At 44.8% G+C, this 71514-nt stretch overlaps 3 protein-coding genes and 1 long non-coding RNA gene across 9 annotated transcripts; 1 reads left to right on the top strand and 3 right to left on the bottom strand.

Moving 5' to 3' along the window:
- Positions 1-13800: 13800 nt before the first annotated feature.
- On the bottom strand, positions 13801-14862 carry LOC103291785 (olfactory receptor 1G1). Its single transcript, XM_008147904.2, has one exon. It carries the CDS (start codon positions 14860-14862, stop codon positions 13801-13803), a length of 1062 nt encoding a protein of 353 aa, XP_008146126.2.
- Positions 14863-28611: 13749 nt separating this feature from the next.
- On the bottom strand, positions 28612-32322 carry LOC129147305 (phosphofurin acidic cluster sorting protein 2-like). 5 transcript variants are annotated; one of them, XM_054708817.1, is made up of 3 exons: positions 32156-32322; positions 31695-31766; positions 28612-29831 (listed from the first exon to the last, which is right to left on the bottom strand). In XM_054708817.1, exons 1-3 carry the CDS (start codon positions 32291-32293, stop codon positions 28908-28910), a joined length of 1134 nt encoding a protein of 377 aa, XP_054564792.1. In that variant the 5' UTR covers positions 32294-32322; the 3' UTR covers positions 28612-28907. The 5 variants fall into 5 exon arrangements, with proteins under 5 accessions (XP_054564792.1, XP_054564789.1, XP_054564794.1 ...); XM_054708814.1 differs by having other exon boundaries at positions 31656-31766; XM_054708819.1 differs by having other exon boundaries at positions 28612-29544; positions 31594-31766.
- Positions 32323-32873: 551 nt separating this feature from the next.
- On the top strand, positions 32874-41715 carry LOC129147307 (uncharacterized). Its single transcript, XR_008554669.1, has 3 exons — positions 32874-34188; positions 34298-34390; positions 41623-41715. It is a non-coding gene; the product is annotated as an uncharacterized LOC129147307 (long non-coding RNA).
- A 4392-nt stretch (positions 41716-46107) lies between these two features.
- Positions 46108-53166, bottom strand: LOC114229995 (phosphofurin acidic cluster sorting protein 2-like). Of its 2 annotated transcripts, none has more exons than XM_054709713.1 (2): positions 48950-53166; positions 46108-48382 (listed from the first exon to the last, which is right to left on the bottom strand). In XM_054709713.1, exon 1 carries the CDS (start codon positions 53076-53078, stop codon positions 49599-49601), a length of 3480 nt encoding a protein of 1159 aa, XP_054565688.1. In that variant the 5' UTR covers positions 53079-53166; the 3' UTR covers positions 46108-48382; positions 48950-49598. The 2 variants fall into 2 exon arrangements, with proteins under 2 accessions (XP_054565688.1, XP_054565689.1); XM_054709714.1 differs by having other exon boundaries at positions 46108-47444; positions 48262-53166.
- Between the last annotated feature and the right edge of the window lie 18348 nt (positions 53167-71514).

Raw genomic sequence — 71514 nt, forward strand, 5'->3', positions numbered from 1 at the left:
ATGCATTACAATGTTAACAAGAATCAGGCAGGATCTTCAAAGTCTCCAGAGAAGCATAAAGTGAAATTTTAATAAATGGATAGACATTCCAAGATTCCAAATAGAAGGATGAAACATTGCAAAGGTGCATGTTCAACTATTAACATATGCAAAGTTGATGTTCTCAGAGGCTTATTAAGAAACAAAAGATAATCTAAATTTCATCGAAAAGTAAGCATGAAAGTAAACTAGGAAAATGAGGAAGACTAATAAGGAGACACTTTCTCTGCCAAATGTTAAGGGCTCTACAACAGTGTGGCCCTGGTGCTGGAGCGAACAGTTTCATAGAACTGGACAGACACATCAGCAAAAGAGCCAACTACATGTGGAAGTTAGTGGATAATTATGGTAACAGGTAAAGGTTGCATTATGTGCTGAATGGCTTTGGGACAAACTAATTATTTTGGGAAACAGTTTAATTTTTGTATCTTAACAAAAGCATTTCAAATGTACTAGACATTAAAATAATGTATTGTGATGACAGTTTAAATATATTATAATTTTATATGTCAATTATACCTCAATAAAGCTGAAATAAAAATGAAAAATAACTTGTTCTTCTATTCTTTTGAAAACAAGGCACATGTAATAAAAACTTTTAATTTAAAAAAGAAAATATAGCTGATCTTAAATTCATAGATAGATAACCACTGGAAATATTTTGGTGTCTTTTCAGTTGAGACTTGAAGGACAAAACAGCCAGTCTTGTCAAGCCCTGGGTAAAGAGCATCGCAGAGAGAAAGCAAACACAGTTTCGGGATTTATCTTAAACTATAATAAGACAGAAACATAGATGTGTGTATGTATAAGATGTTCATCAGGGTCTTGTTAAAACATACACACACACACACACACACACACACACAAGCAACTCAAACTTCCTCCATTAGAGATACAAGGAAAGCTCACACTCCATACGATTAAGGGCACACAGTGAAGCCATTTTAAGTCAGTATGTATTCCACTTATATGTGTGTTCATGATCATTGTTATGTTAAAAACAATTTCTGTCCTAGCTGGTTTGGCTCAGTGGATAACGCGTCAGGTTGTGGACTGAAGGGTCCTGGGTTTGATTCCGGTCAAGGGCATATGCCCAGGTTGTGGGGCTTGATCCCCAGAGGCATTGGGGGAGGGGGGGCATGCAGCAGGCAGTCAATCAATGATTCTCTCTCATCATTGATGTTTCTATCTCTCTCTCCCTCTCCCTTCCTCTCTCAAATCAATAAAACTATATTTAAAAATAAAACAACAACAACAAACAATTTCTTCTTACCTAGTAAAATAGAAAAAATACTAATTATGCTTCTGTGATCCTAGTAGGATCTACTCCTCGCTGTCACTGTGAGAAGGAAAGGAGCAAATTCATGCAAAGTGTGGGGTACTGGCTGAGCACACTCCTTGCTGCACAAGGTGTGCTTTCTACATTACAGATCTGATCACCTGTCTTCCCTACAGCAGCTGAGCTCCCCATCTCCTCCAGAGCAGCCCAGGTTTTATGGCCAGGTGGTCAAGGCCTCAGGATGCCCCATCCCCCGTGGATCTCCTGCTCCTCTGGTCTTACACCCTTTATTCCAGCACTTTCCACAAGGTCACAAAATGCTTCCCCTCCGTTCTGCTGACCAGCTGTTCTTTCACCAAATGTACTCCACTCTGCTTTCCCATTATCAGTCTGGTAAGAGCCCTTATCTGACTCAAGCATTTCCTCCTGGTGACATCAACTTTGCCCCGAGGTACTACTTCAGCCTTTGTCTTATTTTGGTCTTTTTGTATTTTAATGATTGATCCCCTCCACAATCTGGTTAAAAGTCAGGTAACCTCCCCCACCCCTACCCACCCACCCACCCCCCCACTCCCACACACACACACACACACACACACACACACACACACATACTTCAAGAGTGTGAGAGCCTTGAGAGCAGGCACAATATCATTTTCATTCCTGTATCCCAGGACCTGGCACAGCATAGGGATCAAGAAATGAGGGAGAACTTGAACTGTATAGAATGCCATGCATTCCATGCATACAAGATGAAGGGATGGGGAAGAGTCACAAAAGCCCAAGAACCTACACGAATAAGCAATAGTACAATAAAAATGCAGTTTAGAGAATCCGCCAGTGTGCCATGGAGGTGTGGAGCCTGTACTGAAATTCAATTGGGAACACGATTAATTTGAAGTAGCAGCAAGATTTCCTAGTGTAGGAAATCTACCTCAAACCTTTCTACCTCAAACCCCTCAAAAGTAGAAAACCCTGCTTTGAGGACAAGGAGGGATCAGGGGGCCCAGTCTTGTCTCCATCCTGGGCCTGGCTCTGCCTCCCACTCAGACAGAAGCAGCCTCGGCCCTCCTGTGTCTGCAGGGAATGAACCAGAACGGCCTGGGGGAGACTGCTTGTGGTTGGCCACCTGTTGCTGTGGACAGGAAAGAGAGAAGAGTGAGGAAACTTATCATTATAGACTTCCCACACAAAGACATGTGCAGTGACCAGGTCAGGAGCTGGAAAATAAAAGAGAGAGAGAGAGAAGGAAGAGCCACACTATTTTCCTAAAGACGTAAGTGCTGTGCCAGAGAAGGGGGTGGTGGAGTAGAGAAAATAAAGTCCCCATCACAGAAGACATTATGATATGGTGGGCGGACCTGGAGATTCCAAATTAGACAGTAACCACATGATGGTCTTTTGATATTTGAGTGAAAAATGGGAGTATCTCTCAGCACAGAATCAAGAGACTTTTTTTGTGGATACAGCTTCTCTATCTATTATTTGTTACCCATATTATTCTCCTATGGTTCTACACCATGAATGAGGTTATCTATTTCTCTCAGTACTTAACTGAGGATCTCAACTGAAGGGATCTGCCCAATGTCACCAAGCTATTTGGTGGCAGCAAGAAGGCTTAGACCAGGAGGTGTGAGTGAGGTGTTTGCTTAGTGTTAGCCCAGCACTGACAGAACAGCTGCAAACCTGAATCTAGCAAAAGGAGGGCTGTTTGCCTCTTAGAAAAAGAGAAGACATACCTCGATGTGGGGTTGGAAGGATGAGAAGCGATAAACCAAAGAAGTTATATGCTTGTGGGTGAAAAATAAGATTGTGAACTAAAGGAATATAGTGGAATCACGACTGACATTTGGCACGACAGTGTGAGAAACTCCATTGACCTTGTAAGTGGGAGGAGCTGTGATGGGGATTTAAAGAGTCCTATTATTTATCATTTCTCAAAGTTTCTATCTCCCAAACCCCTAAAGTAGGAAACCCTGCTTTGAGGACAAGGAGGGATCAGGGAGCCCAGTCTTGTCTCCATCCTGGGCCTGGCTCTGCCTCCCACTCAGACAGAAGCAGCCTCAGCCCTCCTGTGTCTGCAGGGAATGAGCCAGAATGGCGAGGTGGAGACTGCTTGTGGTTGCCTGCCCCCCTTGGTGCTATCTACAGGAGAGAGAGAAGAGTGAGGAAACTTACCACTATGGACTTCCCGCAAGAAGAGATGTGGATCGGCCAGGTCTGGAGCTGGAAAATAAAAGAGAGAGAGAAAGAGGAGCCACACTGTTTCCCAGGAATGGGGAAGTGAGTTCCCCATCACAGAAGGCATTAGAACAGGCTGTAGGAAATAGCTGTGTGAGTGTTCACTGCAGACTCGATTCAAGCATTTAGTGGGGGTAGGTGTTGCTTCATTTCACTTTTAACATTGAGATTCCAAATGACAAAGTGACCATGCGGTGGTCCTTTGCATTTGAGTTAAAACAGGAGTAACCCTTTGGACAGGCTCTAGAGACTTTTGATATATACAGTTTCCCAAATCTGGTTTCGTTACATAATCCTCCTATGTTCTACACCACGAATGAGCTCATTTATTACTCACGGTACCTAAGTGAGATGTTAAGATAAAGAGATTTGTTAGAAAAGCAAATAGTTTTAATGAGAAAGGGGAACTGATGGGTTCATTCCAGAGACCACTCCAAGACCCACATTGGCCTGAGGATGGAAAAGAGCACCCAGTGACTCCCTGAATGACCCCATCCCTGAGCACACCCAGCAACCGCCTTGTTTCTGCCATGGAAACAAAGGTCATCCACCCCCTTAGACCTCATCAGCAATGACTTCCTTCCACAGCCTGTTGCCTGAATGCAGGGCCTTGTGGGACATCTGCCTGACAGGAGAGAAGGTGGGAGACAGGTAAGAGGGCTGGGGATAGTCAGAAGATGTCCAAAGGAATGGATACCTCTACTTTCTAGTCCTCAACCAGGCATCTCCACACTTTAGTGCACATCAGAATCATATGCAAAAAGCCCATTTTCTGGTCCCCTTAAGTTTTGAGAAGGAATATTTTTTAAACCAGCTGTTGATTCTGAAGGTACACTTTGGGAACCGCTGCTCCTAGTCTGTAAGAGTCAGTGGGTTCTATGCATTTGTGTGGTCAGTTGTCTTTGGAGACACAAAACTCTCTGCAGTGTGGCTGGATGGAGAGGGGAAAGTCTAGGACGGTATGGGAAAGGGCTCCAAACCCAGCATTAGACAACTTTCCTTCCTTACTTCCTGGGTTGCTCCCCATGCATGACCTTGGGGAGGGCCCACAACCTCCTGGAGCCTCCTCATCTCACCCTTAAAGCCTTTTGTGTTTGATAGCAAATTAAAAACTATAGAATGTTAAAAAGATTGGAGGGATTGTTATATTACCTTTAAACACTACTCAGAAGGTAGATTATATGAAGATTTTTAAAGTATGTATCTTTGTGAGATAGAGAAAATGAAGAAGAGAGAAGATAAGAAAGTGAAGATGGAGAAGGAGAGATGGAGGGGAAGCGAGGGGCGGGGACAGGAGAATGTCTGAGATGTCCAGACCTTACCCACTCTGTGCTGGCCTCAAAGTTGCCTAGTTCTGCTGATCCCCTTTCCTTCTTCACAGGATGAAAATTGTCAGTACACCAAGGATTGCATTGTTTCTTAATAGGATTTGGTGATTCATCCTGTTGGCTGATATTGGGAAGGAGGGATTAGTGCCTGGATCTTCAGTGCCTGCATAGAAGGAGGAGAATGCAAGGCTGTGGACGCTCTGAGGATCCCAGGGACTCTGAGAACTGAGCCCTTGAAACCAGGTTCATGAGAAAGGGGCTGAGCTGGAGCCACATCAGGCCCATTAGTCAGTTTTGGAGAGGCCTCGGGGAGGCAGTCCCAAGGCAGCTTGTTGAGATGAACCTGGAGAATTGCTCCAATGTTGGTATCTATTAACAAAAGTCTTTGGAAATGAGTTGTTGATAAGGAGTGAACCAATTCCATGTTGGGCAGCCATCCTGGAGGTGCTGTAGGAATAAGAGCAAGCTGTAATTAAAGAAGACTTCACAGAAATGCTGCCTCCTGGCTTTGCATCTATGGGGGACTGGAAAAATCTCAAGCACTAAATCTGGGTTAGGATGATTCCCGATTGCTAGCAACCCTGAGTACTAAGTCAAAGCCATTGGAAACAAATCATATTTGGAGGGAAATAATGCCATCTTAGACCTCCAATTATTTTCTTAATAGCTTTTAAGCATAATATTTAGCCCAAACCCAGCAAAGCAGACATGGAAAATAGGATTCTAAAAGCAAAAACAGCAGAGGAAAGCATGCCAGAACTCTGGATCATATAATAATCAGATTGAAAAACAATGATGCTCACATATAACTTTTTGGATATAGAGCCAAGTCCGAAAATTTTGGCAGGACTTTTTAGAAATGAGACAAACACGAGTCGCCAGCAGTCAGATGAGAAACACATCCCAGCCCTGCACAGATCCTCTCAGGTTCTCCTCTGGACATGGCTCCTGCAGGGCAGTCACTCCCCTGACTCCCAATAGCATCAATTAGTTTTACCCACTTCCTAACTTTATTTAAATGGGAGTTTACCTTTGAACTTTTTTATCGTTTGCTTCTTTCACTCCCTATATATATGTGATTTTTCATCTATATTGTTGTATGGGGTTTCAGATTGTTCATTTTCATTGCTATATAGTGTTCTGTTGTGTGACTATAACATTGAAAGTCCATACTACCATTGATGGGCATGTCTGGTTTCCGTTATTGGCTGTTATGCATAGTGCACTACACATTGCTGTTGGGCATCTATCTGTAAGAGGGGAATTTCTGGATAATAGGGCAAGTCTATATCTAGTTTTAGTACATACTGCTAAACAATTTTTTCATAATACTTTTTCATATATATATATATATATATATATATATATATATAATTATATCTAACTAGAGGCCTGGTGCATGAATTTGTGCACCAGTGGGGTCCCTTGGCCTGGCCTGCGGGATTGGGCTGAAACTGGCTCTCTGACATCTCTGGAGGGGTCCCAGATTGCAAGAGGGTGCAGGCCAGGCTGAGGGAGCCCACTGGTGCATGATCGGGATCAGGGAGAGACTGTGGGAGGGCTCCAGGGAGTGTCTGGCCCATTTCACTCAGTCCCGATCGCCCAGACCCCAGCAACAAGCTAACCTATTGGTCGGAGCATCTGCCCCCTGGTTGTCAGTGCATATCATAGTGACTGGTTGACCAGTCAACTGTCTTCCCCCTGGTGGTCAGTGCACGTAATAGTGAGCAGTTGAGTGGCCTCAGCATAACGTTAGTATATTACGCTTTGATTGGTTGAATGGCCGACAAGTTGACTGGACACTTAGCATATTAGGCTTTTATTATATAGGATTATTTCCAGAGGTACTTACTGGCCCAACCTCTAGCATTTTATAAGAATTCCAGTTGCTCCACATTCTTATTATATTTGCTATTTTTCCATTCTTTTCATTTGAACTTTTTATTGGATGTATAGTAATACCTTATTGTGGTTTTACTTTTCATTTCCATGATGACCAATGAACCAATCATCTTTTCATATAGTTATTCTCCATAAGTATATCCTCTTATGTAACATTCCATTAACTCTTTTCCCTGTTTTTCTACCAGACGACTTTAACAAAATGGCTAAAAAAATATATCCTTTGCTCATACCTCTTTCTACAGCACAATTTGTCATCCATTCACAAACAAAGGCCTTTGTGCGAGCTGTGGGATCCAGCATCATAGGCCAATACCTGTCCTTGCTCCAGGTAATAGGCATAAAGACCATGTTCCTGGTTGTGGGCCATGCCATGGTCTGTAAACCCCTCTCACCAGTGGCCCCTCTGAGCCATAGTCTGGGAGCCTTGGAGGTCAGTGTCTTGGACAGTCATCCATAGATGAGAAATCATTTTTGGAAGTCCGTATTTCAGTGGAAAAGTTCTAGCACATTATTGAAACCAAACACAATGAGTTTAGATGCATTGGAGAGGGTAAGAGGAATAGTCTGACTTCATCCACATCAATCCTTCTTCAAAGCAGCACAGCTCTGTGCCGAGAGAGACCTTCTAAGCTCATGATTTCTCCTGCGGTGTCAGGGAGTGGGACTGGAAATGAGAGTGTTTGAATGAGTGACTGGCTTCCCCAGCTCTGTGGGAAGCTGCCACACAAGTCCATTTCTCTCTCACCCCATCCAGAGTACTGAATCATGCATGAGCTGCATGACAGGGGATGAGAAGAGGTTAGGAGAGCAGCAGCTAGGACTGTTGGAGGGCATTGAAGGGATTTGGATCTTACTGCATCACAAACTCCATCAAGAAGTCTGTCCATGGGCCACAAGGGAGCCTCATCCAATAGCAAAAAATAAACTACCCAGTTAAAAAAACAGGTAAAAGGCCTGGCTGGAGTGGTTCAGTTGGGTGAGTATCATCCTGTGCACAGAAGGGTTGCCAGTTTGATTGCCGGCTTGATTCCCAGTCTGGGCACATACCTGGGTTGTGGATTTGTTTCCTAGTCAGGGAGTATACAGAAGGCAACCAATCGATGTTTCTCTCTCACATTGATGTTTTCTCTCTCTCTCTCTCTCTCTCTCTCTCTCTCTCTCTCTCTCTCCCTCCCCCCCGCCATCCCTATCCTTATCCCTATTTCTACCTCTATTTCTATCTCTATTTCCCTTCATCCCTCAAAGCATATCCTCAGGTGAGGATTAAAAAAAAATACCATAAACCGGATAATGGGTCTGAATAGCCATTTTTCCAATGAAAAATATACAAACAGCCATTAGGCATATAAAAGATTCTCAAAATCACTAATCATCATGGAAACACAAATAAAAACCTCTATGAAATATCACTTTACATGTTAGGATGGCTATTATAAAAAAGACAAAAATAATAAATGTTGGCAAGAATCTGGAAGAAAAGAAACCCTCATTCTCTGTTGGTGGTCTAGTCATTATGGAAAATAGTATGGGTGTTTCTCAATAATTTAAAAATTGGACTACCATATGATCCAGCAATCCCTTTTATTTCAAAGGAAATAAAATCAATGCCTCAAGAAACTCCCATGTTCATTGCAACATTGTTCACAACAGCCAAGATATTGAAAGAACCCAAGTGTCTATGAGAGGATGAATGGATAAAGAAAGTGTAGTATATATGTACCTTAGAATATATTTCAGCCTTTAAAAAGAAGGAAATTCTGCCATTTGTGACAATATGGATAAATCTTGAGGATAGTATGCTAAGTAAAAAAGCCAGACTGCATGATCTTATTTATATGAGATTTAAAAATGTTCAATGTATAGAAGCAGGGGATAGAATGGTGGTCACCAGGGCAGGGAGGGGAGGATAATAGAGAGATATTAGTCAAAGGTTTCAAAATCCCAGTTATGTAGGATAAATAAGTTCTAGGTATCTAATGTACAGCAGGATGCCTGCAGTAAATAATAGTGTTGAATACTGACAATTTGCTAAAGGAGTAGATTTCATGTACTCTCACTAGAAAAACAGGTAATTATGTGAGGAGATTGATATGTTAATTAATTTGGCTGGCTATTATTTTACTTTGCATATGTATATATCTCAATTACATGTTATACCTTAAATATAAGGTGTCCTCAAAAATGTACACATACACTTTAACTATAAAAGCAGTGCTTATTAACATACATTTCATTTTCAAAATTGATCTATCAGCTGTTAAAGTGTGTATACTTTTTTGGAACACCCTGTATATATAATTTTTATAAAAATAAAAAATGCTTTTTCAAACTTGTGATGAGGTCACCATATACTTAATTTACAAATATTTCTATTTTTAAATGCTCTGGTGGGTATTAACAATATATAAAATTTGCTGTAACCCTAGATGATAGAAATAGTTTTCAGTTTTCAATGCTTCTGGAATATAATTACTCTTACCAATAATTATATTATGTTATAATATGTTTATTAAATAAATATAATAAAATGCTAGTAAATTTGCTGCATGTAAAATGAATAATAATATGAAACAATATTGATGCAACATTGGGGAAATAGTTATGACATGATAACAATTTGGCAATATAGAACATGAGCTTTAAAACTATCCATAACTGGAGAAACCAAGATGGCGGCATAGGTAAACACCTAACCTACTGCCTCGCACAACAATTTCAAAACTACAACTAAAAGACAAAACGGACATCATCCAGAATCACAGGAAAGCTGGCAGAGTGGAAATTCTACAACTAGAAGGAAAGAGAAAAGCACATTGAGACTCAGAGGAGCTGCAAAAGGCTGAGGTACAGAGGCGCGCGGAAAGGACTGGCAGCTGAGTGCACAGCTGGCTTTCTCAAGCGGGAGGGAGACAGGGGCTCCCGACTGTGCTGAACTCCAGTTCCGGGCAAGACTCTGGGGACCCAGACTCATTTGGGGAGAAACTGGACTGTCTGGCAGTGGGCAAAACCTGAGGGCGGCTTTCTCTCAGAGGTGCTTGCAGAGATTACCAAGGGACACTGAGACCCAGGGGCCTCATAGGACAGGGCTGACAGGAAACCAAGGCTGTCTGGGACTCTGCCACATCCAAGCTGAGCACAGAGGCTTTTGCAAGCCTTGTCTCATAAGGGTGTCTCCAGCACAGAAGTTCTCCCAGCGTAGATACAGCTGATCCTCACAGCCAATTGGCCTGGAGGTCAATCCCTCTCAGTGATACCAACAACAATCAAGACTTAACTACAATAAGACTGTGCACAGAGCCCACAAAGGGGTGCACCAAGAGTGTCCACCTCAGGTAACTGGGAGGCTGAGCCACTGGGCCCTATAGGACACCTAGCACACAAAGCTACTCTACCAACTCAGGGAAGCAGTGAAAATGAGAAGACAAAGAGAAGATCACAAATGGAAGAAATGGAGGAAAACAAAAGACTGGATATAGAGTTCAAACCATGGTTATAAGGTTTTTCAATAATTTCCTAGAAAAGGCCAATAAATTTAGCGAGACCCTCGAGGATATGAAAAAGGACCAACTAGAAATTAAGCATACACTGACTGAAATAAAAAATATTATACAGAGATCTAACAGCAGACTAGAGTATCACAAGAATCAAGTCAAAGATTTGAAAAACAAAGAAGCAAAAAACACTCAACCAGAAAAGCAAAAAGAAAAAAGAATCCAAAAATATGAAGGTAGTGTAAGGAGCCTCTGGGAAAACTTCAAGCATACCAACATCCTAATTATGGGGTGCCAGAAGAAGAGAGAGAGCAAGATACTGAAAACCTATTTGAAGAAATAATGACTGAAAACTTCCCCCACCTGCTGAAAGAAATAGACTTACAAGTCCAGGAAGTGCACAGAATCCCAAACAAAAGGAATCCAAAGAGGACCACACCAAGACACATCATAATTAAAATGCCAAGAGCAGCTGAAACCGGTTTGGCTCAGTGGATAGAGCATCAGCCTGCGGACTGAAAGGTCCCAGGTTTGATTCTGGTCAAGGGCATGTACCTTGGTTGCAGGCACATCCCCGGTAGGGGGTGTGCAGGAGGCAGCTGATCGATGTTTCTCTCTCATTGATGTTTCTAACTATCTATCCCTTTCCCTTCCTCTCTGTAAAAAATCAATAAAATATATTTAAAAAATAAAAATAAAAAAATAAAATGCCAAGAGCAAAAGACAAAGAGAGAATATTAAAAGCAGCAAGAGAAAAACAGTTAATTACCTACAAGGGAGCACCCATACTGATTTCTCAACAGAAACTATGCAGGCCAGATGGGCATGGCAATAAATATTCCAAGTGATGAATAGCAAGAACCTACAACCAAGATTACTCTACCCAGCAAAGCTATCATTAAGAATTGAAGGTCAGATAAAGAGCTTCACAGATAAGAAAAAGCTAAAGGAGTTCGTCACCACCAAACCAGTATAATATAAAATGCTGAAAGGTATTCTTTAAGAAGAAGAAGAAGAAAAAGGTAAAGATAAAAATTATGAACAACAAATACATATCTATTAACAAGTGAATCTAAAAATCAAGTGAATAAAAATGTGAAGAAAAGAATAAACTGATGAATATAATAGAATCAGGGGCATAGAAAGGGAGTGGACTGACAATTCTCAGGGGGAAAGGGGTGTGGGGGGTGCTGGAAGAGACTGGACAAAAATCATACACCTATGAATGAGGACAGTTGGGGGGGGATTTAAGGGGAGTAGGTGGGGTGGGAACCGGGTGGAGGGGAGCTATTGGGGTGGGGGGGTAGAGGAACAATTGTAATAATCTGAACAATAAAGATTTATTAAACTAAAAGTAACTATCCATAACTATATGTGACATACTTGTTTTTAAGAAAGTGGGCTAAAAGAATATATCTATGCAAAACTAATGCTTGTCAAAATGTTACTTTTTAATATTAAAAAATTTGAGTTAATCCTCAAGCAGTACAGTAGGGCACTCTTTGACAAAACTATGGTATAAGGGTTATTGGCACACCTCAAAAAGTATAACTATGACAAATATGTAAACTGTGTTGTTACAGGGACATTTATTTAACAAAACATAAATATGAAAGAATAACATGTAACTTAACTTAAAAGGTATAACTAAAAATATTGGTGAATATTAATTTAAACAGCAAAATATGCACAACTGTCAATCAATGAGGAGGGAATATGGAGTAGTGCCAAGCGGTGTATTTCAAGTGAAGTAGGTACATTTTTACTTTAAACTTACACACCCAGTAGGCATGGTTCCAAAGATAGACTAAAATCTTCCCAGCATCTGAATCCTGGTAAGTGGATGGTCCAGCATTAACTCCCACAATGTTCTCCAAAAGAATGAATAAAGCCCAGGATCCCTTCTAGTTTCACAGTGCAGGTTAGAAGCAATTTCTTATCAGCAGCTTTTCAAGTGAATTCGCATTATCTGCTGCTGCTCAGCTTTAATTTTAACAAGGACTTCCACCACAATAGCTAACTCATTGAAAAGATACTACATACTAGGAAGTAACCCTTACATGCTTCCATGCATATCTACTTCATCACAGAGAATGCTTTACATTTATTACTCAAATGTCTTGACAACACAGTAAGGTAGGTTGTACTTGCTTTGAAAGGTTAAGTAATATCCCAGGGTCACACAGCTTACAAGTGGCAAAGCCAAGAATTGAACATGCTTCAGTCTAACTCTTGAGCCACGCTGTCTACCACTCTGCTACCTTTTATTGTAAGAAGGTAGCAGGTGAGCTTACTTTAAGGTAAACAGGGAGCAGGTGAGCTGGCTATCAACAACTGACTTCCACTGGAGAGAGATTATCTGCAGTAATTGTAGCCTATGTCACTGCAGCATGGAACCATATACTTAAAGGGAAATAGACACGAGTGAAAATAGCACCTTGTAGTAGCTTTTTATTTTCTTACAGAATCTAATTGGTTATGGTATACCTTATGGTACATATATTTTCCCCAACTTTTACTGACATAGCTTTTTGGTAACCATCAACTTCAATCAGCGTATGATGAAGATGTTGGCCTGAGATGATCTTGGGAGAAACATATGACAGAGCCAGGTAACTGTGGACCACATGTGAAGGTGGACCTGACTGCCAGGAAGAGTAGTGTGCACTTTATTCTGCCGGCAGTATGAGGCTACTGGAGACCTCCAACAGGGTGGGTGTCATGGTGCTGTAGCCATGTGCAGAATAGACGGAATGGCGAGGACTGGAGACTGAGAACTTCTAGGAGGGGTGTCAATCATTCAGGTAAGAAATGATGAAGTGTCCATAAAACCACTCTTTCCTGGCCCCTAGCTTTATGTTTACAATCATGCCAGTGGTGTACAGTACATATTAACGATGTCAGGCATCATGCCAAGTGGTAAGCATTGGGACTGCAAAGATGAAATTAACTTGGGAAAGTTTTCCCAAAAATAAAAATTAAGTTTTCACGTGAAATTGAAGATGTTAATTCAATCAAGAGTGAGGTCTTGGATGCTTAGCAAAATATTGCAGTAGGTCTATCTAAATACTCATCAAGTCCTTCCAAGTTCCAGTTTCTATTCTTTCAGCATGGGGGCACAGACATGGAGAGTCCCAGTGCAAAACATTGTGGGTGGAACCCAAGTCATCAAGGTCACAGTGATGGGAAAGTTATCTTGGCCACATACAACAGCACAACAAGACAATCCCTTATTTTTGTCCTGAGTGGTCCCATGTTGTTTCAAAGTATTCAAGCACATCATTTATTATATTATAAATCTGGGTGGCTTTGATTTTAGAACATTACGATTTTAAGAACTTAAGCTAAAGATAATGGGTTTGTTCTGACGCACTCCTATAGCTTAGGCATGAATATTTCCAATTCAAATCACAGCTCCTAGAAGTGAGGTCTCCACCTTCTCTCCCTCTCCTGCCCCTCACTGCTTCCTTGTGGGGAGTGCAATTGGGTGGAGACCCCCATATTGGAGGTTAAGTCACTACCACTGAGGGGAGTGCATTTTCCTAAACCAGATTACCTTTCTCAGGGAAGACCTGATGTCTCTGTTCCTCAAACTGTAGATAAAGGGATTTAGCATCGGGGTGACCACAGTGTACATCACCGAAGCAACAGCTCCCTTCTGTGCTGAGCGGGTTGAGGGGGGACTGAAATAAACACAAAAGGATGTCCCAAAGAATAGAGAGACCACAGACAGGTGAGAACTGCAGGTAGAAAAGGCTTTCCTCTTCCCCTGAGCTGAGGGGATCTTCAGGATGGTGGAGAAAATGTACGTGTAAGAGATAACCAGGCAAAGCACGCAAACCAGACCTGTGAGGCTGCCAATGGTGAAGATCACCAGCTCGTTGATGAAGGGGTCAGTGCAGGACAGACTCAGAAGGGGGTTGATGTCACAAAAGAAGTGTGGGATCTCGTGGTCTGCACAGAAGGACAGGCTGTTCATCAAGAGTGTGTGTAAGAGGGAGCTGAGGGCAGTCATGATCCAAGATGCAGACACGAGGAAGACACAGAGCCCAGGGCTCATGACCATGATGTAATGGAGTGGGTGGCATATGGCCACATAGCGGTCATAGGCCATGACTGCTAAGAGGAATGCCTCCAGCATCCCAAACAGCATAAAAAAATATAGTTGTGATAGACACCCCGCATATGAGATGACCTGATTCTGGATCCATATGTTTGCCAGCATCTTGGGGACTGTGGTGGACACAAAGCAGGTGTCTGCAAGGGAGAGGTTGACCAGGAAGAAATACATGGGAGTGTGAAGTTGAGCGTCAGCGATGATGGCCAGAATGATGAGGAGGTTGCCTGCCACTGTGATCAGGTACATGGACAGGAACAGCCCAAAGAGGACCTCCTGTTGCTCTGGCTGTGCAGGGAGCCCCAGGAGGAAAAATTCTGAGACGCTGGTCAGGTTTTCCCATCCCATTTGTCTGTAAGCAGAAAGTTGGGACAATTGAATGAGTTTGATAAGTCCTGCATTATGAACTCTGAAAATTATGCAATATGCCAATGTTGATCTTCTAGTCTGAGATGGAACCATATGACATCTCCAATGTTTAACTGGTTGGGACCTACAACAATAGAAGTTTCATGTACTTTAATGAAATTTTTGTAAATGCCTGTACTCGGTGCCAATGGAAAGAAAAGACTTGATCGTAATGGAAAAGAGGTGTTGTCTTTAAACTTCATTATATAATACTAATCCAATACATATGTTTTGTGGCTAACCTGGAGGTGTTTGTTGGCATAACTGTTGTGGTATTCATGTGGCCATTATGACATTAGTCCATCCTAACTCTCTACCCATATTATTTCCTCTCATTCATCTCTCTAGCTAAACTTCAGATCTCAGCTTAGATGTCACTTCTTCTAGGAATCCTTCCCTGTTTAAACTCTTACCGCAAACTCAGGTTCATGCCCCCCCACCCACCTTGCTCCTGCGCCTTCCCAATCAGAGCATGTGCCACTCTGCATTGTGATCATCAACTTGTCCTTGTCCTTCACACTCTCACTGGTGTGAGCACCACTGAGGGTAGGCAGAGAAAATGCCTATCTTGTTCATCTTTGGAATGTAGCATTACCCCTGAGCCTGGTGCAACATAGATACTCTGTGAGTATCCAGCTTGTGAATAAATAAACCCAAAGACTAGAAAGTAAAATTGGGTAGAGGTAATACCAAGCAGAGGAAACAGCTGAACCTTTTTTTTAAAATCTTTATTGTTGAAAGTATTACACATGTCCCCCTTTTTCCCCACTGCCCTCTCCACCCCCCTCATATCCTTAGACCTTCATCACCCTATAGTCTGTGTCTATGGGTTATGTATATACACATATAAGTTCATTGGTTGATCTCTTCTCCCTGCTTCCAAAATTTATAGGGAACTCATACAACTTAACAAAAGGAAGCCAAACAATCCAATTAAAAAATGGGCAAAAGACTTAAATAGACACTTCTCCAAAGTGGACATACAGAAGGCCAAAGGGCATATGAAAAAATGCTCAAAGTCAATAATCATCTGAGAGATGCAAGTCAAAACAGCCTGCACTTTTTTGTTACTAGTTTCTCACATACTAGTAGCTTTGAGTTAATGGAGTCCTGGCCATGGGAATATGTTGAAAACCTGGTTACAGAGACATAAAGATGTCAAACAAAGCAAACGCAGTCTTTCCAGGTGACAGTCTGGGAATGGAAAAGTGATTCAGCTGAGGGATTAACCCACAGAATTAGTTTTCCCTCTGCTACCTTTTCCCCTCCAAAGAACATGCCCCAGTTGCATCCAGTAAAATCACTAGTTACCAGATAATAATGGCATCTAGTGTCTTATTCCCTCACTGACCATGGGTATCTCTCACCAAACTGGTTTCCTCTTGTATGTGGATACACCAGGGACTGTTGCATGCTGCTCCCCTCTTATTAAAAAACCCACCAAAAGCAAAAATAGGAAATCCAGGAATAGAACACAATATACAACAGATTTTGGTTTGCTAACAGTGGCATTGCCACTTTGTGGGAAAAAGGAAGAGGGATTGAACAAATGTTGCTGAAACAAGCTAGTTAACACTTTGGGGGAAATTAATTTAGATTCATCCCCCACAGTGTTTACTGAATAAATTTCAGGTATCTAAAGCATTGTATCTACAGATATAATTATGAAGTAAGCAGAAGAAATTATAGTACTATAGCTATTTGATCTCAGGACAAGTGTGTCCTTTCTAATGACAAAAAAAAAAAAAAGGATACAACAAAAAAGGTGGAAAAATTGGTTTCATCAAATTAAATTAAAATTTTCTCCTTTTAAAGGAAAACATCATACACAAAGTAAAAGGCAAACAAAAAATGTGGGAAGATGCTTTCAACATACATTATAGAAAGAATTAATATTCTTAAGAGTAATTAATAATTTAATGAATAAGTAAAGGATACCCTGCCCAATAGAAAAATGAATAAATAACACTAAGTCACAGCCAGCAGGGGCAGAAATGTATCTAGTCTCAATTGTTTAATTCCAAGATTTGTGCTCTCCACCTTCTTCATGGTCTCCATAATCACCACACCTTGTCTGCTGGCAGCTAGAGTCCCCAAGATCACCAGATGGTGTGCAATTAGCCAAAATGTGATTATAATAGATGGCTTTTCCACCACTTTCTCCCAAGGGTCCCCGCACTACTCAGGTCCTCTGTCTATTAAACTTTGCATTCTCCATACCCCATAGACATAGCTCTAGGTGTTAGTGGATGGATTAGTGGGGTTCAGTACATGGCTGCATTGGTTGACCTTTCCCTTATGAGTATAGTCACTTCTGTAGTTTCCTGGCCCAACAGCCGTTGCCTTTTCCACTGCCCAGAGCCCACCCTCACCTCTCCCTCACTCAGGACAGAAGGTCTACTGACTAGGGCAGATAAAAAGGCTTCATAATCTCCACTCCCCTCAATCTCATCTCTTGACCATTTCTGGCTCAGCAGACATAGGAACCTCAGCCCTAACCCCCCCACCAGCTTTTCTCTTAGCTCCCTGAGTCACAGAGAGACCTTACTTCCTTTTTCTTTCTCCATTTGTTAAAGTTTAGTCCCAACTTTTAGGCCAGCTCTTGCCTCATGAATACCAAGTACTTTTTCAAAACATAAAACTCATTCAATGCAGTGCCCTTCCTTTTCGAATGGAGTCAGTGGGCATTTTCCAGGCTTGTTATAAATGAAAACTCTCTTAACCTCTCAAAACAAATTTATTCTTACATTTTATATTAGCTCTGCTGTTTTAACACACAAATTTCATGTTGCTTATAATTTTTGGTGAATTTAGCTAGGATATTTTCTGGACTCAGGTTCACATTTGAAAATGGAAATGAAATTTAGAGAACTCATGTTTCTCACTTTGAAGAAAGAAACATCCAGAGGAAAGAAGTAAAAGTTATAGGGTTAAAATCAGAGGGAATAAGGTGTGTGTGTGTAGGGAGAAGACTGAGTGATCAGAAGATGTCTGAAGCTTCTATTCCTATAATTGGTCCAAATATAAATATTTTAATCCCACCTCCTCAAATAATATATATTTTGTTGACTAGTATGTTTGATAAAAATCTCTGAAAAATTAAACAGAAAGCCAGCAGCAGTGATTACTTGTGAGAGATTTGGGGACTGGGTGGATGAGACACAGATGAAGGAGGGAGATTTTCATGTGTACCTATAGTACATTTTTTCCTCTCATTTTTTGTTGTTGTTTTTAAATAGTTTGGTAAACAATTTATATTGATTATATTAGTTTTAGGTATAAACAATAGTAAGAGGTTTAAGCCATGTGAATGTACTACTTATTGAAAAATAAATTATGGAAACCATTCCCCTAAAACAAACCATGGGCTCATAAAACGTATAAAATGAAAAACAGTGCAGAATAATGCAGCCTCTCTTTTCTAGAGATTCCGTAATAGCAGACACATTTGCTTGATTGAAGCCACATCCTTTTCATCTCTTTATGCGGTGTGGGGTCCTGAGTGTGTCCGTTCATGTGTTTGTGCATGTGTGTGAGTGTGTGAGGTCATGTGTGTCTCCTGCAAAGGCTGGTGTTTGAGTGACAGGGATCAGCGTTGAATTATCTGAAGAGAAGTCACTGTTGATTCCTGTGCCCTGGTCTCTTTACAGCACATGACTCTCATTGTCTGTAAGATTTTATGGACATGGGACTCTACCTCCTTAGGTCACTGAAGCAGCCCATTGTTGGTATAGGACTACTTGTGCAAGATGGGCTCCTAAGTATCCACAGGGTAGAATGGGCAAGGGAAAAGAAGAGAGAAAAAAATAAGCAAAATAGAGTCATGTGTCTTCTCTCTTAGTCCTTACCTGGTTGTTCGTGCCAATTGCTGAGGGTGTTACTGGAAGGCTTCTGTTTGCCTCACATACATCTCTCACACAGTGGATGGTCAGAAGAAGGTGACAGGAACTCCATTTTAAGGCATCAAAAGGAAATTTGTTTCATGCTCTGAATATGTTGAATAATGATTCTTGCCATCACTGCACCTGTTCAAACTTCTCCTTTTGCCTCACGGTATTAGAGAGGTTCTTGTTTTTGTCCATTCTGAGGAAAAAAGGACAAGAGCTCTGGATAAGATTATTATCATGCCAGCATATATCATCCTGGGAAACTACATTCACAGAACACCACACAGAGCCTAGAAGCAGCCACATAGCATCCCTGTTTCTTTCAGAATTTGCTGCTAATGCCTGCCCCTTGTACTTGTTCAGAAAACCCATGAGAAATGTATTCTTTTAATTTCACCAATACTCTTGGAATTGAGATTCTTCTATTCTTAGTTATGGATTGGGCCAATCTTAAGACTTGGCAAATTAGAGATAATTAATTCTGTGGAGTACCCCAAACCCAAGAGGATTGAGAACACAGTGTGGTGTCCCTGCTGTGAGCTGGTCCAAGAGAGACTAATACATTAGGGACCTGTCTAAGGTACCTCTGTGGCCCCATGGATCCTAGCAATCTATTCACTGGAAAAACAGCTAAGGTGTTTTGGTCAATTCACTTAGCCTTGTGATATTTTCTTGGTATTTTTCAGGGGGGCTTAAGTGGAGGCCTTTAGCACACTACCAGGGCCAGATGAGGTGAGCCACTGTTGGCTCAGAGAGTACCTTACCATCTTGTCTTCTTCTCAACATGATAATCCTAGCCCAGCTTGAGGTGCTGTTGGTGCAGCCCCACTTGTACTATATATACCTCCTTTGGGCTAGGGAGAACAGAGGTAAGAAACTGGGCATTATCAAGGCAGGTGCCTGCAACCTGAATCCTATCCTTGCAGATGCTTCAAGAACAGATCAATGGGGCAGGTGGAAGCTAAAATGACACCAGTAAATGAAATCTCTTCTTTTCTTCTGGAGAAATGGTCCCATAATTACCCCTCTGCCTTAAGGTCATCTACTCAAGGATGCAGAGAATAAAGAAGCACAGAATGTGGATGACTTGGGCATGCGGGTTATTCTTGGGTCTCCTTGGGACAGTGGCCAATTTCTTGTGTGTTCTAGAAGTGCTGGCATGAGATACACTTAAGTCAGTAATCTAATGCTTTCAATATATTATTCCATTTTATTAAACAAAATAACCACATAGCTCCATGTTTTAAAAAATCTAGTTTAATTTTTTTTTCTTCCATGAGCAAACAGAATAGAGTGAACTGATTTTATAGGAACAACATGTAACATGACTTGGAACATTGTTATCTGATACTCAGAATTTACTGACAAAGTAGAATGGCAACGGGCACAGCTAAAGGGACAGAAGTAGTGAAGAAAGCAAATGCAGTTGCTGGAACTAGAAATATTATCTGTGCTGAGTCCTTCTTTCTATATCACTTCCTTTTTCTTAGAACTGGAGAGGTACAACATGAAGAGCGCTCGAATCCAACTCATGTTTCCTCCGTGTGACCATATTAGCATCTCCAAATGTTGTATCATAAACCAGCGAGTGAGATACAAGATGCCTTAATGAGCCAATTAATTAGGAGTCGTTTATTGCGCACGTGACCCAGAGGGAGGTGTCTCTTCCAAATCTTTGAGCAACACATACAGGAAGTTTTTCGTATTTATACCTTTCGAACTTCTTTGCAGATTTTACAAAGGGCTCTGTGTGAGTTATTGTTACAGACAGTTTTTAATCTTGGAACATAAAGAACATTTGGCATAAGAATATGGGAATTATTATCAGTATTAGTCCATTACGTTAGATGGCTAGCTTGCAAGGTCAGACAGTTAAGTTTATATTTTTCTGTTATTCAAACTAAAATATTATTTTATAGAATAAGAGACTGTCTAAAAATGACAGAGTTTGCAGAACAATGGACTACCTAACAATAGTAGAGAATTCAAACAGCAGTTTTGTACAAGATGGAGGTTACTATGCTTCATAAAGACCCCTTTACCTTTTTTTCCACAGTCCTGATCTAGAGAGGTATAGCATGGTGACAAAAGATTGCAAGTTATTTAAAGTTTGGCTTCAGATAGCCTGGGACTGAATTTGAGCTACGTGGACCTGCACAAGTTTTTTTAATTCTCCTACCCCGAGTTCTCTCATTTTAATGACCCCCGAATTAATCCTTCATGTGTGGAACAGGTTCCAGCAAAGGATAAAGAATTAAACTGAGATTTGAGCTGTTCCCTAAGAGAAAGAGTTTCTAGTTTGATTTCAGCCAAGTTATATGCCTTTTGAAACAAACAAGTAAACAAACAAAACCCTAACATTTTATGAAAAATATAACATAGTCCAGTTTCCATAATACAATATTCACAATGTCCAGGAATCAACAAAAGTTATTAGACATATAAAGAAACTAGGAAACAGGAACCATTCTCAAGAGAAAAGAAATTCAGTGGAGACACCCATGAGGGGAATCAGATGTTAGACTTACCAGAGAAGGCTTTCAAAACAGTTATTATCACCTGGCTGGCATGGCTCAGTGGTTGAACATCAACCTATGAACCAGGAGGTCAAGGTTCAATTCCCGGTCAAGGCACATGCCTCATTTGTGGGCTCGATCCCCAGTGTGTGGTGCACAAGAGGCAGCAGATCAATGACTTTTTCTCATCACTGATGTTTCTATTTCTCTTTTCCTCTCCCTTCCTCTCTGAAATAAATTAAAATACATTAAAATATAAAAGTATATCAAAAATAAAGATAAAACAGCTTTCCTCCATGAAGTAAAGAAAAATGTACAAGTTATAAAATAACTTCACAAGGATGAATGTGTTTTCCAATATTAATAATTTGAAAAGTCTGTGCAGACTTTTATGCTAGCTCATCAGAACTCGATCATGTGGTCATAGAGAGTGGATTAATTATAAAAATATTAGCAAGTAAGGTCAATATTGGATGGCAAAGAGCTTACAATGTTAAGTAATCCAGTATATTTTTTTCTACAAAAATGTGAAATTATAAACACTTATTGCCTTAAAGTTATGAAGCAAAAATTTTGGCAACCATTAAAATAAAGCACAGTTACCATTTTCTCCTGTGTGTGTGTGTGTGTGTGTGTGTGTGTGTGTGTGTGTAATAAGTATATAAACAGTATTGTTAACTATAGGCATAGTGATGTTCAATCTTCAGAAATTATTCATCTTGCAGAACTAAATTTTGCAGCCTTTCACCAATATCTTTCCTATCCCTTGCACAGCTAAGAGGCTCACAAATGATATTGATGTTGGTGGTGTGAAAACCACATTTTGAGTAGCAAGGCTATCAAGGAGATAAAGGACCAATAATCAGAAAATTATTAGTCATTGAATAGAGAAATTGAAGAAGATAAAAAAATAAAAGCATATATGGTAGTCATAGTTAGAAAGAAATTAACACCATTACAATTGTCATATTACCCAAACCAATCTATAGATTCAACGTAATGCCTATCTATAGCACTTTTCACAGAACTAAAACAAAGAATCCAAAAATGTATATGGAAGCACAAAAGATGCCAAATAGCCACAACAGTCTTGAGAAAGAAGAACAAAGTTAGAGGTATCAGGCTACCTGATAGCAAACTATTCTACAAGGCTATGTTCATCAAAAGAGCATGGCACTGGCATAAAAACAAAAACGTAAATCAGTGGAACAGAATAGAGAGTCCAGAAACAAACCCACACCTATATGGTCAATTAATATTTAACAAAAGCAAGAATGGGGTAGAGACAGTCCATTTAATAAATGGTGTTGGGAAATTTGGACAAATACATTTTATAAAGGGGAACTAGACCACTTTATTAAATCATATACTAGAATAAACTGAAAATGAATTAAAGACATAAATGTAAGAGGTGAAACTATAAAACCCATAGAAGAAGCTGTAAGCAAGCCTGGCCAGTTGGCTGAGTGGATTGAGGGTTGCCCCAGGCATCAAAGGTTGATTCCAGGTCAGGTCACATGCGTGGGTTGTGGGCTTAATCCCAAGTAAGGGGGTACAAGAGGCAGCCGACCTAAGTTTCTCACTCATTGATGTTTATATATCTCTCTCTCCCTTCCTCTGTTTCTAAAAATCAATAAAAACATATTTTTAAGAAAACATAAGCAGTAAGCACACTAACATTTGTCTTAGCAATATTTTTTCTGATCTATCTCCTCAGGCAAGGGAAACAAAATAAAAAATAGACAAATGGAACTACATCATACTAAAAAACAATTATGCACAACAGAGGAAACGATCAACAAAATGAAAAAAAAAACTACTGTATTGGAGAAAATATTCACCAATGATACATCTGATAAAGGGTTAATATCCAAACTTTATAAAGAACTTATCCAACTCAACACCAAACAAACAAAAAACCCAACAAACAAAAACACACAACAATCCAATTTAAAAATGGGCAGAAGACTTGATTGGACACTTCTCCAAAGAGAACATAAAAATGGCCAATAGACATATGAAAAGATCCTCAGACTCACTAATCATTAAAGAAATGCACATTAAAACCACAATGTGGTATCACCTTGCACCTGTCAAAATGACTACCATCAATAAATCAACAAACACTGCTGGTGAGTGTGTGGAGAAAATGGAACCCTTGTGCACTGTTGGTGTAAATGCAGATAGGTGCAGAAAACAGTGTGGAGTTACCTTAAAATATTAAAAATGGAACTGCCCTATGACCCAGCGATTTTACTTCTGGGAATATATTCAAAGAAACCTGAAATGCTAATTTGAAAGAATATATGTACCTGTATCTTCATTGCAGTGTTATTTGCAAGAGCCGTGATTTGGAAGCAGCCCAAGGGTGCATTGGTAGATGAGTGGATAAAAAGCTGTGTACATTGACACAATGGAACACTATGCGGCTGTAAAAAAGAAGGAAATCTTACCCTTTGCAATAGCATGTTTGGACCAGAAGAGCATTATACTAAGTGAAGTAAGCCAGTTAGATAAACACAAGTATTATATGACTTCATTCATATGTGGAATCTAATGGACAGTATAAAACTAACAAACAAAATACAAACAGACTCCTAGATAGAGAACAGACTGGCAGGTGTCAGAGGGGAGGGGAGGGGAGGAGGGCTGTAGAACTGAGAACAAAAAAGTTGCGAAGGAAGCCCTGGCCAGTGTGACTCAGTTGGTTGGGCATCTTCCTGTGCACTGAGTTTGCTGATTCCATTCCAGGTCAGGACACATGCCCAGGTTGCTGACTCGATTCCCAGTAGGTGGTGTGCAGGAGGCAGCTGATCCATGTCTCTCTCATCAATGTTTCCATCTCACTACCCCTCTCCCTTCCTCTCTCTCTAAAATCAATAAAAACATATTTTAAAAAGAACACAAAATTCATTTATCAAAAACTTTAAAAACACATTTTTAATACTTAATACATGGTAACTAAGGGAAACATCTGAGTTTATATTTTTATACTCTGCACACTAGAAACGGTTAAACGCTGCCCGTCCAAGAAAAGAAAGATTTTAAAGGTGTCTCAGAGACCCAGGCATTTCCCTATGGTTTCTGAACACTCATATCATAATTCTCAAAGTGCTCCATACCCCAAGGTAATGTAAATATTTAATATTGGGGCCTCTTTTTTTACATATAATCTTTGACTCTTAGGGATTTTCCCTCTTAATAAAACTTAATTTTATTCAAACCAAATCAAATTCAGTCTTGTCTTCTCATCAATTACGTTGTCAGATATGAAAGGCGGCATGTGAAGTGATTTCAGTTCAATGAAAACCCAAGGTACGTAAATCCATAGACACACAGAGAGATGAGGGACTGTGAGGGGCTGAGAGACATATTCTGAGAGGGATTGTGATGTGATGTGATGGTTGCCAAAAATGGTGAATCTGCTTAATGACGTTGAAATTGACACTTTGAAGGATCACAGAGATGAATGTTATATAATTTAAATTAACTTTATTTTTAATAGTATTTATTAAGTTTTATTGAAAATACATTTTATTTTACTCAGTAGTATAAGAAAAACACAGTAAAATTCAAGGTATATGTAAGATAAACACAAATATTTTGAAAACTGCTATTACTGGGGAGGGGAAGCCCTCTCTGCTGTGGCAGCTGACACAGGCTGCCGCCCAGGACCTGGGACCGCAGGCCTCGCAGGAGCTGAGGCAAGTTGCTCACAAGCTGCAGGTGGTTCCATGTCTGGAAGTTCAGTGACAGCTGTGCCTGGAGCTCAGGAGAGGGCACCAGAGTTGGCATTGCCTCTTTAGGTGTTTCTTCATCTTGCTCTGGAGCTGCTTCTGTAGATCCAGGAAGAGAACATGTTACACCATGACTGCCTTTTGTGCGCCTTCCAAGGAAGGGAACCTCCCATCTCCATCACTGAAGTCCCAGTTCAAGCCCCACCCCAGGAAGTCCTCCAGACTGCAGGCCCTGGGCACTGACCTGAGCGGCTCTGTGCTCCTGCCTAAGCCCAGCCTCTGGGGGCTCTTCTCTGTGTGGCCCAGCCCGATCCCATCCCCACTTGCCCACACCACCAAATCCACATGCACAGCTCTCTTTGACTCTTTCCCTTTTTTCTAGAAGCCTTCAGACCTCTGTCCTCTTGCAGAAATTCCACCATATGTGGGATCCAGGGTTTTGCCAGCTTCTCCAAACCACAGCCCCATACTGCCCTCACAGCCCTGATTCCAAGCCCACTCACGTTTTGTGCTGGTCCAGAGGTCCACCCTCCTCTTCAAAACATGGGAAGATGCAGCAATACATCAAGGAGGCCAGAAGGATGTCATATCAACTCTCCTGTGGACACTACCTGCCTGTGCAGCCTAGTGCAGTGGTCAGAAAACCGTGGCTCGCGAGCCACATGCGGCTCTTTCGCCCCGAGTATGGCTCTTCCACAAAATACCACGTGCGGGTGATATTTACACGTACAGTGCAATTGAAACTTCGTGGCCCATGCGCAGAAGTCGGTTTTCGGCCTGGGCGAGCCTATTTTGAAGAAGTGGCGTTAGAAGAAGTTTAAAAATTTTGGCTCTCAAAAGAAATTTCAATCGTTGTACTGTTGATATTTGGCTCTGTTGACTAAAGAGTTTGCCGACCACTGGCCTAGTGTGACTGAATCGTTCCCAACTAGCAGGAAGCTCTGCGGTGCAGGCTTGGGGTCTGCTCTGGGCACTGGATTATGCTCAGTGCCTAGAGACGTGTCTGTACCTGGCAGGGCTTCTCATATTTGCTGAATGAATGAGCCCTAATCAGATAGCTGGGTGACCTTGGGGCCCCAATGCTCACCACTGGGATTTCTAACCTGTCTTCACCCAGGGGAGGGACCCCTAATGGACTCTCCAATCTCTTTATCAAATGAGAAAAGAGCTTAGCCCAAGGCCTGGACGAAAATCACAAATGAGGCAGAGGCTTCATCAAAAGGAAGAAAAAAATGACCAGTTAGTACAACCACAGCCCCTCCCGCACACTCTCCACTGTCCAGGCACCCAGACAACACTTTCTAGGGAGGACCCACCTCTCCCTCCCCCTGGTCCCTACAATCACCCTAGGAAGCTGGGCCTAGGCTCTCCCCATGTTCAGAGGATCAAACACTCAGAGAGATGCAGGGACCTGAAGACTCACAGCAAGCCGGTGGCTGAGTGGCCACTGTGCTGTGGAGGGGCAGGGCTCACCTGGTACATGGTTGGTCCCACCCACGTTGGTTAGTAGCACATGTTCTGTATGAACACAGAAGGGTGGCTGGGGAACCCACCCAGCTGCTGCTCCTCGGACAGGTGCAGGCTGCGTGTGTCTGCTGCTCCTCGGAGCAGTGCGGGCTGCGCAGGGCTGCCACTCTTCAAACATGGGCGGTCTGCTCGGCAGCTGCTGCTCCTTGGACCAGTGCAGGCTGCTCTGGCGGCTGCTGCTCTTCAGACCAGTGCGGGCTGCTCGCGACCATTCTGTTCCTGGTAAGGCGGCTGGCTGCCCACGGAGCTGCTGCTCTTTGGACGGGGGATGGGCTGCTTGCCCTGCTGCTGCACCTCCGGCAGGAGTGAGCTGTACCTGTGGCTGCTGCTCCTGGGATGAGGGTGGGCAGCTCACCCAGCTGCTGCTTCTCGAACAGGCACACAGGCTGTGTGGCTGCTGCTCCTCAGACCAGTGCGGGCTGCTCTCAGTGCTTATGTCCTAGTACTGGGGCGGGCTGCTCATACAGCTGCTGCTACTGGGACAGGAGATGGGCTGCTTGCGTGGCTGCTGCTCCTCGGTCCAGAGCGGGCTTCTCTGGCAGCTGCTTCTCCTTGAATGGAGGCGGGCTGCTTGTGGCACTGCTGTTCTCATGGGGGCTGCTCACAACGCTGCTATTCCTTGGACAGGGGATGGGCTGTTTGCGTGGCTGCTGCTAGGTTGTTGCTCCTCTTCACACATGGGTGGTCTGCTCGGGTGGCTGCTTGTCCTCGGGCCAGTGTGGGCTGCTCTGGTGGCTGCTGCTCTTCGGACCAGGGTGGGCTGCTCCTGGTCAGCTGCTGATCCTCGGAAGGTGGCTGGCTGCTCACATAGCTGCTGCTCTTCGGACAGGGGATGGACAGCATGCTTGACTGCTGCTCCTCAGGCCGTTTAAGCTGTTGCTCCGAGGATGGGGGCAGGCAACTCACCCAGCTGCTGCTCCTTGAACAGGTGCAGGCTGCCTGTGGCTGCTGCTCCTCAGACCAATCTGCGCAAGATTGCTGCTCCTCCGATGTGGGCGATCTGCTCCTGTGAATGATGCTCCTTGGTCCTGGGCGGCTTCTCCGGCGGTTGCTTCTCCTTCAAAGGGGGCGGGCTGCTTGTGCCACTGCTGTTCCTGGTAAGGGCCTGGGCTGCTCACAAAGCTACTGTTCCTTGGACAGGGGATGGGCTGCTTGCGTGGCTGCTGCTAGGTTGTTGCTCCTCTTCAAACATGGGTGGTCTGCTCAGGTGGCTGCTGCTCTTTGGACCAGTGAGGGCTGTGGAGGGCTGATGCTCTTTGGACATGGGCAGTCTGCTATGTGGCTGCTGCACCTCAGACCAAGGCAGGCTGCTCGCAGTGCTGCTGTTCCTTCTACACTGGCGGGCTGCTCCTAAAGCTGCTGCCATTTGGAGAGGGGATGGGCTTCTTGCATGGCTGTGGCTCCTTGGGGGGCAGTGAGCTGTACGTGCGGCTGCTGCTTCTCAGATAGGAACTGGCCGCTCACCCAGCTGCTGCTCTTCAGTTAGGGGCAGGCTGCATGTGGCTGCTGCTCCTCAGACCAGTGGGGGCTGCGCAGGTTTGCCACTCCTCAGATGTGTGCGACCTGCTCCTGTGGCTGCTGCTCCTCAATCTGGGGCGGGCTTCTCCGGCGGCTGCTTCTCCTTGAATGGGACTGGCTGCTTGCAGCACTGCTGTTCCTCGGAAGGTGGCTGGCTGCTCACAGAGCTGCTGCTCTTTGGACAGGGGATGGCTTCTTGAGTGGCTGCTGCTCCTCAGGCGGTTTGAGCTGTATGTGTGGCTGTTGCTCTGCTGATGAGGGCGGGCAGCTCACCCAGCTGCTGCTCCTGGGGCGGGGGAGGGGGGGCGGGGGGGGTGCTCACATAGCTGCTGTTCCTTGGACAGGGGATGGGCTGCTTAGTGGCTGCTGCTAGGTTGTTGCTCCTCTTCCAACATGGGTGGTCTGCTCAGGTGGCTGCTGCTCTTCGGACCAGGGTGGGCTGCTCGTGACGCTGCTGTTCCTGGTAAGGCGGCTGGCTGCTCACATAGCTGCTGCTCTTTGGACAGGGGATGGGCTGCTTGCACGGCTGCTGCTACTTGGTGGGGGTGTGAGCTGTACCTGCGGTTGCTACATCTCTGCTGGGGGCAGGCTGCTCCTATAGCTGCTGCTCTCTGGACAGGTGCAGGCTGCCTGTGGCTGCTGCTCCTCGTACCAGTGCAGCCTGCGCACGGCTGTAGCTCTTCGGAAATGGGCAGTCTACTAGTGTGGCTGTTTTTCCTAGGTCTGGGGCAGGCTGCTCAGGCAGCCGCTGCTCCTCGGACCGATGAGGGCTGCTCAAGGCGCTGCTCTTAAGACCCACAGCACAGCGCTGAAGTAGTGTTGTGCCCCTGCCTCCACGATCTTCATTGGCATCGGGGGCTGGGAATTGTAGTGAGAGTGACTGTATCCATGAGAGGATGGTGCTCAGGACACTCTCATGGGCCACTGTCATTAAACTTTTCTAAAGAATCATAGAGGTTATCTATGTCCTTCTCCACCTCAGGGACATTCTCCAAAGACGCCTCCTCCAGGTCCAGGTCTTTCTTCCACATTTGGACCTGGCGCAGCCACGCCCCAACTTTCTTGTTGGCATCTTGTTGCCTGGTCATGAATGGCGAACTTACTCTTTCTTCGTGCTGCTTCTTGGGTTCTTCCACTTTGAAGTCCTCCTCATCCTGGTCCTGCCTGTGCCTGGGATCATGGCTGGCCTGCAGTTCAGAGATGGTTTCATATTCTATTTCAGAGTAATGAACCCTGGACTTGGCCTCCTGGGTGCTGTGAATGAGGTCAATGGACTGGCTGGACAGTGAAGAGATGGTGACTTCGGCTACGTGGGTAGATGCCTCCCTGATGGTGGAGTAGAGGCTCAAAACCTGGCCAGCCTCAGGGGCTCGCTGTATCACCTCAGCCATGTCGATGGTGCCCATGGCCAGCGTCTGGTAACCCAGGATGGTCTGGTTTTCAAGACGCAGCTTCTTCTGTAGCATGATCTGCAGCTTGTTACCTTCCCTCTTGATGGAGTGGGGGTACTGCAGGGAGAAGGTCAGTTTCAGGTCGGTCTTCACTGGTCTCCTGGGAGGCATCACAATCTCATCAGACCTGAGGACGAACTTTGAGTTCTTACTCCTCACAGCAATGACTAAGGAGGTCAATTCCTTGGCCAGCTCCTTGCGAATCAGCAGCTTGGTCAAGGTGAGGCTGCATAGCTCAGGCACCCAGGTGGGGATGGAGCAGTCCACCTCCCAGGCTCCAAAGAGGTTCATAGGCACCAGTTTTTTGCATGCAGCTGGCATACTATCTAGGCCAGTGGGTGGTGATGAAGCTGTAGCTGCAGGCCTCATGGAGGACTTATTTTTACCCTGTGTTGGGAGAGGGGGCACATGCCATCAGTGGCAGCTCATAAACTGCCAGGTGGGTTGGGGGCTGCAGCTCAGACTGAACCCCCAGTCACTCAGTGATTGGTGGCAATAGGTGGGGCAGGAGTGACCATAGGGGCCATGTGCTAACCTGGCAGCCTTGCAAACTCAGAGACCTAAAGTGACCACAAAGGGTGGTCTGAAATTAAAACTTTTAAACTAAAATAAAAGCAGTTTGTGGTGGGCAGACACATCCTAGGCCTGCATCTTCCCTGACTAGGGTCAATCTTGACCTTAACTGAGTCTATTTTCTTTTTGCATCTAGAATAATATATCCTCAGGATGTCAACATAATTTTCCTTTATGCAGACCCCTCTAAGCACAGGCACCGCTCTGCTCTCTGCAGAGACCACACATCCCCTCAATGTTATTGGGTTCGTTGTTGACTGTTAACTACCCGGCACACACCCAAGTGACATAAGTACGTGTCTACCATTTTACTGTTCCTCCAACCTCAGAGTTTTCCCCACTTTGCTTTCTTCTGGCTCCCTAATCTATCACCAAAGGACTTCATGGGACCCACGTTTGAATCTATCAACAAAGGACTTCATGGGACCCACATAGGTCTCCTGTTTGAATTTTAATGTATAAAATAAGGTGCAAAGCTGCCATTCTCCAGAGCATTATCTCCATCTGTTGAGATTTTGTTTTGTGGCAATTGGTGACACTTTTGCTCAAATAAACTCACAAAAATTCTTCACAGGATTGAAATTTCTTACATTGACATGAGAAAAGATACTTGCAGGAATTATAGGTGAGGAATGATGAAACACATTAGTACCTTAGGTTATTTCTTAGCAGAGAATGTACATCACCTCCCTGTATTAACAGCATCAGTCCTGGAATTTCTGACAAAATATCTCATTCTAAGATGAGAACATAGAGGTTTTTCTGGGGTGGGAGGGTCTGGATATTAGGAAAAGTGGGGTGTTCAGGGCAGCACCGTTGACATGGCAACAGGAGGGGATCACATCCAGGTCCCACAGCAGTGAAGAGATGGATCGCCAGCCCTGATAACATGTCCCCCTCCTGGTAGGTTGTGCTGCCCAGAGAGGCCTCAGCTCCTGACCGGGAGGGTCTATGGGGATGTGGTCCCCAAGGCAGCAAAGGGCAAAGCAACAGACTTGGTACCTTGAGCTCCACCTCCTTCTGGGAAAAGCATCCCCACTAATCACCATGATGTGTAAGCGTGGGAGACGGTGTGTAAGGATTGTCAGGACAACTTGGACACGTGGAAATGGGCATTCGGAAGGGAAAGTCTGGCTCTAGCAGGTTTGGCTCAGTGGATAGCACATTGGCCTGCAGACTGAAGGGTCTTGTGTTCAATTCCGGTCAAGGGCACATGCTCGGGTTGCAGGCCTGATCCCCAGGAGGGGGAGTGCAGGAGACAGCCAAGGGAAGTTTTTCTCTCATCATTGATGTTTCTATCTTTCTCCCTCTCCCTTCCTCTCTCTGAATTAAAATATATATTAAAAACAAAAGGAAAGCCTGTAGAAAAATGCAAAAATACTCGTGACTGAGCATAAAGTGAAATGGTACAAAGTGTCCCTTCTGATATTTCCAAAACTTTGTGGACAGTGACTTTCATCTTATCTAAAAGGGGATAGACATTGAGAGTGGGTTGGAAGGAGATGTGGACACAGATTCCTTTGGAAATTGGAATCTGGGAGAGATCTCTGGGGAGTAGCAGGGAGCCTTCTCAAACCTGAGGGCCTCTTTGACTGCAAGAGGTCCTGGAGTCTGGGTCAACCCAGCTGCTACACTCACTCTGCGGCCGTGCTGCATGCGTGAGGAGGGATGGGGCACCTGTGCTTCCTGCAGGTACATGGAGTTGAGGACCCCATCTGTTGGCTCCTCTCTGTTCTCCTGTGCAGAGCTCTGTAAAGACAGTTCCCAGTCACCAGGGGAAAGCCTCAGAGCCCTGTTTTGCTGGTTCTCTGCCCCTGTGACCCTCCACTCCAGACACACACACACACACACACACACACACACACACACACAGTGTGATCTGCTGACACCTCTACTGGTGAGGAACAGGCATGACAGCCTGAGGGCATGGGATTCCCTTTGGCACAGATAAGGGACCCATCTGGAAGCCCATCTACCTCCATCTGCCTGCCCTGTCCTGGGGTGTGTCCATGACAGGACTGCTAGGTTATCCGAGACCCAGCAACCTCTTTCTGTCCCAGGGGTATGTGGGCTGCACAGGGATGGCTCCCAGAGGTGGCCTAGCCAGGACTGGTCTGACCCCGGCCACCTTATGTTACCTGAGGCCATATTTTTGAAGATAGCCAGCAACTTCGGGGACAACGGTTGAACCAACGCCTGCACCATCTGGAAAAGTTCTCAATGTGGGGTCTCCGGAAGCAAGAGCACCAATCACTGGGAAGAGAGCAAGAGAACATCTTGCACTGGCAAATGCCTCATGGCAAGTGAGCTGCCTGTGGGGCTAGATGTGGGTGCCTGGTTACAGGGTGTCCAAGTTCTATTGGATAGTGACCTCAGTACCTGGGATTGTCTTGCCTCAGTCCCCTCATCTCATGACAGCTATGCAAATAGTCCTATGGGTCGCTGTCTGTGGACCCCTCTTCTCCGTGAAACACCTGATCTGTGCACAGTGAAATCAACACACTCCTCTCCCCAGCACCTTTGAACTTCTGGTGGCAGCCAAGATCCAGAATTTGAGGAGACAGACCTGGGCTCAGACTCAACTCATCATTCTTACCTCTTCCTGGATAAGTCACTGTGCTTGTCAGGGCCCGTCTCTCTCCTCCTGCACAATGGGTTATGCAGCAAGTGCTTCTTAGGGCTGTTCTGGCTCATGTGGGGAGTAGCTGTAAAGTAGGAGGAGGACTGTCATGTGTAGGTAGTGCCTCCAACCTCTTCTTCTTTCCAGTTGTCTCTTCCTCTGTGTATGCTTTCCTTTTAATCTCACCCAAGGTCATCACATCTACACTGTGTGTGTGTGTGTGTGTGTGTGTGTGTGTGTGTGTGTGTGTGTATAAGCATGCCAGTGCTCTTTTCCTAGGTCTCAGTACATAACAGGCCCCACATAGGGAGGAATAGGCAGGAGCTTCCTAATCTCTCAGGATTTCTAATTTTCAAACCAACTCTGTGGAGGAGGGTTGTGGGGAAACCTCGGCCTAGAAGGTCTGAATATTTCTGAACTCTGGACTCTGATTGTCATGTACATTGTGCAGCATCTGCCTGTCTATAGGCCCCAGCTTCTCAATTATCCAATGAGGGTGTGCTTCAGAACTGCTTAAATGTGAGCTCAGTATAAAGGGAGCCCAGTTCTCTCCACCCTGGGTGGGCTGTGGACAGAGGTGCACATCTGTGGTTCCAAATCTGGGCTCCTTTACAGACAAATTCTGGCCAATGCCTGTCTAGGCTGCCGAATGCTCACCTTCTCTCCATACCAACTCCATGTCTGTACACGATTCCACCAGCACAGCCTTTTCCAGAGCCCCTGAGCAAACCTGGGTGCACCTAGGATCCCAACTTTGAGGACACACAGCTGGGTTTATCTCAGGCTCTGCATTCTGACCGTCTGTGATCCTAGGCAAGGCATGGACCCCTCGAGTAACCTGTTCTCTCCTCAGTGACTCTCCATCATCTTCACCTTCCTTGTGTGGTGTGAATGGGTGCCCTTCCCTTTAAGTGTGGGTGTCAGTAGTGACGCCATAGAAGACGGCAAAGGAATCCAACTCCCATGATTTGGTTACAAAATGTCAGTGCCTAACCCAGACAGAGTGGCTCAGGCATTGTCCTGTGAACTGGAAGATTGCTGATTTCATTCTTGGTCAGGTCACATACATAGGTTGTGGTTTTGATCCCCCCAGGCAGGGTGTGTACATGAGACAGCCAACCAATGCTTCTCTCTCACATTCATGTTTCTCTCTCTCTCTCTCTCTCTCTCTCTCTCTCTCTCTCTCTCTCTCTCTCTCTCAACAATTTTTTTTAAAGTTTTTTTAAAAAGTCACTGCCTATGCACTTGATCACTCTGACCTGTGTTCTCTCTTTGACTCTCAAAGGACAAAGCAGCCAGTCTAGTCAAGCACTGGATAATGAGCACTGCGGAAGGAAAGCAATCCCAGTTTTGGGATTTATCTTAAACTCTAACAAGACAGAAACATAGATGTGTGTATGTGTAAGATGTTTATCAGGGCCTTGTTAACACACACACACACACACACACACACACACACACACACCCCAACTTAAACTCCCTCCATTAGAGATACAAGGAAAGCACAGACTCCATACTATTAAGGGCACACAGTGAAGCCATTTTAAGTCAGTATGTATTCATGATCATTGTGTGTTCATGATCATTGTTATGTTAAAAACAATTTCTTCTTATCTAGTAAAATAGAAAAAAAATACCAATTATGCTTCTGTGATACTAGTAGGACCTACTCCTCGCTGTCACTGTGAGAAGGAAAGGAGCAAATTCATGCAAAGTATGCGGCACTGGCTGAACACGCTCCTTGCTGCACAAGGTGTGCTTTCTAGATTACAGATCTGATCACCTGTCTTCCCTATAGCAGCTGAGCTCCCCATCTCCTCCAGAGCAGCCCAGGTTTGTGGCCAGGTGTTCAAGGCCTCAGGATGCCCCATCCCCAGTGGGTCTCCTGCTCCCCTGGTCTTACACCCTTTATTCCAGCACTTTCCACAAGGTCACAAAATGCTTCACCTCCGTTTTGCTGACTGGCTGTTCTTTCACCAAATGTACTTCTCCACTCTGCTTTCCCATTATCAGTCTGGTAAGAGCCCTTATCCAACTCAAACATTTCCTCCTGGTCACATCAACTCTTGCCCAAGAGGTACCACTCCCTTTTATGCCTTATTTTTGGTCTTTATGTATTTTAATGATTGACCCACTCCACATTTTGTGGAATTGGTCCTTTAATTAGATTATTGTAACAACAAAGAACTCTTCCCTGAAGCCCTTCTTCACAATCCTGAGCTTTGGATTCCATAATGTTATAATGGATTTAAGCTGTGAAGCCTCAAAATAATACAGCTAGATTAGCACTGATGTTCTCAGACTTGAAGAAACTGCCTAATTAACATTACCCAGTAGTGGGATTATGCTTGAATTTGAATTCGCCTGTGAGGCACACAAAGAAAGCCAAGAGCATAAGTGTGAAATGCTAATGACAAATTTGAAAAGGCAAACTGTGAATCTTTATTTTAACCCTGATCCAACTCCCTATATAGGGTCAATATGTTTTGGTGGTGTTAAAAATGGTAACCTACCTTCAAATTTAAATGTTAAATGGTGAGGTTTACATCAAAACTAATATTCCACAAGTGTACTTTTAAAGCAAGAATCACTGCTCTAGGCAGTTTCTTGGCACCCATCATGCAAGTAATAGATAATCCAGAGATATGGACTTTATTGCTACATGGGAATTACATTTAAATCTGAGGGAATTTTATATAAAGCAAAACTACACACCTAGTAATTTTGGCATATTGAGTTATTTTTACTATTTTTTCCCTAGAAAATAGGTGTTATTCCTATCTATACATTTTTAGACATAAAATCTGTTTTTAGTTAATTGTCCATCAGTAGATGAATGGATAAAAAAGCTGTGGTATATTTATACAATGGAATACTACTTGGCCAAAAAAAGAAGGAAGTCTTCTGTGTCAGCATGGATGGACCTGGAGAGTATTATGCTAAGTCAGTGGTCAACAAACTCATTAGTCAACAGAGCAAAATATCAACAGAACAACGATTGAAATTTCTTTTGAGAGTCAAGTTTTTTAAACTTAAACTTTTTCTAATGCCACTTCTTCAAAAGAGACTTGCCCAGGCCATGATATTTTGTGGAAGAGCCACATTCAAGGGGCCAAAGAGCCGCATGTGGCTCGCGAGCCATGGTTTGCAGCTCTGTTGACTAAGGAGTTTGCCGACCACTGACCTAGACTCTAGATTCCAATAATTACAGGCTGTTGTTGTTCCTTGTGATTAAGCCCCTAGTATAGCATGAGACATGGTATGGAAATGAAACCCCCAAGTCTGTGGTCATAAGGGTTGACTTTCTGGAGAAGACGATGCCCAAACTGATTGGTGGAGGTAAATGAGTTGAGTGCAGGTGGGAGCAAGAGAAAGGAGACAAAGGGGGAATTCTAAACTGTGGGGGGTGGGGGCAAAATGAATGAAGGCCTAGGGCAGTCAGTGCTTTGACTGGTCAGGGAGCTGCAATTCTTTCAGTACAGCTGCCTGCAGGAGGCAGAATGTAACTCTGAAGGCCGAGGGTGATCTTGATGGATTTCAAGTAGCAGAGAGACAGGATCAGATTTGCATTTTGGAAAGATTGGGCTGTGACCATGTGGCTGATAAACAGCTGTATGTGTTGAGGGTCCAAAAGAAGACTGCAGCTCTGGGAAGAGAAGAGAGAGGGAAAGGTACAGAAATGATAAAGGTAGTTTATCCACAGAAACTGGTGACTTACTGGATGGTTATGGGTGAGGGAGAGCTAGTCGTGTCAAGGTTAATCCCTAAAGTCCAAGAGTAATTTCATTGGTTACTCTGAAAGACCATCATTTAATATGAAGAGATAAGCAATGTTCATGGCAAGACTTAATGTGGTAAAATTGTCAGTTCTCTTCCAATTAATCTATGAATTGGATGCAATCTCAATCAAAATATTACTGGTTTCTTTTAAACATAAAATTTCGCATGCAGAAGAATGAGGAGCCATAAAGAGCTAAGACATGTTAGAATAAGGAGGGAGTAATGGTCCCATTAGGATTCAAGATGATTTGCTATGGAAATTCAAACAGTGGAATAGTGCTGATGTCAGGAATAAAAATTAGACCTATTAACAGATGATAGAGTCAGACCCAGATCAAGCATTTATTAGCAGAGGGCATATGACATGGCTTGGTTTAGAAATGGGCAGGGAAAGGAGGGACTGACCATGAAGTAAAGAGTGTTGGAACAATGGGATACCTATATATGAAAAATAACCCTTAAAGGATTAATTGGGAAAAGCAAAACTTCAAAAAATGTAAGGGAACATGTAAGCATATCAAATCAAGACATTGTTCTCCTTACACTTATACAATGTTATATGTCAATTATATCTCAATTACACTGAAATAATTTTAGAGGACAATATGTTTATGATACAGGAAATGTAATTTCATAAACCAGCACAAAACAAACAAAATATAAGAAAAAATTCTTACACATTGACTACTTTAAATGAAATTGAAAACATTTATATGAAAAAGACAATATAAAGATAGAGGAAAGATTAGTCTTGGCCTGGAAAGAGGTGTCTGCTATACACATAATCAATGAAGCACTAGAATTCAGAACACATATGAGTCTCACACACTGATAAGAAGGGGACCAAAGCCCTAACCGGTTTGGCTCAGTGGATAGAGCGTCGGCCTGTGGACTCAAGGTTCCCAGGTTTGATTCTAGTCAAGGGCATGTACCTTGGTTGCATGCACATACCCAGTGGGGAGTGTGCAGGAGGCAGCTGATTGTTTCTCATCAAAGTTTCTAACTCTGTATCCCTCTCCCTTTCTCTCTGTAAAAAATTAATAAAATACATTTTTTTAAAAGAAGGGGACAAAAAATGCAGTAGGAAATAATGGGCAAAAGGTTAGAACAGACAAGTCAGGAGAAGAAAAGGGTACAGACAATAAACAAAAGGAAAATGCGAAGTAAAAACAAAACTTAACAAGGAATAATGGAGAAAACACGCACAAGTGCGAAATCAGCCTAGAAAATAAGTTTGTGGTTATTCTGTGGGAATTTTTAGTGTGGGCTGGATTCCTCGCATACTAAAAATTAGGATAGTTGATGTAAATAGAAATACACTTTTTTGATAATAGAAATATGCAACCGTTTGTTTAATGCAAACTTAGATATTTTGACAATATAAGATGACTGATGAGTAAGTCAACATTTGAATGACAATCTGGTGCAAGGATGATCATAAGTTGATTGAAAAGAGAGTTAATAAATGTAAGAAAAAGCTGCACCAGAAAAGAAGTGGTTGGTAGAATCAATATGAGAACTAAACACACGGAAACAGAGAAGAGAAGGTTCTGAGCTCAGGGATTTCCTGTTCTGCAGTGTCATCATGGGAGCGGTGATTTCTGCTGAAAGATTGAGGAGAGAGGTGAAAGGACCATAGGCCTACAGGGAGAGGAGTCAGGAGAAGCATCAGCATGAATGGTAGAGACAGAGTGGGAGCCCTGAGTTCACTGGAATTAACCAAAGTTCCAGGTAGTGCTGAGCCACCGAAATCTTTTTTCCTGGAAAGTATTTGTGCTCTGCCAAAACCGGTTTGGCTCAGTGGATAGAGCGTTGGCCTGCGGACTCAAAGGTCCCAGGTTTGATTCCGGTCAAGGGCATGTACCTTGGTTGTGGGCACATCCCCAGTAGGGGGTGTGCAGGAGGCAGCTGATCGATGTATCTCTCTCATCGATGTTTCTAACTCTCTATCCCTCTCTCTTCCTCTCTGTAAAAAAATCAATAAAATATATTTAAAAAAAAAAAAAGAAAGTATTTGTGCTCTGAGTGTGACAGTACTGAGGATAGGTTTTCAGCGACACAGAGGCCAAATACTTCCCCTTAGCATCATGGGTAAAAGAAACACACACACACACACACACACACACACACACACACACACACAGTGTGATCCCCCCAGACTTCCCCTGGAGAGGAAAAGGCATGACACCCTGAGGACTAGGATTTCCCATTGGCACAGATAAGGGACCCCTCTGGAAGCTGATCTCCATCTGCCTGCCCTGTCCTGGGGTGTGACCATGACAGGACTGCTAGGTTATCTAAGACCCAGCAATGTCTTTCTGTCCCGGGGTATGAAGGCTGCACAGGGATGGCTCACAGAGGTGGCATAGCCAGGACTGGTCTGACCCCGGCCACCTTGTGTTACCTGAGGCCATATTCTAGAAAATGGCCAGCAACATCGGGGACAAGGCTTGAACCAATATCTGCACCGTCTGGAAAACCTCTCACTGCGGGGTCTCCGGAAGCAAGAGCACCAATCACTGGGAACACAGCAAGAGAACATCTTGCGCTGGCAAATGCCTCTTGGCAAGTGAGCTGCCTGTGGGGCTAGAGGTGGGTGCCTGGTTATGGGGTGTCCAAGTTCTATTGGTTAGTGACCTCAGTACCTGGGATTGTCTTGCCTGAGTCCCCTCATCTCATGACAGCTATGCAAATAGTCCTGTGGGCACTGTCTGCAGACCCTCTTCCCCATGAAACACCTTATCTGTTCCCAGTGGCACCAATACACCCCTCTCCCCAGCACCTTAGAACTTCTGGTTGCAGCCAAGGTCCCAGATTTGAGGAGACAGACCTGGGCTCAGACTCAACCCCTCATTCTTACCTCTTCTGGATCCTGGATAAGTCATTGTGCCTGTCAGGGCCCGTCTCTCTCCTGCCTGCACAATGGGTTATGCAGCAAGTGCTTCGTGGGGCTGTTCAGGCTCATGTGGGGAGTAGCTGGAAATTAGGAGGAGGACTGTCACATGGAGGTAGTGCCTCCAACCTCCTTTTCCTTCCTGTTGTCACCTCCTCTAAGTCTGCCTTTCTTCTAATCCTACCCAAGATCATTACTGAGAGAGGGGGATTAACCTATGCTGGATTATAGAAAAATCCCCCAAAATTTCCATAGTGTGTCACTATATATTTTCCCACATACCAGTGCTAGTGTGGGGGGACGATGCTCAAATTGGAGAGATCCATCCTTCTGTGGTCACTCAGAAACCCAAAGTTCTTCCATCATGGGCTTTCTTCATCCCTACCACCTCACCCCCATGTACTTCCATCAGCCTGAGGGGACAGGTCACAAAGAAGTGCATGCTGGGGGATTGTATCTGCCAGGCCTGCCATGGCATTCATCAGTCCCTGTCCTCTCCCAATGACAACGGCAGCTCATGTGCCATCCAGCTGTGCACCCAAAGTTGGGTGAATGGATTTGATGAACAATTAAAGTTCTCTGTCACCGTGAGTAACTCATTTAGAACTAAGGTGCTATTCACCTCTTTACTGAGGGTTCACCGTATGCCAAGCGCTGTGCTAAGAGCTGGATGGAGATCTGATTGAGCAGCATCTTAGCCTAGAATGAGCTTCTGATCTAAAGAAGGAGGTAAGACAAGAGGTGCCGGCATTTTAAGGGAAAAGAATAGGGTGCATGTGCTCTGGAAGGTTAGTGAATATTCCACATGTGGAAGCTACCTGGAGCTCACAGCAGCCGAACTGCACTTTCAGAAGCAAACAAGATGTGGTTGGCCAGGAGGTGGGCAGCAGGTCAGTTACGTACAGTGTATCATAAGAGGAGCTATGCAGCCATGCAATCATGGGTCAAAATTATTAAAGGACAGGGATAATATTCATGTTAAATGAACGGGAAGTGGGAATATAGGGTGACCCCATATTTGGAATAACTGTGTTTGAATGTAGATGAAAATTTGCAAATAGGTTGAGGGTAATATTCTAATCTTCTAAACTGTTTATTGTTTAATCAGAAGGCTTCCATCAACATGCTTTGGTTTTTGTACTATTTTTTTCAACCAGACATATGGCACTGTGATGTAGGCCCATTATCCCCAAACTTCCCTGCCCCTGCCCTGGAGTCCAAGGGCTGGGACCTTGTCTGCCTTTTCTCTCCTGGAACCCAGGGCCTGACTCAGGAGCTCAATGCAGACTCCCTGAAATGCCAGACCTGGGACAAAGCCTGTGTCTTCCTAGTGTGAAATGACAGGACAATGACTTCTACTAGAAGGCACCCCAAAATATTGACTCTAATCGATTTTATTTTGGTCTAAAGGCAAGCCCAGGCAAAGGCTCAGTTTGGTGTCTGCTTCTATTGCTGACAGAACCATGAGCCCCACAACACGTGTGCCATGTCTCACTCGTCCACTGGAGGGCAGTGCACTTGCAGCTCATGACTATGACCTTGACCCACTTCCAACTTTGACAAGTTTGCCTTCTTCAGAAGGAGCTTCATGAACTTCAAGGATTTCTCTAAGGAATATCCATTCGATATTTTTTCTTCAATTTAATTTGGAAGCTAATGTAAATCCCCTCTAAGTAACAAAAATAAGATGATCCACTGCCTGGCAGCTGTCACTTGTGACACAGACATGTACAATCATGTGTCCCACCGTGTGTGCACCTCTATCCCTACCTCTCTCCCTGCAGCCATGTATAAAGATCTTTCTCTGTAAAGTGTCTGTGACCTTACATGTGACGTATTAGAGACAGCTGTCAATCCTGTACCCCCATCTTGGTGATAGGGATCTTTGGGCAGCAAGTGGTCCACTCATAAAACCATGGAACAGACTCTGAATCCTGGGAGACCTGAGGACAGTGACCAGCAGGAGATCTCAGCAGCACCAGGCTGGCTGCTTGCACATCTCTGGTTAGAGGTGTGTGACTGTGCGAGGTCTATACCCCCTACAAGTGTGTCTTCTGAGATAGGAACCTGCAGGTCAGTTTTTTCACCGGTGCAACCCCCAAGGCCTTGCAGGGGCACAACAGGCATCTTAGTATTTATGGGAAGAAAAACCTGTGTGATTGAAGGGGCTTCACCTCCAGGCTCAGCAACTGTCCCGTAACCTGAATTCTCTGATAGTCCACAGCATCTCGCCTACCCACCCTCAGCTCAGCGCCTGCTCTGTCCACAGAGAAATGAGGCTGTTCTGACTTAGCCCCTCTCCCTCCCTATAGGAACCTGAAATTCTTCTCACTGTCAACAGCCTTGTTTGCCCCTTTCATGACCCAGAGGAACTGGGCCCATCACCCTGTCACCCTAAGCTTAGATGTGGGGCTGTTCTGAGAAAATGATTAGTCCCATATCTTGGAGGAAAGAGACAAGAGTGAAGACATGTTCAGTGTTCTGAGTTTCTGTCCTTGGTGGGGGCACAGCCATGAACTGCCACAATCAGAGCCACGGAGCGGCACCCTTTTGGAAAAGCCAGTCAGCCCAGCTCACCCCAAGACCTCCAGAGATGCCGAGTATCAATAAAGTGTCTCCTCTCCCAGATATGGCCTCTTTGCTGCTTTTCTTTGCCTACATTTGCTGTCAAAACTGCCACTTCTTGGTGAATCTCATTGTGGGATTTGAAGGGGGGATTTACCCAGAAAGGTGCCAGCAGGGTACCCTCCCTCTGGCCTCCAGCATAGGTGACCCTCTCTCTCAGCAGGGCCTTTTGTCCACAGCTGCCCCTGCTCCCTAGTACAGCCAACGTGCCAGGTCCCAGGGGTGAGCAGGTCCGCATCTGAGAATCCAGGGACTTCAGTGAGTGAGCAGGAGCCCAGGTATCAACACGGCGCCTCACACCTGCCAGCTCTGCCCCAGCATGACGCTGAGGACAGAGGGGAGAGGGCACCAGTGAAGCAGGGGCTCCATGGACGTCATTGGGGACACGTGGGCACTGGGAATGAGACACTCAGCTGTGCCGAGAGGCCTGGAACCCTACTCCTGTGTCCTGGGCTCCTGAGCTGTGTCCTCTCAGTGTGCATCTGTGTGTATTTAAGACTGTGTGGCTGTCCCTCTGGAGGTGAGAGAGTCACCCTGTTAGCTGAGCTGATCCTCACAATGGTTTGTTAAAAGCCAGGAGCTGGGGGCCTGGGGAAACCACTTGGTGATGGTGCTCCAGGTGTGAGGAGTAAAGCTAGGCCTGGATTCCAGACAACCTCGGGGTTCCCAGTGAGCAGACAGGACTGGAGGGGAGCAGGGAGGAGAGGGCACTGAGGAAGAGTGGAGAGCTCATGCTGAGCATCCTAAATGACCGGTCCCTTTATCTGTCATCGGAAGGGTCATGTCATCACCGTTGGACTTTTCAAGGTCATAAAGGGTGCTCAGAGCTGAGGATTTCAGAAACAAACAGGACACAGGGGCTACCTGAGCAGCGCTGGCTCTCCCCACAGGTGGGGGTGTCTCCGTGGTGCCAGCAGGCCAGTCAGCACTCACCTGTGTACACAGGGCCACCTCCAAACATGCTTCTGTTGCTTCAGGAGCCCCCCTCCTTGAGATCCCATCATCCCAGTGGGTCACTCCTACCTCCTGCCACAGTCTCCTACTAACCCCTCAATCAGGCCACATTCTTTAGGGACAAATTAGGCAACTGTCTCCAAAATCTTCTTCTGTCCCACATGCAGGAAACTCGGTACTTGTCCATGAGGTTGCCGCCTCCACCTCCTACTTCACTGTTTCATTAGCACCTCAGTGCTGAGACCATCACCTCCCTCCACTTCACGGACATCCTGTCCTCACCATACTCTGCAGCTTGTCATCATTTAGGGCATGTCTGACTTCTCCCCGCCTACACCTCACTCTCCCCTTACTATTGCCCATTCCCTCTCCCTTCGCATGCCACCTGCTCTCAAACTCAGGAACATCTGCTTCCCTTCTCTTCTCCTGCACCAGGACTGCTGGTCACTGCTAGGAACCATCATGCCAGGGCTCCCAGAGCTGGTATCTGACTTGTTCTCTGCTCAGCCATCCATGTTCCTGTCCTGGGAACCAAGCTCCTGATGATCCCAGTACTTGAAACCCCACCCCTACATCCCTTATTGTATCCTGACTCAATTCCGTTTTTCTAATTCTTCCCTCTGCCTGAAATGTCTCTCAATGCCTGGCTTGCCTGCTTAATATCCTATATCTCCACAGACTAGAAATGGCAAGTTCTCTTTAGGGATCCTGTTTGGAAGTGGACACACAATACTTCTCCATAAAGAAATGTCCTCTTCTTGTCACCCTAAGCCCACTTGTGCTATGAGAACCACAGAACATAATTGTCCTCATATAGCTGTATTCCAATGAGAAGGGTGATGGAAAAGACGTTAGCACCACTGGTCTCTAGTACTTAGCAGTTCCAGCCCACAGAACATATCTAAAACCATTTTTATGTTAAAATGTATTTCTTCAAATTCTGGTCCCTCCCATCTACTGTTACCAGCAATCCTAAATGTAAAATGACCCATGGCCTCTTTAATCCAGCCTTTGTTTAATCTCATAATGATTCCCTCACTTGCCTTGGCACATGAAAAATCAGGATAAAGTGAGTAGTCAGATCCTTATTCATCTTCTGGTTTGCTTTTGGAAATCCATCCTAAAGAGCCTTGTGTGTGATCCCCAGGTGGGCTTGTGTTCTCAATGATTTTGGAACCAGGTCAACCGTAGGACTCCTCACATCCCACTAGAATTTCCTTAATACCCGTGTCAGCCCAGAGAGGTGCTTATCTTGAGGGCATGGACTGTGCCTGGTCCAAAGCTTATTCCCATTAGTCCTGAGACATTGCAGCTTTTTCCAGGGCAAGGTGCCTAGAAGGGTGTTAGTCCCTTCTCTCCAGGGTGGCTTGGAGTGCAAAGAGGACTGGTGTAAAGGGAGAAACCAGGCTGCATCCACAACCTTGTTCAGCCGTGAGGAGTGAGAAAGAATGGCCACTAGGCTCTGTTGAGATGGAAGAGCCTCAGGAAAAAGCCCAGCTGAACCAGAGCTCAGGGGCTGAGGGTGGAGAGAGGCTCTGACCCCAAAGGAGATTTGGAAGCGGTGCATGTGGAGGAGATGAGTGTTGAGCCCGGGCCCTAGGACATTCCCTGCCCCTCTTCAGTGCTCTGGGCCAACAGAGGAGAGGCTGAGAGTGCTGTTCAGTGTGCGTGGAGCAGGGTGGAGTTTCTCTCCAGGTGCAGGTGGCAGTCAGTGTTCAGGAACTGTTTGCTGCAGGTTAAACCCTACAGCATTCTGCAATGTGGAAGACAGGGGCTGCTAAAGACCACGCTTTGTCCATGTGCTGGTGGGAGATGAAGTCAAAGGAAATGTGGGTTCCCAGGGACAGCCCTAACGTAAAGGGTCCCTGCCCCAATACTCATCGGTCAGTTTCACCCAAAGTCCCATTGTCCTGGGCCTCAAGAATGTCCTATTCATAGAGCAGATGGCTCCTGAGACACTAATTATTCCCAACCTATGACGCATAGTAACACCATGGAGGCCCAGAAGAAAGACTTGCTCAAGGCTACGAAGGTTTATAGAGTTAAATTTTATAGAATCTAAATTAAATTTATATTTAAGAATATTTCATTACATTTTCTTTAAAATAGACTGTAGGTTACTAAATAGGATGAGAAAAAATACAGTAACATTGTAACCGTATACAAAATAAACATAAATATTTTCAAACTGTATATAAAGGGGTTGTGGGAGCCCCATCTGCCATAGCAGCTGACACACACTGTGGCACAAGACCTGGGACCACAGGCCTCCCAGGAGCTGAGGTGAGCTGCTCACAAGCTGCAGGTGGTTCCACATCTGGAAGTTCAGTGACAGCTGTGCCTGGAGCCTGCTCTGGCTCTGGAGAGGGCAGCAGAGTTGGCGTTTCCTCTTTAGGTGTTTCTTGATCTTGCTCTGGAGCTGCTTCTGTAGATCCAAGAAGAGAACATGTTACACCATGACTGCCTTTTGTGCGCCTTCCAAGGAAGGGAACCTCCCATCTCCATCACTGAAGTCCCAGTTCAAGCCCCCACCCCAGGAAGTCCTCCAGACTGCAGGCCAGGAGCACTGACCTGAGCGGCTCTGTGCTCCTGCCTAACCCCAGCCTCTGGGAGCTCTTCTCTGTGTGGTCCAGCCACACCCCTCCCCACTCCCCAACACTTCCCAAATCCACATGCACAGCTCTCTTTGACTCCCTCCCTTTTTTCTAGCAGAAGTCCTCAAACCTCTACCATCTTACAGAAATCCCACCATATGTGGGATTCAGGGTGTTGCCACCTTCTCCAAGTCACAGTCCCCATACTCCCCTGAAGTCTCTGATCCAAAGCCCATTCACTTTTTCTGCTGGTCCAGAGATCCACATTCTACTTCAAAATATGAGAAGATGCGGCGATACTTTGAGGAAGAAGTCACATGACTGTCCTGTGGACGCTACCTGCCTGTTCAGCCTGGTGTGACTGAATCCCTCCTGACTAGAAGGAAGCGCTGGAGTGCAGTCCTGGGGGCAGGGCATTTGCTGAATGAATGAGCCCAAATGAGCCCCATCTCAGATAGCTGGGTGACCTGGGGTCCCCCTGCCCACCCCTGGGATTTCTAATCTGGCTTCACCCAGGACAGGGACCCCTAATGGAATCTCCAATCTCTTTATCACAAAAGAAAATAGCTTAACCTAAGGCCTGAGGAGAATCACAAATAAGGCAGAAACTTTGTTAAGAAGAAGACAAAATGGCCAATTAGAACAACCACAGCCCCTCCAGCATACCTCTCCAGTGTCCAGGCACCCAGAGGGCCTTTTCCCAGGAGGAAGCCCTCCCCCGAGTCCCTATAATAACCCTATGAGGCTGGGCATAGGTTCTCCCCATGGTCAGAGAACCAAACACTCAGAGAGATGCAGTGACTTGAAGACTCACAGCAAGCAGGTGGCTGAGTGACCACTGTGCTGTGGAGGGGCAGGGCTCACATGCTACATGGTTGGTCCCACCCACGTTGGTTAGTAGCAAATGTTCTGTATGAACACAGAAGGGTCGGTGAGGATGAATGTGGGGACGCTACCCAGGAAGCTGGGCACCAAGGTTTTGATCAGTTTATCAAGTCACTGTTCCTGGGCAGCCTGCACTATACATTCTCAGCCCTGTGAGGGTCAAGTTTATTTGGAAGCCTGAGAGAGTGGTGTTGGGGTCAACCTGGAGGCCCAGGGCTGAGCCTACTGGCCTCCATGTTGGGCTCAGGATGCCCCCATGGGAGGACAATCCTTGGCCTCTGGCCACCCAGCTCTGAGTCTGGGCACAGGGGGGAGCCAGCTCCCTGGGAAGCAGAGTCCTGGCTCCAGGAAGGGCAGGTGGAGAAGGTGAGGACAGTTCTCCCTGAATGGGTCAGGGTCCAGAAAAACAGACTTGCTCAAAGTTCTGAGGGTTAATAGGGTTAAATTTTATAGAATCTAAATTAAGGTTATATTTGTGAGTATTTCATTAAATGTTTTCTACAATACACTCTATGTTATTAAATATCATAAAAACTACAGTACAATTATAAATATATATAACATGAACAAAAAACATTTAACAATGCATCTAAATGGGGGTGGGGGGTGCTCTCTCTGCCATGGCAGCTGACACGTGCTGTGGCCCGGGATCTGGCTTCGCAGGAGTTGGGTGAGATGCTGCAGGTGGTTCTTCTGCCTCTTGAAGTTCAGTGAAAGCTGGGCCTGGGTCCGGCTCTGGCTCTGGAAAGGTCACTAGGGTGGCGTTGCCTCTGGAGGGTTTTCCTGATGTTGCTCTGGAGCTGGTTCTGCAGATCCAAGAAGAGGACATGTTACCACCCTCACTGCCTTTTGTGTGCCTTCCAAAGGCACACTCACCCACACCACCCCCGGAGGCCGCCGCCTCCTCCTTTCTAGGCCTCAGTGGGATCAGGTGCTCCACCGTGAATGGAGCCACTGGGCCTGGTTTGGCAGGTCAGGGACTGGAAAGTTGGGTCTAAGGAGGCCAACAGCATCATCAGGCTGAGAAATTCTGGAGGTACTGGTCCAGCCAGATGCCCAGGATGCAGGAGATGGCCCTGAGGAGAGAGAGAGGTGCGCAGTAGAGTATGAGGTGTGCACGTTCCTTCCACATGGCCCTCCCAGAGGTCCTTTGCCTCCTGCTCCTGCCCATCCAGAAGCCAGACTAACTCCTTTTCCACCTTCAACCTGGAAGTCCTGGCAGAGACGCGCCTGGTCACTCAGGAGGGGCTGGCAGAAAGCACTCCTAACTGACAGCTCTGGATCAATGAGGGAACCACCTGTCCCCTTCTTCAAGGGAACCTGATATGCTCTTTCAGTGTCCCTGATCCCTCCCATTAGGACTGAGAGGGCTGGTGTCCACCACGTTCATGTCACCCATTGGCACAGAGTACGAGTTTCAGGAATACTGACCAATGAGAGAACAAACGAACCCCAGGGCCTTCCTATCACCTCATACTTTGGCTCCTGCTCCTACATGCTGCCTAATTCACTAGCTGTCCTGTGTGGTTCTTTGCCTCCCACTGAAATTCAACTCCCACAGGGTGGGGTACACCTGCCATGCTTCCACTAAGGAGGTTATACCAGATTGGTGAGCAAGGTCCCAGGATAGGGGTGCAGGCAGGGCTGGGATTAGGAGCGGAAGGGTATGCATTTTCTGAGGGGCTGACTCTCTCACTGAGCTCCCACTACTTGCCCACACCACCCATATTCACATGCATAGCTCTCTGACTCGTGACCTTTTTTCTAGGAGAAGCCCTCAGACCTCCGCCCTCTTGCAGAAATCCCACCATGAGTGGGATCCAGGGTTCTGCCAGCACCTTGAAATCACACTCCCCATACTCCCCTCCTGGCTCTGACCCAAAACGGACTCACGTTTTCTGCTGGAACAGAGGTTCACCTTCCTCTTCACAATACGGGAAGATGCAGCCATAGGGAGAGGAGGCCAGGAGGACATCACATCGGCAGTCCTGTGGACACTACGAGCCTGTGAAGCCTAGTGTGACTGAATCGCTCCCGACTAGAAAGAAACTCTGGAGTGCAGACTTGGGGTCTGCTCTGTGCGATGGATTATGCTAAGTGCCTAGAGATGTGTCTGTACATGGCTGGGCTTCTAATATATTTGCTGAATGAATGAGCCCAAACCAGCCCCATCTCAGATAGCTGGGTCACCCTGGGACCCCACTGCTCACCCCTAGCATCTCTGATCTGGAATCAACTGGAACAGGGACCCCTAATGGGATCTCCAATCTCTTTATGAAATGAGAAAAGAGCTTAGCCCAAGGCCCCAAAGAGAATCACAAATTTGGCAGAGGCTTCCTCAAGAGGAAGAGAAAATGGCCAATTGGCTCAATCACAGCCCCTCCAGCAGACCTCTCCACTGTCTAGGCACCCAGGAAAACTTACCAGGAGGACCCAGCCAGTCCCTACAATTGCCCTATGAGCTGGCTCCGGGGTTCACCGAGGGTTCAGAGGAACAAACACTCAGAGAGTGCAGTGACCTGAAGGCAAACAGCCAACATGTGGCCTGGTGACCATGTGCTCTGAAGGGGGAGGGGCTCACCTGATAAGTAATTGGTCCCACAGCTGTTGGGTGGTAGCAGTGTTCTGTAGTACCAGACAGGAACAAAGATGGGTTCACTGCTCAGGAATCCGACCACTTTGTCTAGCCAGTGTGCCAGGGCGATGTGCACCATACAGGCCTTTTTCTCTCCCTGTGAGGCTGAAGTTCATTGGGAACCCCGAGTATGTGGTGCTGGGGCCAGTTGGCTGGCTGGCAGCTGGATCCTAAGGTTGTCCTAACTGACCTCCACGTGGTAAGGCTCAGATGCCCACAGAGGCCAGCCCTTGACCTCTTGCCACCCAGCTCTGAGGCTGGATACAGGCTGGAGCTGGCTCCCAGGGAAGAAGAGTCCTAGCTTCCAGGAAGGGCAGGTCTTCAAGGCCAGAAGCTTCTCGCTGGGAATATTAGGCATCCTGAGGCCAAAACACATCGCCCATGATTCTCCAGCTCAACACTGCCCTCCAGTGAGGAGCTCCCACTGAGAGGCAACCCCCTTAAGTTCCAGGCTGTGAGTGCATTCGAACCCAAAACGGTTTCTTTTTAGGTTTCCAGGGTCTGTGTCTGTAGTAAACTGAACTGTTGACAGAAAAGCAGCTGGGTCCTTCTGGGCTTGGCCAAGGCAGGGGGAGGGGGAGGGGAAGGGGCAGGGCTAGAAGGTGGAATTGGAGTGTCCAAAGATGCAGATGGGGAAGTGCTTGACGTGGGACGACCACTGGGCTGCCAGCTGGAGGAATGTCACGTCGTTCCACTCCACATCATCAATGGTGACGGGCAGCATGATCTGCTGGTGCTTGGCCTTGCAAACCAGGCGACTGATGCCATTGATGCACTGGCTTTTGGACTCAACATCCTCATCCTTGGTTTTCTTGGGCACCTTCTTCTTCTCCTTGGTGACCACTGTCATGCACATGGCGGGTGTTGCTGTGGCCTCATCACTGCTGGGCAGCCTGCTGACCTGGACAGACTGGAAGAAGCACTTGAGTGTGTTCTTGGCGGTAGGCAGGTCTTTCTTCTCCGCTACTCTCTTCGTGTCTATTGGCTGGGCTGCAGTCCAGTAATCCACCTGCAGCTCCATCATCTCTGCATGGACACTCTGGCTGGGGGAGGACAGGCCCCCACTCATTGACGGGGGGAAGAGGGTGTTGGATGAGGGGGGCGCATCATCTGAGTCTCCTGACATGGCTGAAGATGGTTCCACTCTTCCAACCATCACTTCCCCCACAAAGGGAATGACCTTCTTGGAGGACTTCTCGTCAGGGCGCTGTTGCTTAGACATGAGCATGGCCTCTGCGATGGGCAGCAGATAGACACAATTGGCCCCCACGACATACTCTGTGATTCTCGACACAACGTCCTGTGTGTCCTGCAAGGTGTTCAGAGAATCCAGGTTGTTGAACAGGTCCCACCAGTACAGGTCCTGGAAGAAGTTGTCGTAGCGGCAATCCATGGAGCCCAGGTAGGTGGCCAAGGGGTGGGAACCCAGCGGGATGACCAGGAAGTGCATGTAGTCCAGCCATTGGGGTGGCTGGTGGGACAGCTGCTCCACGAAGACCCCCAGCACAGCGCTGAAGTAGGGCTGTGCTCCTGCCACCGCGATCTTCACAGGTGTCAGGGCCTGGGAAGTGCAGGTGCAGTATCTCTGCATCCAGGAGATGATGATGCTGAAGGCCTCCTGGACGTCATCTGTGGAGCAGGTGCACACCATGGGCAGCGTGTGCCCCTGCAGGATGTCCGAAAGTAACTGGCCCTGCCAGTCTGAGGTGTTGACCAGCATGATGTTCTCAGGCAGCTTGTCGTGGGAAATGAGGATGTTGTTTAGCTGGTCACACACAGGCGTCCTGGGGATCTGCCGCTGGCTCTGTGGTTCTGGGTCCTCGTTGTCCCATCTGTTGAACCCCTCATTCAGGGACGTGTTACAGCCTCGGTGGCCAGCCTGCTTCCTCTTGGACCTGCTGGAGGGGATGACTAGAGATTTGGTGAAGCGCACTATGGATGGCAGCTTCCTGGTGAACCAACGCCGGGCAGAGGACTCTGCCTCCCGACTGTCCTCCAGCTGCTTCCTAAGGGAGCGAATTCTGTGAGCCTTTGAGTCAGAGCCACTAAGACTTGACATGCTGTCAAAGTATCGCCTGAGCTTGGGCTTTGGGGTGCTGGGGACGCTGATATCGTCCTCCGTGTCTAGGCTACTCTCGCTGGAACTCTCCACAATGTCATACCGACGACGGTCCAGGGCCTTCTCCACTTTGGGGACATACCTCACCAGGGCCTGTTCTGAGGACATGACCTCCTCCGACACTTTGGCCTTGAGAAGAGATGCCCCAGCTTTCTTGGGGTATTTCTGTTGCCAGGTCATGCACCTTCTTCTTACTATCAGGTTCCCTTCCTCAAAGTTATGCTCCTGGGACTGCCTGTGGGCGGCACTGCAGCTGGCCGCCTGCTGAAAGAAGAAGCTCTCAGACGGGCCGGCAGAGTCGTTAGGTGAGGTCAGGGCCGTGGTGCTGGCCTGCCTGGCACTGGCCTCATGATCGATTTGCTGGCTGGACGGGGAGGCCATCTGGATCTTGTCCACCTTAGTGGTGGGTGTGCTGTAGGCCACAAATTTGGAGTCACTGTGGCTTGGCTGCTTGCCTCCCGGGCCACACGTGTTCCCAGGCAGGTGGGCCAGACTCAGAGGCTCCTTTCGGATCCTGGTGCTGTGGCGGCCCCACATCTCCATCTGCAAGCTGGAGTCTGACAGGCCCTCCATGCATGGCCGCAATTTGGGATTCGGGCTGCTGAGGACGCTGTGATTGTCCTTCATGTCTGGGACGCAAGACAGGCTTTCGAAATATGGCCTGAGCTTCGGTGTGGGGGTGCTGAGGACGCTGTCATCATCCTCAATGTCAGGGCCACTGTCACTGGGGTTCTCCAGCATGTCGTACAGGAGGTTCAGGTCTTCCTCCACCTCCAGGACATGCTCGCCAGGGACCTGCTCAGGGTCCAGGACCTCCTCCGACACTTGGACTGTGTGCAGCCATAACAGGACTTTCTCATGGTAGGACTGTTGCCCGGTCATGGTCCTTCTTCTGACTTCCGGATTCCCCTCATTGAAGTCATCCTCCTCCTGGTCCTGCCTGTGGGCGTCATTGGAGCTGGCCTCCAGCTGTGAGAAGAAGTCCTCACACTTGCACTCATAGTAGGTATCCGAGGACTCAGCCTTGTGACTGGATTTCCTGGCGCTGTCCTCCGGGTCGATGGGCGGCCTGGACAGGCAGGTCATCCGGATCTTGTCCACCTTGCTGGTGGGTGTGCTGCAGGCCACAAATGCATTTTCAGTGTCACTTGGCTGCTTGCCGCCCAGGGCCCATGCCTTCTCTGGCATGTGGGCCCGACTCAGAGGCTCCATATGGGTCCTGTCACTGTGGCTGCCCGACATCTCCGTCTCCGAACTGGAGTCTGACAGGCCTTCAAAGTATGGCCTGAGCTTGGGCCTGGGGACGCTGAGGACGCTCTCATCATCCTCCATGTATGGGTCACTTTTCTTGGTGTTCCCCATCATGTCAGACCGACGGCCCCTCTCTGACACTTTGCACCTGTGAAACAGCGCCAGGACTTTTCGCTTCAGGTTTCCTCGTATGGGTCGCCGCTGCTTCTTTGGCTTCTCCTTCTCAAAGTCAGCCCTGTGCAGGTCCTGTCTTTTCTTTCTACTGCAGCTGGCTTCCCGCTCAGAAAAGGAGCTCTCATCCTGCCCCTCGGTGTAGTTACCTGCACACTTGGCCTTCGGGCTGGCCTGCCTGACACCGTCCTCGGGTTCGATGGGCTGACAGCACAGGGAGGAGATCCAGATTTCAGCCACCTTGGTGGAGGACTCCTTGACAGTGCTGTAGAGGCTCAGCATCTGGCCACACTTGGGGTTTCGCTGCATGACCTCAGCCATGTGAATGGTGCCAGTGGCCAGTGTCCTGTACTCCAGAGCGGCCCTGTTCTTATAGAGCTTCCTCTGTTCCAGCATGACCTGTAGCTTGTTGCCTTCTCCCTTGAGGAAGTGGGAGTACTGCAGGGAGAAGGTCAGCGCCAGGTCGGTCTGCACTGGTCTACTGGGGGGCAGCACAATCTCTTGGGACCTAAGGATGCCCTTGCAGTCCTGCATCTTCAGGGAAATCACCACAAACTGGAGGTCCTTGGCCAGCTTCTTGAAGATCACCAGCTTCTTTAAAGTGAGACTGCACCACCTGGGCACGCAGGTGGGACTGGAGTAGTCCACCACCCAGGTGGCGAACAGCTTCTGGGGTACCTGTGTTTTGAGCACAGTGGATGTGCTGGCCAGGCCCACATTTCGTGAGGAAGCTGCAGCTGCTGGCACCTTACCGGTCCTTTTCCTACTCAGGGTTGATGGTTTCTCCTCCTGTGGTGGGACAGAGAAGGGACATGATTGGTGACAAGAGGTGGGGCATAAGTGATCGAGTGTGGAAACATAAAAAGTGGCCACTCGCTAACCTGTGATTAGGTCAGGGAAGGCCTGGGTGGTGGTCTTTTAATCTCAGAGACCTAAAGTTGTCACAAAGAATGTCCTAAAGTTAAAACTTTTTAACTCAAAGCAGTTTATAGTGGGTCGCTATATCCTAGGCTGGAATCTTCTCTTAAAAAAGATCAATCTTTACCTCCACTGAACCTGCCTATTGTCTTTTGGAATCTACAAGAACATAGCTTTAGAATGTCAAAGGAATTTTCCTTGTTCTGGACACTTTGTGCTCTTCGGAGACCACAAATCCCATCATTGCTATTGAGTTCATTATTGGCTGTTGTCTCCTATATGCACCTATCGGAAAGAAGTATGTGTCTATCATTTTACTTTTTATGCAATCTGTCAACAATGGATTTCATGCAACCCCCATACATCTCCACTTTTGTTTTGTTTTGTTTTTTTTACATTTTTTTATTGAGGTATTATATGTGTACATATCTTACCATTGTCCCCCCACCCTACACCCATATATGCTCTCACCCCCCAGAGATTTGCATCCATTGTTTATGCTTATATGCATGCATACAAGTCCTTCGTTTGATTTCTTATCTCCCCCACCTCTCCCTAACTTTCCCCCTGTAATTTGAAAGTCTGTTTGATGCTTTACTGTCTCTGTATCTATCTTTTTGTTCATCAGTTTATAATGTTCTTTATTATCCATAAATCAGTGAGATCATGTGGTATTTTTCTTTCATTGACTGGCTTATTTCACTTAGCACAACTCCACTTTTGACTGTAATATCTAAAATAAGGTCAAAGCTTCCATTCTCCAGAGTATTATTTCAATCCATTGAAATTTTGCTTAAAGGCAATTGACAGTTTGGCTCAGATAAAATCTCAGCAATTGTTCACATTTTTTATTGCTTCTTACATTGACATTTACTTGGCACAATACAGCAGGATCTCAGAAAAGCTCACCCAGAACCACCCTGGCACACCTACACCTGGTGCTTGGATGCAGAAAAGGGCCCATTGACCCACCAGTTCCCTGCTCGTCGGGTGAACTTGTGTGAATTGTCTATTGGACCCACGACCTTCCCTTGCTTGTGCTGCTGACTTTATTTGAGGCGTATTTTTGAATACTCTTGGTGGAACTAAGGTTAATGGTTTACACATCCCAGGCTAAGGAGAGACAGGAGGAAAAATGGGCCTGGTTCTGGCTTTTCTATTGGAATTGCCTTTTGAGAGTGTGGGGGGAAAACCTTGTCTGTATAAATGAGAGCTTATCTTCTTCAGCTCAGAAGATCTTGAAGCGGCACATTCTCCTTGCTACAAGAAACTCAGGTGTTCTTAGGCAACTGAGGATATTTGCAGATGTGTCAGAGGTCATTCCTCACCACATGCAGGAGCCCCAGAGGGAAATTCCCACACAACTGTAACTAAACTACCTGGCTCTTCAGGGGGAGCACTAATCAGGTTTGGTCCACCTGCACTGGTAGCCCTTCCGGTTGTTTTACACAGCAGGGAGAGAAACCGAGGCACATAAGAAGGTTGAATGAGACTCTAGAGGCGTGAGCATCGTGTAGCTCAACCTACAAAGCAACACACTTCAACCCTCTACATCACACCCTAGAAAATATGCTGAGACACTGCAGACACCAAACAACAATAAAAACAACAGTAGCAAACACATCTCTGGTTAACATGGGAAGTTGTGCCTCCACAGCTGGGAACTCCCAGACTCCAGCCCTCATTAATATCACTGATAGGGAGCCTTGACTTGCAAGTGCCTTACAGAAATGGGAAGACTTATCTAGAAAATATCAACTATAAAGTGACCAATATATAGTTGTCTTTGCATGCCTAAGTTAATATTTCCCAGGGGAAAAAAAAAAAAAACAACACGAAAAATGCCGACCTGAAAATTAAACTGATTGAATGAATAGGACAACATATCTTGGTTTGGAAATTAGAAAACTCTAAGGAGGACCACCAATAAACTCTCCTTAAAAAAGAAATTAATTAGAAATTAAGATGGCGGCATAGGTAATCACCTATACTTGCTGCCTCTCACAACCACATCAAAACCACAACAAAATGGCAGAAAAACTACCACCCAGAACCATGGGAAAGCTGGCTGAGTGGAAGTTCCACAACTAGAAGAGGTGAAGAAAGCACACTGAGACCAGTAAGAGGTGCGGAGGCTTGGAAAGTTCTGTCACCTGGATGTGCCGCTCTTTAATACTAGAGATAAAAGCTACCGCTTGCTCTGAACTCCAGTTGCGGGCGAGACTCTGGGGGACCCAGGCACATACAGGGTGAAACTGGACTGTCTGGCACCAAGACAGGAACTCAATGAAGACTTACTCATAGAGGTGCTCTCAGCGTTCATTGTTCATGCACCAGGGGGGTGGGGCGGGTTGGTCAGAACCCAGAGAACCTGGGACTTTTCTGGTTCAGGGCAGCCATTGCTGTTTGCTTTGTCCTGGTGATTCTAAGAGACCCCGCCCCACCCAATTTACAACCCCATCCAAGCTGTGTGCATCAGCTTTTGCATATGAATGGCCTGTTCTTTTGCCTAAAATAAATTGCAGCTGGGTCAGAGATTCCAAAAGAAGACCCACAATTTGGCAGCATCAGAGGCCTTGTGTAATAGCTGGGCCTCTTCTGGGCATATCCAAACCCCATACAAAGAGGAGGAATCTGCAGATATCTCTGTAGCTCCTGCTGGGTGGCCCCAGACAATGACTGACCTTGTACCTCCTTGGAGATCCAAGAGCCAGTGTACTCAGTGGTCAGAGTGAGACCATACTGGATTACAACTCTTCACATCCATAAGAGACACACTCAAGGAGCAAACTCAGTGAGCACCAAAGCCCCACTGAAGCAAGTCCTGCCCCATAAGGGTGTCTCCTGTGCAACAGATCTTCCAGTGTAGACACAGATGGTCATCACAGCCAATTGGCCTGGAGGTCAATTCCTCCCAGTGATATCAACAGCAATCAAGGGTTAACTATAATAAGACTGTACAAACAGCGCATAAAGGGGTGCACCAAGAGTGTCCATCTCGGGTCACTGGGGAGGCTGAACCACTGGGCCCTATAGGACAATAAGACACAAAGCCACTCTATCAACCCAAGGAGACTTAGCAGCTACCCATTACATAGAAACAAACACAGGCAAGCAGCCAAAATGCGGAGACAAAGAAACAAGTCACAAATGAAAGAAATGGATGAAAGCAAAATACTGGATATAGAGTTCAAAACCACAGTTATAAGATTACTCAAGAATCTTCTAGAAACCTCCGAGAAATTTAGTGAAACCCTCAAGGATATGGAAAAGGACCAATCAGAAATAAAGTATACACCCACTGAAATAAAGAAAAATATACAGAGATCCAACAGCAGATAGATGATCCCAAGAATCAAGTCAAAAATTTGAAATACGAAGAAGCAAAATACACCCAACTGGAAAAGCAAAATGAAAAAGGAATCCAAAAATATGAAGAGCGTGTAAGGAGCCTCTGGGACAACTTCAACCATACCAACATCCGAATTATGAGGGTGCCAGAAGAAGAGAGAGAGCAAGCTATTGAAAATTATTTGAACAAATAATGACAGAAAACTTCCCCCACCTGGTGAAAGAAATAGACTTACAAGTCCAGGAAGTGCAGAGAACCCCAAACAAGAGGAATCTAAAGAGGACCACACCAAGACACATCATAATTAAAATGCCAAGGGCAAAAGACAAAGAGAGAATCTTAAAAGCAGCAAGAGAAAAACAGTTAGTTACCTATAAGGAAGTACCCATATGACTGTCAGCTGATTTCTCAACAGAAACTATGCAGGCCAGAAGGGAGTGGCAAGAAATATGCAAAGTGATGAATAGCAAGAACCTACAACCAAGATTACTCTACCCAGCAAAGCTATCAGTCAGAATTGAAGTTCAGATAAAGAGCTTCACAGACAAGAAAAAACGAAAGGAGTTCATCACCACCAAACCAGTATTATATGAAATGCTGAAGGATATTCTCTAAGAAGAGAAAGAAAAAGATAAAGATAAAAATTATGAACAACAAAGTGACAACAAATACACATCAACAAGTGAATCTAACAATCAAGTGAATACAAAATCTGAAGAACAGAATAAACTGGTGAATATAATAGAATCAGGGGCATAGAAAAAGAGTGGACTGACAATTCTCAAGGGGAACAGAGGTATGGGTGGTGCGGGAAGAGATTGGACAAAAAGTTTACACCTATGCATGAGGACAATGGAGGGTGTAAGCGCATGGGGTGGGGTGAGAACTGAGTGGAAGGGAGCTAGGAGGGGGGGGGGGCAACTGAAATAATCTTAACAATAAAGATTTATTTTTAAAAAAAGAAATTTCAGAGTTTATCTCTGAACTCTCCTGAGCCTAATAAATGCTAACACCCCATTTCCCCCATCTACAGTATGTCCACTACATCTTCTGCTCTCTGAGCTTCCTTGTTTAGACATGTTCCTTCCCTTCCCTTCTGCATTCCCCTTCTGTCTCCTCCACTACCACTCCCTACTCACTTAAGGAAAAATGAGAATAAGATTCCAACAGCTCCCTTTGGACAAAAGCTGCTCTCAGCCAGGGAGGAACCAGAAATTGTTCCCGATTTACTCTATGGCCCTGTTGGTTCACAAAGAAATTTAACTGTTAGAACATGTACTCCTGGCTATTCTAACATATTCCAATTAAAATACTCCTGATTTCTGGGAGCACAGCAACAGAATTACTAAATAAGGTTGTAAGATCACTCCTGTAGAGAAGTCTGCCCTCTTTAAGGATGATAGGAAACTGAAATAGGATTTAGAAAAAGTAAACAAACACAAACAAGCATAGGGTTGCTCCAAGTGTGTTTCACCTTCTCACTGATACTTTGGGAGAATTTTAAATTATCATTAAAAGGAAAGCCACTGCTCTAGCCAGTTTGGCTCAGGACATAGAGTATTGGCCTGGGGACTGAAGGGTCCCAGGTTTGATGCTTGTCAAGGGCACATGCCCAGGTTGTGGGCTCTATCACCAGTAGAGGGCGTGCAAGAGTCAGCCAATGGATGATTCTCTCTCATCATTCATGTTTCTATCTCTCTCTCCCACTCCCTTCCTCTCTGAAATCAATAAAAATCTATTTTTTAACAAGGGGGAGGGGAGAAGCCATTAAGTACCCTGCATATACGAAGGCTGCTTTATTTGTTCTTAACCGAGCCCAATTAATTGCTTTCACCATTGGAATAAAGCTTCCCTACCAATGTCTGTTTTTTAATCAAAACCTGTTTCCTTCCAACTAGGGAATGTTATGGGAATATCTATATATATGGATTGCTTATCAAATCTTCCCCAATTCACCTGTTAAGCAAGTGGAGGTTTTGTATTTTTAATGAATCAGTGAGGCTTACATATGCTTTTTCCAGAATAGTTATATATTTAGAATAAGTGAACGAGATACTGAACCAAAAGGGAAATTAGAGATTTTGAAGGAACCTTCCAGGAGGAAACTAAGCTTGAGACTAACCAAACGTTTGCGAATCAGCTTTTCTTCATTATTATCTTCCTGGAGAGCCTGGGAGATGGCTTCACAGGGTACCCACCCTATTAGAATGGCCCCAAACAGCCCAGACACATGCAGAGATGCCAGTAACACTTGACTTACTCTTATGTCTCTATATAGACGGGGGGAAAAACCCTACAGTGACTTAAGAGTCCTCTTGTGGAGTATATATTCACCAAATGGGAGAAACATGACCCTGAGTCCCTCAAGAAAGAATCCAACCTTCTTTTGTTACCCCACCTACCTGGTCCCAATATAAAGTGTGTGATAGAGAGGCTTCGCACCATTAATTTCAAGACTATCTTGCAGCTAGGACCTGTTTTGCCATTCCCATGGGAGGTTGACAGAGGTTTCATATACCTGAAAGCCTTTATACCTCTCAGAGGTATGTGCTTTCTGGAAACTAGAAAAATGTACCCAAATAGAAAGAAACATTCCCAAACTGGGTGAATGGTTTTGTCAGTCCCTTGCCAACATTTGGGTGGCAACCCAGTCCCTGAGGTATTGAAAACGACTATTCTTTTTTACAAATGAAGTTTTCAAGGGGCCAGAGGTTTGGCTCCAGAAACAATTCAAAGCCCACCAAGTCCTTTTACCTTCCCCAAACCTCCCCTATTCATTTCAGAGGCTTGTAGATAATTGGCTTTATGCAACCAAAGTCCCAGAACCTTTGAAGTAGAAATACCTGAGTTCACCAAGACCTCTTGTCTAGGCCATTTTTTAAAATACAAATCTCTAGAAGATATGTCTTATCCCCAATAGAAAAAAAAATAACCTTACCCACCAACACAAATCACTTTAGCTTATTTCATCAACTATTTCTTTCTAACTTAGTAAGTTTTAATGAAAGTTATTGAATATCTAGATATTTTTGAAATAACATGAAATACTGAAACTTTGGTTGCTAGACAAGTCTTAAGTCCACCTGCTTTTGGGTTTTTTATTACAAAAGGTCTGTAAAATGCATCTGGAGCTGTTGATGTAATGTTTTGTGCTTTGTTGAAGGTGTATGTCTTGAATGTGACAGTGTGATTAAAATATGTTCATTAACGTCAATCTAAGGAGTGCAGGTTGTTCACTTTCGTGCTTATCATTGGAAATTAAGGCTCCTAAGAGTTAAAAGTTCCAGTTATGTTGGAAGAAATTATATAGTTGTGATAATAGAAGGCTTGAGGTATGGGGAGTCATATTTGAAGGAAAAGAAAAATGCAAGTTTCTCTAAGGATAGTTATTTCTGAATGGGTAAGAAGGTTTGTGAAAGTTGAGGAAAGGTTTTTAAAAGGGGGTATAGGCTGTAAACTTTTGTGAAAGTTTTATATAAAAATATTCTTGTATTTTCTCTGCAAAAATAGTAATTCAAATTATGTGTATAGTCTTTATGTGATATGTGTTTATCTATGTGATATGTGTGGTGAATTTTCAGCCTCCAGATGGCATTATTAGAATACAATCTTTTATTGACCTAAAAAGATTAAATTCATATGGAAATTAAGGCGAATTCTCTAGTCTGGACAAAATATTTAATATTAAAACTGTTTTTAAGTATGATTAATGTCTTTTGGAGTTACTACCATAAGCCTGTGTTTGCTTTACTTAGATTTACAAAACATACATGGTATAATCTTTTGCATATGTATATTTGACTACCTTCCTAAAGTTCCCATTTTAAGAGACATTTTAAACAAAAGATGACTTTGAGTTAATTCCAATGGGCCCTGGAATACCTCAAGGGTTTATTCTGTCTCCTTATTAGAGAAACATATTTAACTAATTTAGGACTACTTAATATGATTGAAATTATCTGCAAAGCTTTGCCAAATTAAAAAAATAAATACAACTGTGCTATTTGTGTACATATATTTTTATTAAAATGGATGTTCTAAAAATTTCAACCTGCCCTAGGAAGGAACATAGAAAGATTCAAAGAAAAGTTCAAATAGGAAACTCTCAGGTATAACACGGGTCTTGGTGTCAACGACACCAGGCCAGCCAAGAGGGATGGTTCCCTGTGAGGGCATCTGGCAGTGGGACTCGAGGTATTTGTGGTGCAAACATTGGAAGTTTATGAATTATACCCAATGCTCAATACAAGAAGCCATGAACAATGTTTTAAAATCTTACATATTATTTGTTCTTTTTATATTGAAATTGTGTATTGAATCCAAATATATACATATACTTATATATTTTCATATTATTCTCTGTCATTTTATATTAATTATAATTTTCCAAAAATTATTGCATGAGATGTTATAGTTTACAAAAAAAACAAAGTTTTTATCTATTGCATTACAATCAAAACTGTAACCATGCCACTTTGTTTTGTCATTCATAGATAGTTATTGTTTTATTCTAATGAATTTTCAAAGATGTTACATCTTTAGAAAAATCCATGAAAAGGACTCTGACTTACTCTAAATTACAGGTTTCTAAGCAGGTCACATCTTTGAACTGAATGAAGAAGTATAGAATTCTAAGGAATAACTGAATTCATGAAAATACTGGCAAATAATCAGGATAAACAAAAAAAATGGGTATGGAACTTAATGCAGTGAAGATGATTATTGTTGTTATGACTCTGTTTATAATACTGCTGATTTTTAAATCTTTTTGTTTTCCAAATATAAGGAAACTAAAAGAAGACATTCTACATTACTATCAATGACTCTCTAAGAAGGTTATAGGCCTGATAAATTTGTGACATTCATTTCACAGGACTCCCAAGAGAAAAAGATTTTACAGACCAAAACTTACAACCAGGAGATTTTTATTTATTGATAAAGAAATTAATTAAAGGCTCTCTCCAACATGTTAAAAAGGACATTACCTTATCAGATGCCTAACCACAAATGGACATCTGTCTCTGACACTGGCCTCCATTCGCCATGGAGATTGAAGAATTTTCAAGGATGAGGAACCACTGGCCATGGGGGCTGACAGCTCGCCCAAGAAGTCAACAAGGCCTGAATGCTCACAAATTACTGAGGCTCAAATCTTGTACTTCTATCTCCTACATGTTATTGATTGAATGTACATCAACTGAAATTTATATTGTTATTATCCTCCTATGGTTTCCTAATGGAAACAATATCTGTCTCCCCAGGTGTCTCCCTTATTACACATGAAAAGTTTAATTTGGATACCTGCTAATTCTTCCGACCTACTAAACAATGACATTCATTTGATTAATTATGATAATGTGAGAATAGAGAGTCTTAATTCATCTGGCCAAACATATCATAAGTAAAAGGGACAGTGGAGGAAGGAGGAAAACCTATACTTAGCTTAATGAACAATTATGATAATACATGCAAAAGGTTTTTTGGTTGGCTGGAATGCTTATTCCCCTCAGTCTAGCACAAGACATTTTCTTTTCCTAAACATTGTTACTGCTTTAAGGCTGTTGCTTTTGTTCCTGGTTGTAAATGTTATACTAGATGCATAATACCAAAACTTAATACAAGCAGCAAAAGGACTCTGCTCATGGTAGCTCAAAATTTAAAATTGATGCAGAATATTTTGTAACAAGTACATATAGGATCTCATGTCCTCCCATTCACCTGCCTTTTATTTTGAATATTAATAAAAATTCCAGCTTGAATGCCATTTAAGTTTATTTAAGGTCTTGCCTCATCCCCAATGATCCATTGTTCAGCAAGACAAAGCACTAACACTGATACACAATGCATAATGTATATTGATTTGTGAACAAAAGGAGGATGTGTGGTCGAAAAAAGGAGCCACATGCTAACCTGACTAGGTCAGGGAAGTCCTGTGTGAAGGCCTTACAAACTAAGACACCTTAAGTAACTACAAAGGATGGACTGAAATTAAAACACTAACTCAGAGGAGCTCATGGTGGTAGTCATGTCGTAGTCTGGCACCTTCCCGGACAAAGGTCAATCTTTACCTTACCAGAGTCTATGTACTGCCTTTTGGCATCTATGATAACATAGATTTGGATTATCAAAGGAATCTTCCTTATTTTGGACAACTCATGCACAGGCACCACTAGGTGCCCTGCGGAGATCACAAATCCCTTCGTTGTTATTGAGTTCATTGTTGACTTGAAGCTATCCTACATCCACCTATGGAAAAGAAGTATGTGCCCATCATTTCACTGTTTATCCAATCACAGAATTTCCACACTTTGCTTTCCCCTCTCTCCCTAATCTACCACCCATGGAGTTCATGTGACCCACATAAGTCTGCACTTTGCTTGTAATGTGTAAAATAAGGTGCAAAATTGTCATTCTCCCGTGCGTTCTCTCAACCCATTGAGATTTTGTTCCCTGGCAATAGTCGACACTTTGGCTCAAATAAACACACAAAACTTTTTCACAACTTTGAATGTTTTTTTACATTGATAAGAGAAAAGGTTCTTGGCAGGAAAAGTAGAACTGGAGGTGAGGAATATGAAACACATTAGTATCTTAGATTATTTTCTTAGCAGGGGAGAGACAACACATGCTTTATTAACAGTGTCACCCGTGTGATTTCTGACAAAACATCCCAATGTAAGATGAGACTCAGAGGCTTTTCCTGGGGTGGAGAATCTGGATATTAGGGCATGTAGTGCGTTCAGGGTGGCACTGTTGTCTTGGCAACAGAGGTTATAAGGCCCAGGTCCCACAGCAATGAAGACCTAGATCGCCGTGATAAGCCATCCCTGTCCTGGTACAATGTGCAGCCCAGGGAGGCCCCAGCTCCTGACCTGGAGGAAATAGGGACGCAGTTTCCTTTGGAAACTGGACATTTAGGAGGGATCTCAGGGGAGTAGCAAGGAGCCTTTTGGAACCCAGGTCCTGGTGACTCCCCGGGGTTCAGGAGCCTGGGTCAACTGGGCACCTATACTCACCCTGCGGCCGTGCTGCACGCTGGAAGAGGTATGGGGCACCTGTGCCTCCTGCACGGACATGGAGTTTAGGACCCCATCTGTCGGCTCCGGTCCATTCTCCTGTGCGGAGCTCTGTAAAGACAGTTCCCAGTCACCAGGGGAAAGCCTCAGAGCCCTGTTTTGCTGGTTCTGTGACCCCTGTGAACCTCCACTCCAGACACACAAACACAGTGTGTTCTGTTGAGACCTCAACTGGTGAGAAAAAGGTGTTACAGGCTAAGGGTTAGGACTCCCATTGGCACAGATAAGGGATCCCTCTGGAAGCCCATCTCCAACTACCTGCCCTTCCCTGGGGTGTGCTCACAGCAGGACCTCTAGGTTATCCACTGCCCCAAAGGCTGTTCCTGTCCTGGGGTTCTCCCTTCAGGTCCTCTTCCCACCACATGAAGGGAAGGCATGTGGGCTGCACAGGGCTGGCCCACAGAGGAGACCGGCCTGGCGTGAATGGGTCTTACCCAGACCACCTTCTCTTACCTGACGGGATCTTCTTGAAAATGGCCAGAGATGTCGGGCACGAGTGTTGAACCGTCTACAGAGTCTGGAACAACTCTCACTGCAGGGTCTCTGAGAACCAGAGCCCCGATAACTGGGAACACAACAAGAGAACATCTTGAACTGTCAACCGTCTCTTGCCAAGTGAGTGGCGGTTGGGCAGTTGTTAGAAAGTGGGTGCCTGGTTACGGGGGTTCCAAGTTCTATTAGGAAGTGACCTCACTTCCTGGGATTGCCCCCTCCACCTCCCCTCACCTAATAACAGCTATAGATAGTCCTGTGGGCTGCTGACAGCTCACCCACCTTCTCCATGGAATACCAACAGTGCACACAGTGACACCAACACACCCCTCTCCACAGCCCCTACAAGGTCTGGCTGCAGCCAGGGCCCCAGATTTGAGGAGACAGACCAGGGCTCAGACTCAACCCCTCATACTTACCTCTTCTTGATCCTGGATAAGTCACTGTACCTGTCAGGGCCTGTCTCTCCCCTGCCTGCACAATTGGTTATTGAAGCATGTGCTTCTTAGCAATGTTCAGGCTCAGGATGGGGAGTAGCTGTGAAGTAGGAGGAGGAATGCCACAAAGCAAACGTGCCTCCAAACGCTTTTTTCTTCCTCGGTGTCTGCTTTACTTCTGCGCGTGCACACACACAAGAGCTAGTGCTAGGTTGTATTGTGTTAACAGAGCCCTGAATCTCAGTGGTTTACGACAGCAAAGGTTAATTTCATAGCCATGTGACTTCAGTGATCTGGTGGATCTAAAAAGAATTCTTGTCTTTTGCATTGTTCATTGTTTTTCTTCTTGTAAGGATATGAGTAGGGACTTCCAAGCTGTTATATGTCAGAGTAGAAACCAGAAGTCAATGTTTTATTTGACAATGGCCTGTGGAGGACATGACTTCCATTTCATCCTTTCTAACAGCTGCCAATTTCCACATCCAACTGGTTCTGGGGTGTGTGGTTCAGGGTCCCAGAGTGGAGGTATCAGCACATTTCTCTGGCCAGACCACAGTGATGATGGTTGTATGTGGACATGTGACTTCAGTGAGTTTAATGAGGTTCTTTATACAAGTGACCAGAAGAAAATTCTGGATGTTTTCAATTAAATTAGAGCAGCCAGTGAGTGAGAGAAAAAGACACAGCTGTTCGCCATTAATAGTTGGGAGCCTGTGGATAGGAGGGTCTTGGGTTTGATTCCAGTCAAGGGTACATACCTCAGTTGCAGGCTAGATCATTGCCCCTGGTCTGAGCAAGCGAAGTAGGTAGCCAATCAATGTCTCTCTTTCTCACATCGATGTTTCTCTCTGGTCTGGAGCAAGCACAGAGACCCGTAGGTAGCCTAATCCACCACCCAGTCTGGTCTCGGAAGCAAAACTGGTCACTACAGCCACTCTTTCACACAGATGCGCAAACCCTGAGACCTCCATCTCCAAAAGTGCGCTGCTGAAAGCAAAAACAACTTTGAGACCATGTGGATTCCAGCAACAGAGAGGAATCGACAGGACTACTCCAGCCATGAAGACAGAAGAGAAGCAGTCCAGAGATGGAAGACGCTGATGTGGCCTTCCCATACTAGCAGTTAGCAGCTGTGCATTACTGCAGGTTGCCCAGGACCAAACCAGAGAGATTCAGACCTGCATTACCACCATTTGTCCACCATCCAGAACTGAAATGTCAGTGCTGACATGTACACATTAAAAAAGAGGAAACTTATCCTTCGGTGAGAATTAACTAAAAAAATTGTAGTGAGAAGAATGGCACTGCCACTTGCATTAAAACCTCAGGCATCTTAGCTGAGTTCATTAGGGCTTGTTCTTTTCAAGAAAAAGATGAGTTGCAAGAAAAAAATTGAGTAATAAAGTGCTTAACATAATGACTTGGCATGTGGTGGGCACTCAATATATATTGCCCATTACTATTATAAATACACTAGAGGCCCAATGCACAAAATTCATGCAAGGAGCATGGCTCTCACAGCTGCTCACAGCACCGGCTGGCCCTTGCAGAACAGGCTTCATCCGGAATGTCATCCAGACTGTTCGGTCTAATTAGCATATTAGCTCTTTGTTATATAGGATATGTATGCAAACAACCATTAGGTGGAAATACAAAGTGTGACATCAACAAAATAATCTAAAGCAGTAAGATGTTAACGGGAATTGCCCAGGGCCTTCCACTGCTCTATTTCTCCATTTAATCATAAGTGCAGGGACTTACTAATTTCTGGATAGAAAGATAAAATATTGCAAAGGCACATATTCTCCTGAATTAATCTAAAATTTACTTATTTGAAGTAAAAATCATAGCAGGATTTTGGGGAAACAAAAAGTATTCTAAATTTTATCTAAAGAGAAATATGTAGACAAATTAGGAAACAGATGAAAAGAATATAAAAAGGGGACTTGCTCTGTCAAAGAGACAGGATTCTCAAGCAGTGCGGAACGAGTGCTGGAGTGAGCAGGCCACGGGAGCTGGGCAGTGACATCAGGAACAGGGCCGAACACACGTGGGACTGAGTGGGTTATTATGGAGGCCCTTTGGCAGTAAATAGCACTGGGACATCTGCTCAGTTATTGAGGGGAAAACTTTATTTTTTAAAAAAATACATTTTATTGACTTTTTACAGAGAGGAAGGGAGAGGGATAAAGAGTTTGAAACATCCATCAGCTACCTCCTGCACACCCCCTAATGGGGATGTGCCCTTGATTGGAATCAAACCTGGGACCCTTCAGTCCACAGGCCAATGCTCTATCCACTGAGGCAAACCAGTTAGGGGATTGAGGGAAAAACTTTAGATCAATATTTCAGATCTTACAAAAACATTTAAATGTATTTTAAATTAATACATTTTAATGTGTCTTTTTCCTTTTAAAATCCTAATGCAGGTGGAATGAAATTTTTAAAAATAAAAAATGAGAGGATATAAATAGACTCTATTTAATTCCATGATATAGAGATAGAGAACACTTTCCACATGTTGATGTCTTTTTTGGGTGAGATGTAAAGGAGAAAAAAGGTCAGTCCTATGAAGTCCTAAGCAAAGAGCCTTGCAGACAGAGAGGTGTGTGTGCAAAGGCCCTGAGGTGGGGAAGAGCTCACTGGGTTGAAGGAATGAAATAGGGCCAGTGTGGCTGGAGGAAAGAGGAGAGTGAGAGACAGGAAGTTGTTCAGGCCAACGGGGTGCAGAACCTGCAGAGTCTTGTTCAGGCTGTAAAATGTATTCCAAGTGCAATGAGGCCTTTTAGAGGATTTTAAGTGAAAGACATTTAGCAACTATCTTTCTGTTAGTATTTGACAATAGTACTTAAATAATCAGATATGGCTGTTGCATTTTTGATCGGATGCTTTTTCAGTGCCTATCACTTTTCATTAACTTTTATTAAGATATGTTTTTAAATTTTAGAATATTCATTCCTAGTTTTAATTTTCTAAAAAACCTACAGCATCTGAGAAATTTATTTTTTTATTTTTAATTTAAGTATAGTTGATATACAATCTTATATGGTTACTAGTGGCTCAGTGCACAAAATTTGTGCACGGGAGGGCATGGTGGGGTTGTGTCCCTTAGCCCGGCCTGCACCCTCTCCAATCTGGGACTCCTATGGGGATTTTCGACTGTGGGATCGAGCCTAAAATGGAGTCAGAAATCCCTCTCACAATCCGGGACTGCTGGCTCCTAACTGCTCACCTGCCTGTCTGCTGGATTTTTCCTAACCACTCTGCCTGCTGGCCTGCCCGCCCCCAACTCCCCGCCCCGCCGCCAACCTGCTCACCACAAACTGCCACCCCCCCCTGCCAGCCTGCCCACCCCCAATTGCCCCCCTGCTGGCCTGCTTGCCCCCAACTGGTCCTCCCTGCCAACCTGCTTGCCCCCAACTTCACCCTCCCCCCCGCAGGCCTGATCACCCACAACTGCCCACCCCTCCAGGCCTGATCGCCCCTAACTGCCTCTGCCTTGGACCTGCCACCATGGCTTTGTCCGGATGGATGTCCAGAAGGTCTCCTGGTCTGATTAGCATATTACCCTTTTATTAGTATAAATATTGTTTCAGGTTTATGATATAGTAATTCGACCATTTTATCACCTCACCAATTCTTATAATCAATCTCTCACCATGCAAATTTATCACAATATTATTGAATATATTTCCTTTCCCCTTTGCACCCATCCCCCACACTGTCCTTCTGGTAACTATTCCTTTTTCCCATTTTTTTTAATGAGTCTGTGTTTTGTTTTGTTTTTAGAGTCCACATATAAATAAAACTCTATGGTAATTGTTTTTTGCCTCCTGAATTAGTTCACTTAGTATAATACTCTCTAGACCCACCCATGTTGTTACAAATGGTAAGATTCCCTTCTTCTTTATGGTCCAGTAATATTCCATTGTACATATGCACCACATTATCTTCATCCATTCATCTGTTGATGGATACCTAAGTTACTCCCATATCTCAGCTATTGCAAATAATGATGCAGTGAACATAGGGGTAGAGCTTTTAGAAGTCTCCTAATATTAAACCATACTTGTGTTCTAGTATAAACTAATGAAGTAAATATGCTAATGTTTTATGTAGGCTTTTGTAGTCATATTTATTAAAAAGTTGGTCCACAGCTGGTTTTTTGGATGTGCCAAACTTACTTTTTATTATGATATCTGTTGCATTAACTTCCATATTAAATTTGCTGTCACATATGTTTATTTTATACTATTTGGATTTTGTTGAATTTTCTCTAATATCCTTAGGTATAACATGTAAGGGAAGTAAAAATCACTTCAGGTCCTGTTTACATTTTCTCGAAAATTCTTCCAATTTTGTTTTCTTACTAAATTATTTTTATTCACTCATTGTGCTGCTGAGCATACTCTGTAAATATTTTCATCATTTTTAATGGATGCATGCTATTACATTTTATGACTGCATCAGGTATATTTTTAATCAATATTGTGATGATAATATTTCGTTCTTTCCTGTTTTTCCTACTACATACAATGAATCAGTAAATGTCTTTGTACATCTTTTTTGGGTACATTTCTAGGTACATTCACAGGGAAACACACTTCATTTTTATACATATTTCCACAGTGTTGCTCTGGAGTGCCTCAGAGCAGCATGCCATTGGGTAAAGCCAGCATCCACTCTATTCTGTCCACTGGGATTTTGTCTCTCAGGGCCAGACAGTGAAACAAAGGCACCAACTCAACAAACTCTTTGAAGGCCAACTAACAAATGCATTTGCAAAACATGCCATGTGCTTCTCTGGGCACTTGAAGAAAAATGTCAAGGGAAATCTCAGGGTCCTTGATCCCAGTCAAAGATTCAAGCAATCACTTTTGATCCACAGGCATTTATTGATATCTTATGGGTGTCTACTCCTGCCCTGGGCACCTGGGCTCAGAGACACCAGACATGGTAGAAGTTTAGTTCCCAGATCTCCTGGGACCAGGTCATAAACTTGTGCAAAGGGGAAATAACAAGACATGTTAACCTGGATTATCTCTGACCCCAGAGATAAGACCTGGCTCCATGGAGCCTCCAAGGAAAGGAGGAACTCGGCTGAGAGGGAGCATCAGGAGCGCCCACCAGGTCAGGCATGAGACTGCCTCAGTGCTCCCATCTGTGTCCTCACTAATGAGGCTCCAGGGAGGATCTGCTTCCTCCTCCCTCCAGGTTCCTTGACTCAGATGCTGCATTAATCACTAGGAAGGTTTCTGCCATCCATCCAGGTCAACCCACGTAGTGGGTAAAAGTTGGATTATTTGGAAGGTCTCTCAGAAAACCTGTTCCCCTTCCCAGACATGGTCTCCAAAGGGCGAAGGAAAATAATGGGTAGGGAGGTGGGTGGTTGCTGTTTTGATTTTTGTTTTCTTGGTTCAGGGCTCCGTAAATCATATGCCTCAATTCATGACACCTCGTCACCACCATTCCTTGCAAGATATCTTCTTAATATTATTTTCTTTTATTACATCGAATCTCCATGCCCTTCTTCTCCCTCCATAAAGGTAGCCACTGAAAAATAAATATGTGCACTTGAATAATTCATTTCTTTGTATGCTTGTGTGTATTATATACACACAGTGTTGAGCTGTAAACTCCAAAGTGTTTCTTACTGTGCTAACACTATAATTTTTATGATCCACTCTGCTTGCTGTGTGGATACTCAAATCCCTGCTTCTTTTATCTTTTTCCAAACCATTCTCTCTACACACAGACAAATTTTCTTAGTCTAAATCAAATCCTATCAATTTCTTGCTCAAAGCATTTAAAGAACTTCCCATTACCATTACAAGAAAAAAAGGAAACTAGCCTATGAGGTCTACTTGTCAGCTTCTACATACATCTCCAACCTCAACCAGTGTCCTCTTTCCTCTGCTCCCCACACTTCAGCCATACAGGCTTTCACTGAGTTTGTGGAATTCACAAAGCTCTTCATCTCAGAGTCTTTGCCTTCTCCCTCTCCCCCTCGCCCACCTCATCTCTTGGAAAGGCTTCCTCTTTCTCAGCCTTCAAGCCTCTCCTAACTGTGAACATTGGTGCAGCCCTTTTGGAGAGACTTTGGCAATTTTAGTCATCTTGGACCAAGCACCCTGGAAGCAGTGACTTCTGGGAACTGGGACAGAGTTTAGTGAAGGCGTGACCTCAGAAGGAGAAGATGGAGGGAGGTGAGCAGAGATGTGGACTCAGCACATTACGTTCAGCCTGGTCTTGAGAGGGGATCTGGAACAGGAATTGTACACATTGAATGAGTCCCATTGGAGGTAAGGAACCAGGCTTGTCTACCCAGGGCCAGTCATCACTGACCTCTGGCTGAGCCTACATCCCAGGGCAGTGGAGAGGAAGTGCCTACCCCTTCTGGACAGGGAAAGGTCTGTAAGGAGCCATGAGCAGCCAACATCCACAGCAGCTGTGAGGCGGGGATGGCTGAACCAGTGAAGTTGCACCCACTAGTAAAGCCTAAGGTGTGCACGGGCTTCCTGCTAGAAATTCATTCTTAGCATCATACTCTAGAGAACCTTCATTCACGTGCCCATGAAGAAGAATACAGGACGTCTTTTCAGCATTGTTTATGATGGTGGAAAACTAGAGAGAACCTAAATGTCCTTCAACAGGAGAATAAAGTAATCATAGTAAATACCTAGTAAAGCGGTAAA

This window comes from Eptesicus fuscus, chromosome 20, assembly GCF_027574615.1.
Source record: "Eptesicus fuscus isolate TK198812 chromosome 20, DD_ASM_mEF_20220401, whole genome shotgun sequence".
In the NCBI taxonomy this organism is placed as follows: Eukaryota; Metazoa; Chordata; class Mammalia; order Chiroptera; family Vespertilionidae; genus Eptesicus; species Eptesicus fuscus.

Excerpts from the sequence above, each read along its gene's own strand:
- LOC114229995 (XM_054709713.1), bottom strand. The coding sequence starts at position 53,078 with ATGCAGGACTGCAAGGGCATCCTTAGGTCCCAAGAGATTGTGCTGCCC.
- LOC103291785 (XM_008147904.2), bottom strand. The coding sequence starts at position 14,862 with ATGGTTCCATCTCAGACTAGAAGATCAACATTGGCATATTGCATAATT.
- LOC129147305 (XM_054708814.1), bottom strand. The coding sequence starts at position 32,293 with ATGTTCTCTTGCTCTCTTCCCAGTGATTGGTGCTCTTGCTTCCGGAGA. Across the intron at positions 31,767-32,155 it reads CTTCAAAAATATGGCCTCAG|AGCTCTGCACAGGAGAACAG; the intron begins GTAACATAAGGT and ends CTGTCTTTACAG. Across the intron at positions 29,832-31,655 it reads GCATGCAGCACGGCCGCAGA|GGTAAAAATAAGTCCTCCAT; the intron begins GTGAGTGTAGCA and ends CTCCCAACACAG.